Below are 60,686 nucleotides of genomic sequence, written 5' to 3'. Positions count from 1 at the left end.
GGCTGAGGAGCGCTGCTGTAGCAGTGGCCCCTCGCTCACACGTGGAGATTATGGTGGCTACCCACCCATTCCTCACCAGCCCAGGTAGCGTATGATCCTTGATCTAGATGCAATTTTTAAAATGATTCTCTTGCTCTCCTTTTGCCTATTCATTATTCTGAGTTCCTATCTGGTCCATGCAAAGCTCTGAGTAGAGCTTGATGCGCAACTATAATGAGGACTCCCCTGAAAACAGGTGCTGTGTGGCGCCTCAACAGAAGCAAGCAATTACCCTCTCAATTTTTGCTCTTAACTTGGTTCTTGATAGAGCCTTCAGGTGGGAAACAGCTGGATACATTCCTTGCATCCAGAAGAATATATTCATATTCATTCACATGTGTTAGGCACGGGACATAAAGAATCTACTCACTCATATAGAATGCCTGTAATGTGTTAGGACCTGTGCATAAAGCAATATAACAAGATGATTTGTAAAGCTTATGTAGTCTAGTACAGGAGACAGATGAAACTAGGAGTTTTAACATCTGGTAAGAAGATAAGTTGGGTAGATGATGTCAAGGGGCACCAAATGCTAGGAAAGATAGGAAAGGTTCCTGAAAGAAGTACCATCTACATGGAGTGCTCCTCCCCAGTAGGTGGGTTAACAAAAGATAGGTGCACTGCTAATTGAGATTTTCAATAGAGAAGAAACAATAAAGGCTGGAAGAGGTAGATGTTATCATGAGTTTGGTTTAGATGTGTTGTTAAATTTGATGGGCTTATATGAGATTTTAATGGAGAGGGCATCCACTAAGAAGACAACTAGGTTAGAGACAGAGATTTCACTATGGTCCGCTTATGGTAGTAACTGAAGCCACGGGAGTGACTGGCATTACCCAGAGTGCTAGTGCAAAGTCATAGCCTCAGGGGAATATATTAAGGGGCAGTCAAAGTAAGTCCACAAAGGAGACTGGGTGGCCAGAGATGTAAGAAGACACTGGGATAGAACAGAGTATGAAGCCAAGGGACAGGCTCCATACATTTCTTGGACTCACATGTTTGAGGACAGGGAACACATTTCAGACAGGAGGATCTTAGATTTGCTGCTGAGTTCTTAGGGAGGACCGCTGATTCCATCATGATTCCAGACTAAGGATTTCTCCCGAAGGAAACGGTGTTCTCCAAGCTTTTCCTACCTTACCTGTGGGGTCTGTGCTCCAGCTATTTTCTTCTCTGGTTCATTTGGCCCACTTACATACCTTTGCAAGGCCTTAATGTAGATTCCCAGGATCTAATAAGTATTTCATCTACTTGAAAACTCTTCAGGATTCTCCAGGCTTGGCAGCAGTTTCCCTTCCACAACATTGTGACAAAGTCCTCTTGCCCCCTTGTTCTCAACAAGCTGCACTACTTCCCTAGAAACCCCTTTCCTTCCTGCCATATTTAGGTTGTTTCTCTTTGATTCCTCAAACTTCTAAAAAAAAACAAAAAACAAAAAACAAAAAACCTTCCTACTAGAAATTCAGCTTGGATAAACTCAGCTTGGTTCAAAGAAACAATTAAGAAGTCATGCCCCTATAAATGTACCACTTGAGGTGTTGAGAGCTAGATGACCTTTCATGAAAATAGCGAAGCAAACGCTTTATAAACTATAAATAAACGTAGCTACATCATGAAAGTAGTATGAAGAAATTAATCAATAAGCAAAAGGCAGGAGGGAACGTTACAAAGAAATAACCATGAGGTTCCTTAATGGGTGATGACACAAAGGAACATTTTTAGAATTAGGTAAAGCCGAGAAACATCGATGACGCACGCTACGAGGAAATTGCTAACACATATAATGCCACGCTTGCCACAATAAAGCGGCCAGTCGAACACACTGCTGTTGTCTGTGTCCATTTGTTATTTTCGCAGACGCCGATCATCCTTCGGGAACCCCTGGACCTACTGGCGCCGGACCCCCGGCACTCACACCCCTGCTATGGAGTTACAGGCTCCACCCACTGAGCCAATCAGGCGCTCCAGTTATTATTCAAATATTTGTTTGAGTCTCCATATTTGTGGCTGACTCTAATCTCTATGGGGTCTTACGCAGCCTTTGGGGATTTGCTAAAGCTTTTGGACAATATCATGAAAATTCATGAATACTTATTAGGTAAGTATTAAGTAGCTAGGGTGGATCCGGCGCTGCTCTGAGTGCTAGAGAGAAGACAAAGCAAGACCCCTCTCTGGGAGACTAGACTGCGGGGTGTGTCCAGGAGAAAACCGCCAGACTAGAGGCTGGAGAGTGACCAGAGGGGCCAGGTATTAAGGTTCCTAGACAGCTCTGAAAAATTCTGAGCTTTGCCCAGTCGGAGCTGGGAAGTGGCAAAGGGTTTGTATTTCACAAGAGTGACCCAGCTTGCTACATGCACCCATTTTCAAATTCTGCCTGTCAACTGAAACGAAATCCTTTGGACGTGTGGGACATTAAGACACCCCTCACACAGACTTCCTCACACATTCGGCGCCGGGGCTGATCTCCACCCCGCACGAGAGCACGGAGAAGGGTTTGCACGGAGAACCAAGTTAAACCCCCCAGTGATAATTACTGGCGCCTACTTCGGAGAGGAACTGTGGAAGCCACGAGAGCAAAAGCACACAACAGAACCGCCCGCACGTCGGCAGCTGGCAGGATTCGCGCCCACATTCTCGCCACAGGGATTCGAGTCCTGAGCGAACGTGGGGTACTATTCTGTCACCCCCACTTTTCACTGACTCGCCAAACACGCCTCCCGCCCCCAAATCAAAGACGTCAAGACAAACTACAACACTGGGGTGTTCAGGTAAGGGTCCGAGGCGGTGGTGATGCGTGTCTGGCTCCAGGGCCCGCGGTCCCGCCCGCTGTCCGGGTCCCCAGCGGCCTAGCCCTCCCCGCACCAGCCGTCGCGCCTGCGCATTGGCGCCCGCGGATCGGTGGGCGGGTCTGCCTGCGGCTCCGCCCCCTGGAGCGGCCTGTCAGCGGCCGAGCAAGGCTTTGCCTCACTCGCCTGCAGCTCCGGGCCCTCAGCAGCACGAGAGGTTGTGGTGCGGCACGATGAGTGCAGGTTCCGACCCCGTGGTGATCGTCTCGGCGGCGCGGACCGTTATAGGTAAGTGGCCGGCGGCGGCTAAGCCGCGGGGACTCCGGGGCCCCTGGGACACCCTGGGACACCCTGGACTTTGCACCTCGCCCTTCCTGGCCGACCACCCCGCAGCCCCGCCCCGTCCTCGCCAGGTGATGCCCACTCCTCTTCGCGTGCTCTGATTGGATCTCCGGGTAGAACCACCGTGCCGCCTGACTCTCCCATTGGATGGCGAGGGTGGGCGCTCTCTCTCGAGTCCTCTGATTGGCCAGCTCCAGGAGGAGCCATGTCAGCCCTGTGGCCACAGGGGCGGGGTTGACGGGTGGTCAGAGCAGGGTCGCGGCGGTGAATGGAGGTTGAGTGAGAATTGCCGTCCCGCGCTTAGCGCTGTAGACATTTCAAAGCCCTTGGGCGCGTGGGACCGTCGACCCCTTTTGTTAGGGAAGCGTGGGCCGCGCCCATCTGCCAGCGCGTGGGAAGTGGATGCGCAGGCTTCCCGCGCGTCCGCGGCTTCCCGATGCTCTGGCAGCGTTCCGCGCGAGTCTCGCCTGGGTGAGAGTCACACACGCTCCGCTCTGTACCCTCACGAGCCGCGCTGGACGCCCTGCTCATCGCCCCCTCCTGCCCTTCTGCCCTAGGCTCCTTCAATGGTGCCTTGTCCACCGTCCCTGTCCACGACCTGGGCACAACGGTCATCAAAGAAGTCCTGAAGAGGGCCGCTGTGGCTCCCGAAGAGGTGTCAGAGGTCATATTTGGACACGTTTTGACAGCAGGTAACTCCTCAGAGACCCCGGCTGAGGTCAGGTTTATTGGAAGCAGCCCATCAACACATCCTCCCATCCCCGCTCCCGAAGCTGAAGTTCTTCACTGCAGAGATGTGCCCACAGCGTTCCCGCTGTGGGAATTCTTCCTGTCGGCCCTCTGGCAAAGCCCCTTCCAGTTTAACACTCCTCGACTTTCATCTGCGTGTCCGGATGAGCCTAGACTAGACCACCGTCCCCCTTTTTCATTCTGTAGACCCAGGGCCAGCCTCACGCAGCATCCGAGAGTATGCACGGCCCCCCGTAGTCCCCAGAAATGTACACATTCAGTACAAAAGTGTGATTTCCTCCTTTGTGTCTCGCACTGTGCTACCTGCTGGGGATAGGGCAGAGGTAAGGGCCTTGCGCCCCGCGGTAGGCTCCCTTCCAAGCTGGCCAGGTAGGTTGCACTTCCTGCTCCGCACGGGTGGGGGCGCTGGGGGGTCTCACTCCCTGGGGATAGGTGAGTCACCAGAGTGCTCCTGTCTCCCTTCTGGTTCCCACTGTCTACGGACTGGTGATCACTGACCATTCCTACTTATTAATAACTAGATTCATGTTCACTCGGTAGCATAAATTCCAATTATCGCTAGTGGTAACTGGTAATGCTCACTTAACAGCCAACTTTTGTCCTTACCCTGTCTGAGACCTGGCCCTTTTCTTTTTCTTTTTCTTTTTTTTTTGGTGTTTCTTACTTTGTAGTTTTGTATTTCCTCTTCCTAATTCTCCTTTCTGAAATTGTCCCTGCGGGCCTACCACTTTCCCTTGACTCTCCAAGGGCTTTAAAATAGGTAACACTCTCAGACTGGCAGCCTTCAGCCCACATCCTCCTTCCTTCCCAGACCCACGATTCAGACTTAATTCAGTTGCCACACGGTACTCCATGTTGGTTTCTCTGTTCTGTCTTCCACGCTTCTTTTCTTTCTTTTTTTTTTCTTTTAAATTTTTTTTAACATTTATTTTTGAGACAGAGAGAGACAGAGCATGAACGGGGGAGGGGCAGAGAGAGAGGGAGACACAGAATTGGAAGCAGGCTCCAGGCTCTGAGCCATCAGCCCAGAGTCCCACGCGGGGCTCGAACTCGTGGACCGTGAGATGGTGACCTGAGCTGAAGTCGGACGCTTAACCGACTGAGCCACCCAGGCGCCCCTCCACGCTTCTTTTCTATAGTATCTTTGCAAATTAAAATACAAAGAATAGCGATGTTTATCAAGGGCCTGCTGAGTGCTGGGCCTTTAAAGCACTGTGCTTACTGCTTTCATTGCTTTATTTAATCCCGTCAGTAAGTCTGTTGAATCGTATTCTCTCCATTTTCGAAATGAGTGAATGAGATTTTGAAAGGTCAAGTCACTTATCCACAGGCACAGTTGGAGATGGAGCTAGCATTCGAACCTTCATCTGTCCTACTTCTTAAGCCTAGACACCCTCCATAACCCTATAAAAATGTTTAGCTGATCACCTGCTGTGCACTGGGCACTATTTTTTTTCAGCTAGGGATAAGCAGTGTTCATATCAGATAGAAATCCTCATTCTCATGAAGCTCACGTTCTGCTAACTGCTAGACTATTAATTATGTTTAGCACTCATTTCTTACCTTTTTTTTTTTTTACATTTTTTAACGTTTTTATTCATTTTTGAGAGACAGAACGTGAGCAGGGAGGGGCAGAGAGAGGGAAACACAAGATCCAAAGCAGGCTGCAGGTTCTGAGCTGTCAGCACAGAGCATGACAGAGGGCTCAAACTTACTGTGAGATCATGACCTGAGCCAAAGTTGGACACTTAACCGACTGAGCCACCCAGGCGCCCTGCGCTCATTTCTTACCTTGAAGATGGAGGTTATGGATAAACACATAACATCTTTATGAAGGAATCATTTACTTAAATGCATTTGTAACTCACTGTAGCTTAAAAAGCAGGAGCTTCAAATAATATTTTCTTCTTTATTAACTAGTATGCTGAGTTCAATTTAGAGGTATTTTGATTCTGTCATTTGAACAATTTTTCCTATATATGTTTTTAGTTTCAAGGCTACCAGTCTAATCCCAGAGAAAGAGCATTGTGATGAATATAATCTCTAAATTTTTGTCCATGAGCTATTGGTGAGTTTTTTCCAATAAACTCACTGAGGAAAGGTGCAAGGTATGGGTCTATCTGAAATTTGCAATAGAGTGACCACTGTACAAACATTGATCCTTTGGTAATAGGCACTGGGTACTGAGAATATTTGAAACTTTCAACTCCATTCCCTTCCTTTTTTTTTTTTTAATTTTTTTTTTTTTAACGTTTATTTATTTTTGAGACAGAGAGAGATAGAGCATGATCGGGGGAGGGTCAGAGAGAGAGGGAGACACAGAATCTGAAACAGGCTCCAGGTTCTGAGCTGTCAGCACAGAGCCCGACGCGGGGCTCGAACCCACGAACTGCGAGATCGTGACCTGAGCTGAAGTCGGACGCTTAGCCGACTGAGCCACCCAGGCACCCCTCAACTCCATTCACTTCTGTGCTACTTTATGTATGTGATGTATTTCTTTCGGTTCCCTGAAGGAACAGTTCCCACAGTTGAATTATGCAAGGGTATTTGTCAGTTCTGATTTTGCACATGTCTTGTTACATAACCAGTTAACCATGTGTGATGAATATCAAGCAAAGAAAGAAATACTTCTTATCAGAGGTTTTCCTCTTTAAGAAACCCTCTTACTGTGCCAGGTGTCTTGAAGCCATGATCATGGAAGCACATGGCCCTAGTTGGAAACATGGATGATGCCCAAGTTCTGCCCTGTGTTTATGAGGGAGTGTGTGCTGGGGCACCTGGGTGGCTCCCCAGTCAGTTAAGCATCCGACTCTTGATTTCGGCTCAGGTCATGATCTCATAGTTTGTGAGATCGAGCCCTGACTCCAGCTTTGTGCCAACAGTGCAGAGCCTGCTTGGGATTCATTCTCTCTCTCTCTCTCTCTCTCTCTCTCTCTTCTCTCTCTCTCTCTCTCTCTCTCTCCCCCTGCCCACCCCCCACTCACACTGTCTCTGTCTCTCTCAAATAAATAAACTTTTTTTAAAAAAATAAGGGAATGTGTGCTTATTCAGACCCTGTTGAAAGATCAAGAAGCATGTTTCCTTCTTAAGGTATTAATCGTTTCCTTGTGGAAGAGGAAACTTATATCCCTAAAATATAGAACAGCACAAGCTAATTCATAGTCAAGAGCTACGTTGTGGCAAGGATAGAGTGTATGCAGGCCTTTTTCTGTCTGGCTGGGAGTGTGGCTTGGTTCAGCTTGGCTGGGAAGTGACAGGAGCCCAGTGAAACATTTTGTTTCTCTGTGATTGCTGAGAAGTCTCTGTGTTCCCTCTTCCAGGTTGTGGGCAGAATCCCGTTCGACAAGCCAGCATGGGTGCAGGAATCCCTTACTCTGTTCCAGCGTGGAGCTGCCAGATGGTCTGTGGGTCAGGCCTCAAAGCCGTATGCCTTGCAGCCCAGTCAATAGGGACAGGAGACTCTAATATTGTGGTTGCAGGAGGCATGGAAAGCATGAGCAAGGTGAGGCCTCTGAAGAAACAACTCTTGCTGACCGCTCGCTAATAAACTTATTTTGCCATAGCAGAGTAACCTGATGCATAGCAGAGCTGAGACCAAAGAGTAAACAAAGTAAAAATGGATTCAACCTTGATCCCTATGTGGATGTTAATTATTCTTCCAAGTTGGGGGAGAAATCCAGGTTGTAGAAAAATCCTGTCAACCAGTGTGACTGGAACAGAATTCATTTTTTTTTTTTTTTTTCCTAAAATGTTACCAAAGCATAAAATGTGTCCCGAATTTAACCTGTTACATTAGTTGGTTGATATCCTTGGTCTTAAATTTCTTTCTCATTGTATGGAAACGTAACAAACAGATGTTTGCACTTATTGTCCTGTGCTTGACAAGAAGGACCCCAGGGACCAAGGGACTAAATTTTGTTGACCGTTTGGAGACATCACATGTGGAAAAGAGGACCACTGAGTGGTACCCTTCTCAAATAGGTTTGCTTGGCAGAATTTCTTTCCCCAAGGCCCATCCCTCAAATTGGCATGGGAGTGAAAAGGAAAAAGTATATCACCAGCTTCCTACAGGCAGTTCAGGGTCTGACCTGGGGATCCCCTAGACAGGGCCAAATCAGCCCAGGAGGAGGTAAGTTGAAGGTAGTGAACATGATCAGAGTGATTCTGAGGGGACCATGCTAATATCTGTGTAGTACTTTACAAGGTTTGTAGCTTTTATACATATAGTCACAACAGCCCTTATAGGGTAGATGGTATCATTCCCAATCCACAGGTCAGGAAACTGAGGCCCAGAGCCAGGATTCAAATATCAATTTTCTGACTCCCAAGTTTTTCCATTCTATTTTAGCTGCTATTGAGTTGGTAGGAGTTAAGAGGACCCACACCCAGAAAGCTCTCCCCATTAATTAGGCCTCCTGATTGTTCTGACTATAGGCATTATGTCTTGTATCAAAATAAGTAACACACAGCGTGATCACTTATGCCGTTAGATTAGCTCCTCATTTAACAGATAACTAGTTGTCTGCTTTGGATTCTGTGTCTCCCTCTCTCTCTGCCCCTTCCCCACTCATGCTCTGTCTCTCTCTGTCTCAGAAATAAATAAACATTAAAAAAAAATTAAAAAACCCAGATAACTAGTTGCCTCTTTGGAAAGGCTAAATGGAGTTTTTAAGGACACAGGACACAGAATGGATAGATTTGGTGGTAAATGGAAATAGGTAGGTAGGAGAGTAACAGCTCCTCAAGAGTGGGTAAGATAGAATTGTGTGCTGATTCCAGGGGTCTTCAGGCCCTGGGTGGGGAGGAGGATGGGCCGACTGGGGAGAAGGATCACAGGGGGGACTAGGCGAAGACTGGGGAGCCACTGGATAGTTTTGAGTGGGATCCTAAGGAGAGGACTAGTTACAGCCAATCCTAAATCCACTTGTATTTCTTGTTTCCAGGCTCCTCACTTGGTTCATTTGAGGGCAGGAGTCAAGATGGGGGAAATGCCACTGATGGACAGTATACTCTGTGACGGGCTTACCGATGCATTTCACAACTACCATATGGGCGTTACGGGTAAGGCAGACGCAGCTGAAGACAGACTAACTGTAAAAAGGTGTCCAAAAGGTCATGTCATAATCAGCTCTGCAGGTGCTTTCCTCTTTAAGGTCAGGGACCATGTCCTCATCATTTTGTATCACTGATGGCAGGGATAGTTCCACTCGGGTGAGCCCAACTGAGGAAATAGCCTGTCTCTCCTCTGCGACTCCTTGATTATGGCGGGATGTTACAGGTGGGTGGGACTTCAGAGCTCTGATCAGCCTCCCATTTCACCGTATGAACAGACCAGGGCCCCAAACGGTGGTTTCGTGGCAGAGGTGGGATCAGAGGTGAGCAGGTACTCCTGGCACCTTACACCGTACTCTCTGCACCATATGACCTGGTTTTCATTAGGCATCTGCGGTTCAGGTTTACTGGCCAGGCAACTGGAAGGTCAACAGAACTGCTGTCTTTAGTCGTGAGAAAGTGGGGGAAAGAGCCAGATTCTAAGCAGAGGGAACAGTGTGTATAAAGGCAAGGAGGGAGGGGCGTGGAGACGTGGGGAGCAGAGAGAAGCTGAGGCATCTTGTCACTGCAAGCGAGGGCGGCAGCGGGGAAGGCTGGAGAGTGTGGCCAGACTGCGGGAGGCTGTGTTCCCTAACAGGGTGTTATCATAGTGTCCAGGCCGGGATTTCTCCAAGTGTGATATTCCAGCTGTGTCAACATCACCAGAGGCTGTCAAGCCTTGTCTGAGGTGTTCCGGGCTGAATTGTGACCTCCCAAAACTCCTATGTTGAAGCCCTAACCCCCAGGACCTCAGAATGTGACTGTGTTTGGGAGTTGGGGCCTTTTAAGAAGTAATCAAGTTAAAATGAGGCCTTTATCGTGGTCCCTGATCCAGTCAAACTGGCATCCTTATAAGAAGAGGAAGAAATACTAGCGATGGCAGCATAGAAGAAAGACCATGTGAGGATACAGCGAGAAGGTGGCCAAGGAGAGAGGCCTCAGGGGAAAACAAACCTGTCGACATCTTCATCTTGGCCTTCTATTCTCCAGAATTATGTAAAATAAATTCCTTTTGCTTAAAAAAACAAAAAAAAGAGAAAAAGTCTCAGGCCATGATGTAGGCATTAGTAAAGACTAGACCTCCTAATATAGACAAATAGAAAACTGGTCAAAACATATTAAGCAGCTGTTTTCAAATATTAGCCAACAATCATGTAAGACTGAGATTCTTTTTTTTTCTTCCTAATTTTGGCCTTTTTTCATGAGGACCTTCCAGAACCTTCTGTATTACCACTTGGGGCTCAGCCCCCATTGCTCCACACATCAGCCTCTTGCAAGCTCCTGGCAGGGATGGTGTTGGGAACAATCCAAATTGTTTGGAAACAAATCCTCCCCCTTCTCTCCAGTTTTAGATAAATACTGTCACTCTGGGAAAGGTCCTGCATCTTGTCCACAGTGGCTCAGGCATTTCCAGTGCGGTCGGCCCCAGCAGTAGGTGGGGGGTAGGGGCAGTTGCCAGGAACTGCCATTTCCTACTGGCTGCTGTCCCTTCCTTGCTGGTACCACTCCCTGATGGCTTGTTCTAACAGGGGTAGATGTATTCCTTCCACACAGGGCAGCACCAGGGGCCTTCCCCATGGAGCCTTCATCTGATGCCTGTCAGCTCTTTCCTCCCTCAGCCTGGGGAAACCCTCCCTTCTAGATTTATGTAGAGGAACATGTTGTTCCTCTCCCTCTGGTGCTTGAGTTCCCCAAAGACAAGGTACAGGAAGGAAGTTCACCTGGGCTTGGAATGGCTCTACCAACTTGGTATGGACCAGGATCCGGAGCTCTCAGATCCACACCGAGCCTTCACAGTAGATCAAGATTGAGGCATGTCTTAGAGGCATGGCCTGCCGAATGTTCTCAATGTGCCCCCGTCGGGAACTTGGCTAGCACAGACCAGGGAAGGTGATAGATCCCAAGTTTGGGCATCATCCCAAATAGTTCAGATGGATTTTTGAAGATTCCTGTCAGGGCATCGTGGCACCTTCTTTCTGCCCTGCGTGATCCTATGACGAGGGAGGGGTGGGTTACCAGGAGCACCTTGCTTTCTCCCCAAGGCAGTTTCTTGCCCTGCCTCTGGGGTCCTCTCCCTGAAGGGCTGCTCTAGGACTCCCCTAGACGAGAGCAGGGGACTCACCCACCCTGCAGCCAGCCGTGGTGCCAATGCCCACACCAGTGCCACCTCCTACTTTGGCTGCAGTCTGTCACAAGACTGAGATTCTTGAAAGAAGGGAAAACCCCACTGTCCCTGACTTTCTACCTGGAGGAATAGTGGCCATTGAACTAGGGAGGCAGAAGTCAGAGTTTGGTGCTGCTGAGATGGCTAGATTTTGTGGGGCAGAGTACTAGAGAGAAGGGAGCTAGAAAAGGAGCCCCAGAAGTCTCCATAAGGGTCTCCTCAACACTTTGGTCAAATACTCAGATGTATGTGTGCAGGGCAACACCTGCTGGAAACAGCTGCTAGAGAGTTGTGAACTGGGAGACTCAGGAGTTCGGACCAGCCAGAGCAGAAACTTTACTGAACCCCCTGGACACTCCCTTGACATCTCAGAAAGGTCAAAGTTTAGGGTAGGGCTCTAGCCCCAGAGTAAGGACTACTCTAGACCCAAACTAATAAGCTTAAAAATCAAGCTTCAAAAGGACCCGTGTGATCTGCCAGCATGTTAATGGGAATGATACTCAATACCCTTGCTTAAAGATCATAAAATGCACATGTTCAACAGTATAGCGACTGTAATGTCCAGCATGCAATAAGAAATTTCTAGGCATTCACAGAAATAGGAAAATGTTAGCCCATAACAATAGAAAAAACGGTCAATAGAATCTGATCCCTACAATAATAGATACTGGAATCAGCAGACAAGGATTTTAAAGGTGCTGTTTTACCTGGGTTTACGGGCATAAAGGAAAACACGACTGAGGAACATGTAAGGGAAACCTTAGCAGTAGAAGGGAAAACATGCACAAAGAAGTAGATGACAATTAGAACTGTGAAGCCCACACTCTGAAATGAGAAACCCACCGGATAGCCTAATGGAAAACTGGAGACGGAAGAGAGGGTCAGCGAATTTAAGGATAGAGTAATACATACAACCTGAAGAACACAGAGAAAAAGATTGAGAAAAGAATGAATAGAGCCTCAGGGATCTGTGGAACAAAGTAAACTGGACTCACATGCACGGAATAGGAATCTTGGAAGAAAGAGAACGGAGGCAGAAACATTATTGAAGAAACAATAGTTTCCCAAATTTTCCACAAATTTCCCAAATTTTGTGACAGATTTGGGAAGAAAAAGAGGAAAACCTTTACAATGAGCGGCGCGGGAACAAGAGGGTCCACAAGCAACTGGGAAAAGATGACCCTCAGCTCCTACCTCACACTGTAAACAGATACTCATTTGAGATGAATCACGGATCTAAAGATAAAAACCAAAGAAGTCAACATAGAATAGCTTGTAAACCTGGGGGTAGGACAAGACTCAGAAGGCAATAAACTTAGAAGATAAATTAGATGAATTAGATTTCAAAAATTAAAACTTACCATCACCGAAGGCACTATTAAGAAAGTAAGTCACCAATTAGGAGAAAATATTCATGATACATATAAGAATTCCTATAATAATAATAAAAAGACAACCAATTGAAAAATGAGCTAACGGGGCGCCTGGGTGGCTCAGTCGGTTAAGCTTCCAACTCTTGATTTCAGCTTGGGTCATGATCTCATGGTTTGTGGGTTCAATCCCCGCATGGCGCTCTGTGCTGACAGTGTGGAACCTGCTTGGGATTCTCTCTCTCTCTCTGCTCCTCCCCTTCTCTCTCTCTCTCTCTCTCTCTCTCTCTCTCTCTCTCTCTCAAAATAAATAAATAAAATTTAAAGAAAGAAAAATGAGCTAAAGATTAGGCACAAATTTCACAAAGGAAGATAGATGAATGGCCAGTCAGTGCAAAAAAAGTATTCATCATTACTTCAGGGAATGCAAATTAAAGCCACAATAAGATGCTGTTCTACACCCCCAGAATGATCAAGATTAAAATGACTGGATGTTGGCAAGGATGTGAAGCAACTAGAACTCTGATACATTGCAGCCATAAAGTGGTACAACTACTTTGGAAAAAATTTGGCAGTTTCTTTACTAAAGACACATGAAAACATCGATCACTAAAAGCTTTGCACAAAGAAGTTCATAGCAGCTTTATTCATAAGAGCCAAGACCTAGAAATGGTTCAGGTATCCATCAACAGGAGAATGCATGACAACCACTCAGCAGTAAGAAGGAACAAACAGCAATAACCTCAACAATATGACAATGCTGAGAACAGACACTGAGTTGCATTTATGGTGACAGAAATCAGAATATTACTTGCTTCAAGGAGGGGGAGATGGGTAAGAGGCATGTGAGAACTCTCTGGGGTGATGGAAATATTACATATTCAGGAGATACGGTTGCCTGCATTTGTCAAAACTCGTTGAACTCTACACTTAAGATTTGTGTATTTCACTCTCTGTAAGTTTTACCTAATCAAAGAAAAAAGAACTGTAAACAAATATCGAGCTCTAGTTATTGGGTTTGCTTTCTCCCCAGTGGTGTGGGATAGCAAGTTCTGAAACCACCTTGTGTATATTCTAGATTTGAGCAAATGAGTGACTGTATTGAGGATAATGGGAGCCAGGCTTCTCACTATTGTAGGAGGGAGTCCACGTAGGGAAAGGGCGAAGCGTGCGCTGGTGGTGTTAGGTTACACTCAGAGAATGCAAGGTATCGCCATGAGTGTGTATACATTTGCAAATCGTATGTGTATGTAAGTTCCTGATGAACCGGCGCAGGAACAATGACATGCCAGGAATAGTGAGCAGTCCTAACACCCGGATCTTTATTTGTAAATGCCTTCTCCACTAAGGAGAACTAAGGAACCAAGGTTCCTTTGAGAAGCGTCCACGGTAGGACAAAAGTGCTAAAAAAAAAATAAAGTTTTTCTCCGGCGCTGTCTGCGGAGGTGGCAGCGCCCTACTTGGCATCATGGCTGCCCTCAGATCTCTGGTGAAACCCAGGAATGTGACCAAGGAGTTCATCTGGTACCAGTTAAACTAGTATGTTAAAATTAAGTGCGACTGGTAGAAACCCAGTGGCAGTGACAATGGGGTGCTCAGAAGATTCAAGGGCCAGATGTTCATGCCCAGAATTGGTTACGGCAGCAACAAGAAAACAAAGCACATGCTGCCCGTTGGCTTCTGGATGTTCCTAGGCCACAAGATCAAGGAGCTTGAGGTGCTGCTTGATGTGCAACAAATCTTACTGTGCAGAGACTGCTCACAGTGTCTCCTCTAAGAACCGCAGAGCCACTGTGGAAAGAGCAGTCCTATTGGCCACCAGAGTCCCCAGTTCCAATGCCAGGCTGCACAGCAAAGAAAATGAACACACAGCTTATGTGCACATTGTATTTGTGTTAGTAAAACCATAAAACTACCAAAAAACAAAAAATGAAGAAGTGCTTAGAGCACACGGGGACATGTCAGAAGGGCTCAGGAACCAGCTTAGAGGACGCCCACTGCCCGAATCTTGAACAATTTGAACATCAGAATAAATAATGGTAGTTACGGGTTATGTAACTTATTAAATGAAGGAAAAATATTTGAGTTCATACTGATGTCAGCATGATACATGGAGGGAAGGAAAACACCAGTTAACATGTACACAAGGAAGGTTGGAGTTGGAAAATCACGAATGCGAAAAGTAGCAGGTGAAATTTGATGAGGAAGAAGTATTTTTTCGCAACCTCAAAATAACTTCCCATAAATTACTGATAAGTTATAAACGGAAAAGTAGTAACTTTACCGTGTAGAGAGGCTTGAACCAAGTGATGAAAGCTAACGGCACCTGAGGTGAACTAATACCACAGGCATCCTGATAAGATTCACTGAGAACATCATGTCCGTGGTATGCCTGCTTTTCTGCAAAATCTTAATCTAGTCTTGAGGAAACATCAAACCTAAATTGGAAGACGTTCGGTAAAAGAACTGGCCTCTGCTCTTCAAAAAATGCAGGTTAAGAAACACGAAGATAGTATGAGGAACTATTTCAAACAAAAAGAAACTGAGGAGCTGTTTCACTATTAAGTGTAACAGTGTTGATCCCTGAACTGAGCATCTAAATTTAGCTACAGAGGACATCATTGGGACAATAGGTGAAACTTGAATCTGGACCACGAATTAGATCATAGTATTGTATCAATGTTAAATTTCCTGATCTTGATAACTGTGTTGATGTAAGAAAATGGCCATTTGGGGGAAATATACAGGGAAATTAAAATTGAGGGATAAAGAGGCAGGATTATAAATTTTTCTCAAATGGTTCAGAGAGAATGATAAAGTAAGTGGGGCAAAAAAAATATAAAACAGTTGGTGAATCGGCATAAAGGAAATTTCTGAAAGTTTAAAATTATGTAGAAGGGAAAAGAGAGAAGGACGGAAACAAAGAAAATGGCTTCTAAGATTTACTGCAACATTTCCAAATTCATTGCCACTGTGAGGCAAGATGGCCACAGAACACTGTCGCAGCCCATCGGTGAGTCTGCTTGTACTCGGCGCTCCGTGCTTGTTTACGTGTGAAAAACTTGAGCTACCGAGAGCCAGTTCCTGAAAATGTTTCTTTTGCTTTACTATTATTTTTTTCTTTCACAGCTGAAAATGTAGCCAAAAAATGGCAAGTGAGTAGAGAAGATCAGGACAAGTTTGCAGTTTTGTCCCAGAACAGGACAGAGAGTGCACAGAAAGCCGGCTATTTTGACAAAGAGATTATACCAGTTTTTGTGTCTTCTAGAAAAGGTGAGTATCTGGATCATAATGGTTTAAACAGCAGCATGCCATTTATAGGTAAGAGTAAAACTCCAAAAAATAATATATAGGAATGTTTGTAAAGTGTGTCTTTCAGGTTGCAAAGAAAAGGTTGATCTTGGCTACGTCTTAGATGGCGGGGCTGGGCGGGGGGCGGGAGGCATGTTTATGGGGTGTGGGAGGGTTAAGAACATAGGCAGCTGTGTTAGCACTGGAGCCTCTCGGTGCCAGAGTGTCCACACTGTTCTGTAGATACAGCTGGTTTCACGTGAGAAACTGGAGCGTTGGCTCATGGTTATTAGAAGGCAACAGCTGACCTTTTGTCCCTACAGGCTAATTCTCCTCAGAAGTGAACATTCGGTATTTCCTGTATGTTTTTGTATACATATCATACATCTTGCGGGTGGATCTTTTTGGGTCACTTTGCTATTATCTACTATGGCGTGCTCTAGTCAAGGGGCTATTACTGGTAACTGTTCCGTTCCCCATAACTGACGTCACTTATGTCCAAGCCTCATGGCTTTGACGCTCCCGGGTCCAGGCGGTTGTAACCAGACAAGTCCTACGCCCACACCCTAACTTTTCGCACAAGGAACTGCCCTCCTCAGAAAGGGCCGTGCATATGGAAAACACTCAAAATGTCTCATGAGGACAGTGCTTATAAAATGGTCGAACGTACGCTTTTTTATTAGTGTGTACTTTCCTCTTGGAATAAAAGGATTTTTGATAAGCCTTCCTTCCAAGTATGAATCTTCATGCATCGTGTCTCAGGACTCCACCATTGCTAGCACGCCAACTGCCATCTCTGTAGTAATTTGGGGAATTGATTTTCCTCGTTCAGGTCTTACTGAAGTGAAAACAGATGAGTTTCCTCGCCATGGGACCAACATAGAAGCCATATGTAACTTGAAGCCTTACTTTCTCAAAGATGGAACAGGAACAGTCACCCCAGCTAATGCTTCAGGTCAGATTTGCCAAAGGGCAGTTGGGGGAAAGCCATCTTCTGCTAGGCCCCACCAACTTAATGCCTTCTTCGTTTCAATGATTTTTTTGTATACAAATGATCCTAAAACCTTTAGTTGCTTTAAGGGACAATGTAGTTTCTCTGTATTTGATCCTTACTAAGTGTTTACATTTTTGACTTAATGTATATGTGAAAGAATGGATTTGACTCCCTGACATCCTCACTAGACACAGGCGAAAAAGCAAATTAGGGAACCCCAGAATTTATCTACTACCTCTGTGCTTTTCCAAAACCAGCAACTCCCAGTACCTCCCGTGAAATGAAGACTATTTCTTCCGTTTCTTTTCTTAACCTCCCCTCCCCCAGCTTTCCTCAGTTAGAACATTCTGTGGTCAATTATGTCACATTCATATTACCAAACTTACCATTTCCAATTACATTGTAAATAGGAATTACAGCCAATGAATTTGCCAAGATGTATTAAGAATAATTTAACACATGTCTTCACGTGTCAGAAAGTAGACACAGGCATGTAACTCAATGAGCATCTCAAAACTCCAGACTTTCATATTTTACAGGAATAAATGATGGTGCTGCCGCTGTGGTTCTTATGAAGAAGTCAGAGGCCGACAGTCGAGGGCTTACACCTTTAGCACAGATAGTTTCCTGGTCACAAGTAGGTGTGGAGCCTTCCATTATGGGGACAGGACCAATTCCGGCAATAAAGCAAGCTGTGAGTCTAGTTCTGAATGTTAGCACCTGTTCTTTGCTTTGTTGGTTGAACGAACCTCTTTGGGACCAGACCAACACCCTGTAATTCCGTTATTCTGTCCTCTGTAAACCTTGGCTCAGATCCTCTCCACTCCAAAATGTCAAGATCGAGCCTGGTTTTGTTTTCCTTTTTATTCTTATCAGATCTCATTTTCCCTTTAATGGAATTCCTCCCTAGCCTTATGCGAGCATATTCCTGCAGCTCTACCTCTAGTCCACTTTCCCACCACAAAGAGCAGCCGAGAACATTTGGGTCATATGCCTTTTAGGGGTAACTGATAATCCCCTAGATCACGTCACCTACGTGTAACCCGTTAATGCTTCAAAACTTTAACTTCAGAATCTCCAAGGGATGTTTGATCCTTCATGTTTTGGAACTGGTGTCACCGAGGCAAAATGTGGTACCACTAGGCCCCTGCTGGAACATCCCAGAAGAGATCCTTCAGTATCAGTCTATTCTTTTGAGTATCTACAATGAAGGAAGGCTCCACCTGAGTGTTCAGACCTCTATTCCATTCATCTTTCCTTCAGGTTGCAAAAGCAGGTTGGTCACTGGAGGATGTGGACATATTTGAAATCAATGAAGCCTTTGCAGCCCTGTCTGTTGCAGTAGTTAAAGAACTTGGATTAAACCCAGAGAAGGTAAACCCGAGCAAGCAGTCGTGGGGATAGCTCACAAGTGAACTCTCCCAATGCAACTTTAAGATTGCAAAGAGCAAAACCCACGTATAGTTGTTCCACAGTATCCCTGGTATTGGCCAACCGGCCAATAACTAACTTGTGGGTGGATCCTGGGTAAGTGCCTGCTGGGGCTGGGGAGTTCTTTTATTGCTTCCCGAGGCAAAAACTCTGGACTCTGTATTAGTTTACTTCTAACACCAACAGAGCATTGACTCTTCTAAACTAGTGAGGTAGGGTGGATGTCACAGGGGTATAAACAGTATACCTAAACAGGAAAAACGAAAGTGGAATTTGACAGGATAGTTTACTGGTGTAATGTTAAAAGGGTAAAGATAATTTACGATTTTTAGCCCTGGGGCACCTGGGTGGTTTCAGCAGGTTAAGCGTCAGACTTGATTTGGGCTCAGGTCATGAAATCACGGTTGTGGGACCAAGCCCAGGGTCAGGCTCCACACCCAGCCTGCTTGGGTTTCTCTCTCCCTCTTGGCCCCTCCCCACCTCACACATGTTCTAAATAAACCCCACAAAACTTTTTACCCTATGTCCACAGGATAACGGTATATATTTTTCCCCCCTTAGGTCAACATTCAAGGAGGGGCGATAGCCTTGGGCCACCCTCTTGGAGCATCTGGCTGTCGGATCCTTGTTACCCTGTTACACACAATGGAGCGAAAGGGTGGGCATCGTGGTGTGGCTGCCCTATGCATTGGGGGTGGGATGGGAATAGCAATGTGTGTTCAGAGAGGATGAAATTGCTTAATGAATCCTGCCGAAACTAAACTGAAACCTCATCTCTTCTTAAGCTAACAAGGTACTAAATTGTAATATGTGAAATCAGAGGACCAAAGTGAGGATGGAAACCATCTTTCATAAGAACCCAAGGCTTGACAGCTTGTTATTTTTATTAATGTGTAATACTCAAGATACAAGATAACTGCATCTAACATTGTTATAAATAAAAGAGAAATGAGATCAGTCATCAAGGGCTCCCGAGTGAACGGCATCTTCATAACCTCCATGCTTATCATCTTTGCTTTCCGGGTGTAATTTGATAAGATCATCAATTCGAAGAATGGTAATTGCAGCTTCTGTTGCAAATTTCAAACTCTTAACTTTCACTATGGTTGGTTCAAATACTCCTGCTTGTTTGTTGTCTCGGGGTTTACCATTGACCAAATCAAGACCAATCCTGCAAAAACAAAACAAAACAAAAACAAAAAACCATTAAGTGATTTCTTACATAATGCACACCTATCCCATCTCATCTCTTTAAGAGATGAATGGCTTCGCCATTCAAATGTTAATCTTGGGAAATGTAGGGACCTCAGGATAGATAGATCCCTTAAGACTACAGTAGTTGACTGTAAGTAACAAGATAAGTACCGAGTCATAGAAAAGCTTAGGTAGATACTGGGCTCCCCACATCATTCAGTATCTTAAACAGGGGCTCCTCAAGAAGATACGGATGACCCAAAAATAATCCCCTGGCCTCTGTGGGACCTTTGTGCAGGTGTAGTGACTGTCCAGAGAAGCAGGGAGAGGCTGGGACTCTGAGCTGCTAACTAAAATACACCAATGCTAATCACTAGTCATCATCTTTTATCAGTTTAAAACAAAGCTAAAGTGCCATACACGATACACAGATGACCGTGAAAAAGGGAAATTGTATGCTTACCATTTTAGATTTTTGCGTTCTGGGTTGACTTGAGCCTCATTATGGAAAGCTCTTAACTTTGCAACCAGATCTGTGGAGTCTTGGGCAGCATTCACGGCCAGTGTGTTAGGAATAACAAGAAGAGACCTTGCAAACTCCGCAATAGCAAGCTGCTCCCGAGACCCCTGAGAAGAAAGACAGCGAAGGGTCTTAAAACCCACGGCGGCAGCAGAGGACCGAGAAGAGTATGTGTACTTTTGAACGTTTATCTTATTTTAAAAGAGAAAGCGTGCGCTACCTGGGGAGGGGCAGAGCGAGTGAGAGAACCCCAAGCCGGCTTCGGGAGTCAACACAGAGCCCGAGGCAGCACTCGTTTCCACAAGCCGGGAGATCATGACCTGAGCTGAAATCTACATGCTGACGCTCCACGGACCAAGCCACCCAGGCGCCCCATCAGGGAAGGTACATCCACAAAAAGCCAAAGATGGTGCCCCCCCCGCCCTTCTTGAAAAGAAAGCACAATTCTACGTGTTCTCACCATGCTGGTTGCGTAGTTTTCGAGGTATATGGAAAGCGCCGCTTCTACAGCACCTCCGCCAGGAACCACAGATTTGGACTCCAAGACTCTCTTCACCACACAAAGAGCATCGTGTAAAGAGCGCTCCATCTCATCGCACATGAAATCATTCGCCCCACGTAAGATAACTGATGCAGACGTACGAGCCTTAGTGCTATTTAAAAAAGTAAAGTGAAATCCTTAATATATTTTCATAGACGTCTACAAAGAAACCCACCGTAAGCACCTCGACTGGAAATCCTGCTCACACCCAGACACAGAGGCAGTGTCTGGACCGCGCAGAAGAGATGAAATGGTTACTCCATCTCGTGGTAGCGCACGGCCTATTATTGTTCTCTCCCACGCGTATAACTGCTCTGATCACTGAAAGACTAGAGCAGCAAATCAATGGGAAGGCGATCCGTTCCCTTACTAATAAAACCCGTGCAGCTCAATTGAGAAAGCAGCTCTTACTTTTTGATCAAGATCAGTTCGTCATCACAAATTCTCTCCTGTACCACCTCTTCTGCTTGTCCCAACATTGAAGCTTCGAAAGTTTCTTCTCCTTCCAAATTGGCCAGGGTTGACAAGACAGTCGCTATGAAGATGATGACAAAGATCTGTAAACACTTTTCCCATGAACGCTTTCATATGCTGTCCCAAATTCAGAAACATTTATGGTAAGAGCAACGTACAGACAGGCATCAGTAAACCACTGTCCTTTCAGCCTAACACAGAACCATGACCTCCTGAGGTCAACACATTCAGTAAGTTCAAGAGCTTTTCCAGTAACGTGGAAAATGGCTCTATGAGACATATTTGTAGCCTAAGGCATTAAAGGAGTAAGATGTAAAAAAAAACCACTGCTTCTGCAACTGCTTAGTGATAACATTTCAACGTAAAGAGACACAGTCTCATATACGGTAACGTGACGCGCCGCAGCTGGGAGCGAGCAGAGGACTTACCTCCAGAAGCTTTAGCGATGCGTTTCAGGTCCCTTTTTAAAACTCTTCGAACTGCCATAGCACCTGTCTCCACAAAATACTTGAGACACATGTCGTCAATTCCACCGGTGGTTAGAATAACGTTGGCACCAGTTGCCAGGATCTTCTGGATCCGCTCCTTGGTGATATCAGATTCTCTACAGAGATGAAGTATTTGGGTAATAACCCAAAGTTATCTTCTGTGTGGTTAATCTAGTTCCAATTTCCATTAAATACTTCACATAACATAACTGCAGATTAAATTACATCAAACATCCTTTCCCTTCTGTGACCAAAATTTAAATCAACCTACAGAAAAGTCCAAGAAATTAAAATTACCACTTAGTTCTCCCCCACCCCAATGTGAGTTCCTGAGAACCAAGGAATGGCATCCCTGCCTTTAAGGATCTGGCAGGGAAACACTGTCAACCATACTCTGGAAAAGCATTAGCTACAATGGAACGCAGAGATGATTGGGAAGCAACATGCAGCCTGCCAGGTGAGGCAAGGAAAGCACGAAGGTCTGGAGTCAAGAGGAGTCCAGAGTAGAAATGACTAGTAGGAACAGGGGCGCCTGGGTGGCTCAGTCGGTTGAGCATCTGACTTTGGCTCAGGTCATGATCTCGCGTTCGAATGTTCAAAAAGGTACACATCCGGCTCCGTGCTGACAGCTCAGAGTCTGGAGCCTGCTTTGGATTCTGTGTCTCCTCTCTCTCTGCCCCTTCCCTACTCGTGCTCTGTCTCTGTCTCTCAAAATGAACAAACTTTTGGGGCGCCTGGGTGGCTCAGTCGGTTGAGCGTCCGAGTCTGGCTCAGGTCGTGATCTCGTGGTCCGTGAGTTCGAGTCCTGCGTCGGGCTGTGCCAACAGCTCGGAGGCTGGAGCCTGTTTCGGATTCTATGTCTCCCTCTCTCTCTGACCCTCCCCCGTTCATACTCTGTCTCTCTCGGTCTCAAAAAAATAAATAAACGTTAAGAAAAAAATTAAAAAAAAAAAAAAAAAAAAAGAACTTAAAAAAAAAAAGTTTTGTTTTTTAATTAAAAAAAAAATGACTAGTAGGAACAGAAAATGAACGTTTTGTAGAGTTAGATGTTAAAGGGTCTCGGGCCCATTAAGAAATTTAGTATTTTTATTTATTTTTAATAATGAATTTAGAGAGTATGCACGAGTGGGGGAGAGGGGCAGAGGGAGGGAGAGAATCTTAAGCATGTTCCACGCTCTGTGTGGTGCCCAACACAGCTCCATCCCACAGCCCTGGGATCGTGACCTGAACTGAAATCAAGTGTTGGACGCTCAACTGACTGTGCTACCCAAGCACCCCAATTTATTTATTTTTATTTAAGTAGACTCCACACACAAAGTGGGGTTTAAACTCACAGCCCCGAGATCAAGAGTCACATGCTCTACTGACCGAGCCGGCCAGGCACCCCACGAAGTTTAACATTTTTAAGTAAGAGTATTCTCCGTGTTTTCAAAAGGATGCCCCGATGTCAATGTGGGCGCTGCACTGGAAAGATAGAGGAATGAGGCGAGGAAGCAGTAACTGGAGGCACAGGAGCGTATCTGATGTGAACAGATGTTCTGAACAGAGAAGTCCCAGTTTACGGCTTGGTGACAGGGAGGTTCAGCCAGTGACTCCCGGCGTAAAACAAAAACTAACAGGTTATGGGGCAGGACGAGAAAGCAGAGTCTGGTTTTCAAAAGATGCGTCCAAAGCCCCCGTGTTAATCAGGCGAAGCTGCCAGGAGGAGGGCACAGGACAGAAATCACAAGCAAGCTATGGGGAAGGGACACAGATTTAAAAAAGCCAACATGTTATAGATTATTAAAACTATTTCACTTGTCATTCAAAGAGCTTTTTTAAAAATAAGACAAAGACAAACCCCAAGGCAAAGCTGTCTATAAACCGTGACAAATGCTCTGGGCCGCAGGCCGCAGGATGGGCAGCGGCTGCAAAGCCAAGCATATCCTTCAGACTCTGCCTTCAGAGCTTCTGGCCCAAGTCCCACAAACACAGAAACTGTGCTGACGGGCGGGAAGAGCAAGTACAGGAACTCATGGCAGAGCACACTTCGGAGGGAAAGACAGCAAGCTGTTCTCTGAGCTAAAAAATAAGCAGGCAGAGAGTAGAAGCGGACGGAAGAACGTTACTAGGGGCCGGCAGGGGAGTCTGACGGACTCTTCCAGTTGTGGCTGGACCACAGCGGAAAAAAATACTAAGACAGGAAAAAACCTATCCCAGAGCAATGGGAAGCCTACAAAAGGCTCTGCCTTGGAAATGACAAGATCACCGTGGCTGCTGTATGGAAAATCGCCTGGGAGGGGCCAAGAGTGAAACCCAGAGGAGCGGCTTAGCTGCCCCTCGACAGGGGCAAGAAAATAGGAAGTAGATGAATCTGAGATTTAATTTGACGACAGAAATCAAGAGGTCTCGGTGATACATTAGAAGGGAGAAAGGCATTAGGTAAAAAGAGCCAAGGTATTTCCTAGTTTTCTGCCTGAGGGGTCCCCATCGCTAAAATGCAGATTTATGGGTATCACCCAAAGTTCGGTTTTAAACATACTGAGATGTGTAAGAAGCATTCACAGGTGCCTGGAGCTCAGAGCAGCACATTCTGGAAGTCTCCAACACGGGAAGAATACCCGCAGTCCCAAGAATGACGAGGGCTTATTCTGGGGACAGCAGAGCAGACCCCGGGGCTGCCCACACATACAAACACAAGACGGGGCAGCACCACCGAGCTGCCTCCCACCTCCCAGTGTTTCAAGAAGGAAGTAGTCACCAGCTCGAGAAAGGTCAAGTGAGTTGAAAGCGTCTACTGAATTTTACACTAGAGACGACTAGTGACCTTAGCAAACGGTCCTCCACTGGAGGGCACAGCTGCCAAGGAGACGAGACACAGGGGCGCCTGGGTGGCTCAGTCGGTTCAGCATCCAACTCTTGATTTCAGCTCAGGTCATGATCTCACGGTTCCTGAGATCGAAACCCAAGTGGGGCTCTGTGCTGTCAGCAGATTCTCTCTCTGCCCTTCCCCCACTAGCGCACTCTGCCTCCAAATAAACTTTAAAAAGAACCAGAATTAGTAACTGAATATGCAGCTTGAGAACAGTCACCCTAGAGGGACTGATCGGCCACCGGTAGAAGAAAGGACACTTTACAGAAAGAAAAAAAATACATAGGCAGATCTGAAAGGCAAAAAGCATGACTGACTTTTGGCAAAGACTTCTTGTAGGTTTGGTTCAGTTACTGTTTTTTTCCTTTTTAACAAACCAACCAACCATTAAAAACAAACAACAAAAAAAAGAGTGAGTGATACAGTCCAGTGGAAGCAGGCAGTCAAAATCCAGGGTAGCGGTCAGAGTCTAGCTCTGGAGCGCGTTAACCAATCAGGAACGGCGTTAGCGTCCCCTGGGGCCTGGCGTACAGGGGACACACAGTGCACACTCTACTACTCGAGGAAGTACATTCCTTGGCAGATCTATAACATTAGTCACTCCTAAAACCGACGTTCTACAAGGTTTCGTTGAAGTTCTATCACCCCGGGTCTATCTTAAAACACCAGATCACCACATTTTCTAGCCTTCCAGCAAGTTTGACTCTGGTCAAAAATCCTAATTCTTGGGGGCGTCTGGGTGGCTCATTCGGTTGAGCGTCCATCTTTGGCTCAGGCCATGATTTCATAGATTGTTGAGTTCGGCTCAGGTTTGTGAGTTCAAGCTCCACATCAGGGTCTGTGCGGACAGCTCAGAGCTTAAAGCCTGCTTCGGAATCTGTGTCTCCCTCTTTCTCTGCCCCTCCCCTCCGCTCAAAAATAATACACATTAAAAACAACTTTTTTAAATCCTAACTTTTCTAGTCCTCCGAGACACCACATTTTAAAAACTCCAGCTGCATAATCACCATCCTCTGCTACCTGGCAACTGATTGATTACTTGCGGTTATCTAGGAGATGTCACCACTCCTTAGGATCCTTTTTTACTTGCTACCGGCTCTAACGAAAGTATCATTTCCAGACACCGCTTTCAAAGGTCAAAAATAATCTCTGAACATACCTCTGTCTAATCTGGTCCAGTTTTTCAGGGTCTGTAATAACCACCTGTACACCAAGCTTCATTTTTGTCTTCTGTAGGCTGAAGTCTAGGCAAGCAATCTTTGCGTTCACTATTCTCTTGGGCATGCCTGCAATTGAACGTAACGTTAAATAACTGTGAACTGTAACGACGTCACGTTTTATAAAATACGGGTATTCTTAAAGCCTGATTAAAAAATAACAAGAAATATTGGATTATGTTATCTACGAAGACAAAAATTTAGATTTTATAACATCTAACCGTAGAAACAAACTTTTACGGCCTTTATGTGGTCTTTAACTCGCGTTTTTCCCAAGCTTTATGAGTTTAAGTTACACAAGCGAAACTGAAAAAGTGATCTACAATTTCCTCTGCCCTTGGGCTTTACTGAAGAACTGTTAAGTGCAAGTCGTGGAGCGCTCCCCTAAGGAGGTACGGTATGTATTCCACGGACGGCAAATTTTGACCCTTAGTACCAAACCCTGAGGCTTACCCTGCGATCCCACCACACAGTTGAGTGCGTAGCCACTGATGAGCAGACTCTCCGTCTGACTCCTCCCGTGCGCTTTCAGGATATTAACAGAATTCACAGGATAGCGAGGCTGGCCCCTCACGTCTGTGTATTTAACTGCAAGCACAGCATCTACTACCATATTCGCAAAGAAATCACCATTTCTAAGTCAACAGTTAAGGAGAACAAGAGACACAGAATGGATAATGGGTGCTCACAAAAACCAGGGTAATTCTTTTAAAAAAAAAAATTTTTTTTTTTAACGTTTATTTATTTTTGAGACAGAGAGAGAGCACGAACGGGGGAGGGTCAGAGAGAGAGAGGGAGACACAGAATCCGAAACAGGCTCCAGGCTCTGAGCAGTCAGCACAGAGCCCATTGCCGGGCTCGAACTCATATACCGCGAGATCGTGACCTGAGCCGAAGTCGGACGCTTAACCGACTGAGCCACCCAGGCGCCCCAAAACCAGGGTAATTCAAATGCACTTCCTTTTAACCATTTCATCAAAAAAACAAAACATTAATTATGCTGTCAAAATGTTAAAATACCATTTATTGCTACCTGCAGTTCCTATTACTATTATACACTATTGACTTTCCCCCTAGGAAAGCAAGGAAGGAAGCAGACAATTTCAATACAGTATCACCCGGCACAAAAGCAAGATCTTACTCTTTAAAAAGCCTCAACTTTATCGAACCATCACAAGGATACATTCCGATGATTTTGGAAGACATCGATGTCTTAGCAGCATTGATCAGGCAATCTCTTCCGAGTTCATCTGTGTTAATAATTAGATTTTCACTGATGTATCGCACAGCTTCCCTGTTTGAAGTGTGTAGGAAAAGACATTTATAAATTCACTACTCAAACTTTGTTTTCTCACAATGGCAAAACGTCACGGGGACCAATTTTTTGTTCAGCCATTTCATACAGGAGGAGGACACAAGTAAGTCCTCCCTCGTCAGATCACGGCAATTTTTATCTATCCCATAAGCATAGCCACCAAAATCTATTATTGGGAGAAAATGTGGTAGTCAAATGGGAAAAAAAAATACTAGCCCTGTTTCTTACTCAAATATCACTACTAAAATGTGACTTTTTCAAAATAAATTTAGTCATTAATAACATTTACAGAACACAGACTTTTTACAAATAACATCAGATACCGTAAAATCTTCCCTGACCGCAATCTTACTTGCAAGCAAGTCGATAGCCACTAATAACTGACGTGGGATGAATCTTCTGTTTGACTAGTTCATCGGCATTTTTAAGAAGTTCTGCTGCAATAATAACCTGTTGAGAAAAGATTCATTGCTCTGACAGAGTCTGACAACACGCGCCTATGTAAAAACAACACTGCAACAACGATCAGCTAGTGTTAAATAGTGACGATGATGAATAACTGGTTATTGGAAACCTGGAGAAAAGAGAGCTATACAGTGTTTTATTTACATGCAGATGGCCAAAGCAAATAGGAGCCAGGCCACACAATGGTAGAGAACTGCACATCTGTTACCTTTAAAGAGGAAGTGCTCGACAGAAGCCAAGTGAAGAGTGTGACTATTCAAATGATGTCTATTATTTTAGACTGTTACTTGGTCGATCTTAAAAATCATTCTTCTAGGGGTAACTCAATCAGTCGGTTGAGCATCCAACTTCGGCTCAGGTCGTGATCTCAGTTTGTGAGTTCAGTCCTGCACCGGGCTCTGTGTTGACAGCTGGGAACCTGGAGATTGCTTCAGATTCTTTGTCTCCCTCTCTCTACCCCTCCCTTGCTCACACTGTGTCTCTGTACCTCTCTCAAAAACAAACATTAAAAAAATTTTTTAAATCATTCTTCTAAAGATACTACAAAACCAAAAATTCTGTGCTTCTTCTAGGAAAATTATCACTTTGTTTTTAAAATCACAGTAAAGTTATTTAGACAAAAACTATTCTCGTTATTTCAGAAGAGATAGATCCCATTCTTTCATGAGTTAACGTTTAATCTAGAAATACAAAGATTTTCCCCACAAACCACTGGTCTGCCTCTTTACAGTGAATTATTATTTGTTCCTCACTAAATCCTGTTTCTACACTACACAACACACCACATCAGCGTGCTGATGATCTTCCAGAAATTTGTATTGTTACTGATCACATTTACTTTTTCACGCTCCCATTTTGAACCCATGAAATTCAAAATGCACACTTTTTTTCTTTTTCTTTTTTTTTTTTCAACGTTTTTTTTATTTATTTTTGGGACAGAGAGAGACAGAGCATGAACGGGGGAGGGGCAGAGAGAGAGGGAGACACAGAATCGGAAACAGGCTCCAGGCTCCGAGCCATCAGCCCAGAGCCTGACGCGGGGCTCGAACTCACGGACCGCGAGATCGTGACCTGGCTGAAGTCGGACGCTTAACCGACTGCGCCATCCAGGCGCCCCACACACTTTTTTTCTTAAACCCAGTAATATTTCTTCCCTAGATAATTATAAAGAGAAAGTTTTTTAGGAACTTCTAAGTTTCAGGTGGTGAAAACATAAGAACTTTTAATGAAACTATTAAAAAAAAAACCCTTGTGCATATGTATAAACACTGTTGTGGCTGAAAAACTCAGGAAACTTGTGAAAACCCACATTTATTTTTACATTATTTATTTTGAGAAAGAGAGAAAGTGCAAGTGGGGTGGGCAGAGAGAGGGAGAGAGAATCCCAAGCAGGCTCCATACTGTCAGCACAGAGTGGGATGTGGGGCTGGGATCTCAAGAACCGTGAGATCAAGAGTCTGACGCTTAACTGACTGAGCTACCCGGACGCCCCTGAAAATCTACATTTAAACCGAGTGGGCTGTATTATCTCTTAAGTTTCTCTCCTTTGTACAAACTACACACACTGGTTTTTGAATTCTGTCTATCCCAGAAGCAAAGTAAATTTTCTCCCCCTTGACTCACTTATAGCTTCAGTTTGTGAAAGTCCATTCTAGGAGAACAACTAGTCTCTAGCCACCTACCAGGTAACCAACTACCTACCACGGAGGTGGTTCCATCTCCCACTTCTTTGTCTTGCAGATCAGCCAGCTCACAAAGAACTTTAGCTGCCGGATGTTCTACCTCCAGTAACTTCAGGATGGTTGCACCATCATTAGTAATGGTTACATCCTAAGAAATTTGCAGGAAAGAAAAGAGACAACACAATCACTTGCAGACACAGGACAGCCTCTAAATTAACACAAACCCCTATTATCACCTTTGCTGCACCTTCCAATACCAGGATTATGATAAAAACAGAGAATTCACATTAATAGTTAAGAACCATCATTTCTCTTTAGAGTAACACACAACACGTAAGTGTACTTACACCAATATCATCCACCAACATTTTATCCAAGCCAACTGGACCAAGAGAACTTTTTACAATATTGGCAATAGAAGCTGCTGCCATAACTGTAGAAATAAAAAAAAAAAATTTTTAAACCCACTGCTCCAAATGACAACCATTTCAGCCTAAAGAAGGTGACACCCAACAGCCTCTGGATTTTCCAAATCTACCAATCTATCCAAATTACTTAAAATGGTTAAGATCGGCAAACATCCCTGATTTCAAAAGTGTCCACGCTCTCAACTAAACAGCAACTAATGTCTTAATCCCTCGTGTTTGCTACAATAACCTCACTTTCAGTATTACTTATGCTAACGTTCAACTGAGATTTCGTCAACCAATTTTACTATAAAAACCTGCCGGCGATAGGTGGATAAGATTCGGATCTGGACATCCGGGCACCTGACATGTACTGCACATAATAACCAGTGGGGTACAGTGGCCCATTTGCTGGACTGTGGCCATTTGTTCATCAGTACAACCAGCAGTTAAAGCTAGCGTTTTCGGCTCAATAGCCCAAAAACGAGGTCCAAAGATTGAGAGCCACGCTCCTCCTGGTTAGAATCGGAAGAGACGAGGCGCAGGGCACCCGGACCAAAGAGGATGTGGGGCGTGACCAGCACGTGTCAATGCGGGCGGCTGGTTTTCTAGGCTGGGGAGCGCTTCTCAACTCCCGGGCCTGGGCATCCACTGCCAACCACACGCAGCGGGGACAGTTCTCCAAAACGTGCTGGGTGTTCCGGAAATCCTCCCCTACGGGAATATAGAGGGCGCTGCCGCCCCGCCCCGCAGAGACCGGACTGGGCCCTTTACCGGCACAGATGAGGAAAGCGCAAGACCCGCAGCCCCGGCTCTACTAGGGAGGGCCGGGATGGGGCCGGGAGGCCGGCCCACGGCGGGCCTTGTTCTCCCTTACCGTTCTGGGAGCGGATCGCCTCCCCGGTGCTGCGGTCTCCGAACACGGATAAAGGCCCCTCCATCTTCGCGGCGGCGTGCACGTCGAGTTTCACCCTCACCGCAGGGAACCAGCGTACGGGTCCCTACGCCCGGTGGCGTCCACAAGAGCGGTGGTGGCTACGGCGTGGAACGGGCCTGAGCGAGGCCGCGGAGACTGCTGGGAACACCGCTCCCCCGGCCCGGCCGCGGGGCAGGGCGGGAAGCGAAGGAAGGGAGGGAGGGGAGCGAAAAGTGCGAAAGACCCGGAAGTGAGGAGCCGGAGAGGGCGGGCTCAGCATTTTCACCCATTTAGAGAGCGAATGAGAAGGGCGCGAACGCAGGAGAACGGAAGTCGGGCTCTGGGACTTGGGGAGGAAGGAGGTGCTCGGCTGACGATTCTTCCCCACCTCCCCCAGACACGGGTTGCGCGTGCGCATTTGCACATTCTAGTGCCTTCTAGAAAAAGTGGATGGCAGGGCGGAGCTTGTAGATAGGGTGTAATTAGAAAGGGCGGGCCCTTCAAGGTAAAACTGCGCTACGGAGTGTGGTGTGTTCGTTTAACGGTCTTGTTCTCGTTAGATGTATGAGCTTGCTCGGAGAGCGTGCGGCGAGTCACAGCATTAGCTCACGAGCTTAAGCTCGGGGCCTGAACCTGGGTGGGACGGGGCAAGAGTGTTACACGGGCCATCCGGGGAAATGACAACCACGGCTTCTGAAGAGAAACTGCATCTTGCGCTGCCCAGTTTCTCCTATTGCTCAGCGGGGCTGTGTGTGGGTTCGACAACGATCGGCCGAGGCTTTGCGACTACGGGAGCCGAATACGGCAACGCGAAGTTATGGGTGCCTCGGGCCCGCGATTCAACGCTAAAGGCTCTCCTAACCTAGTGCGTTGCGTTCCGCCCCCAGTCGCGTTGCAGCGAGGTGGTAGGCGGGCTCCAGGGTCGCGTGCATCTCAGCGTAGGCGGTGATTGGAGGAGCAGAGGTGACGGACCGCCCTCTCAGCCGCTCGGCGGAGGGGCTTGTTAGTTCCGGGCCGAGACGTCTGTGACCTCCGGCATCCGAGTTCTTTTCCCTGAGTTAATATGGCTGCGGCCGGCGAGCGGTTGGGACCTCGATGAGGAAAGGACGCGAGGCTTTTCCGAGGCTGTGCTCGCGATCCCTCAGCGATGGCGCTCCGGTCGCGGTTCTGGGAGTGGCTGTCGGTGTGCAGGAACCGCGGTAATTCCCACTTCTCTCAGATAACTTCCCAGGGCCTGCCCAATAAGTGTGCACACGCAAGTAGTGATTTATATTCGGCACATCCCAGGCTAACAGCATTGTGATGACAGTAGTAGGAAGTCAAGAACCAGGATCTGTGATGACTGGACTCTGTGACCAGACTTACCTTTTCTCCCCCTTCCGGGGAGAGAAGATTCGGGGAGTGAATGGGGACAGAGGTTAGATCACATTCCAGTTTTGTCCGTGGTTGTCTTTTTAAAGATACATGTGGTGGTTTCCATTCTTAGGGTGTGGGGTCGCAGCGCTCTCCACCAGTTCCAAGCCAGCGGTGAAGCCTGGAGTGGATCCTCTGGAAAATGAGGCCGTCGCGCCAGAGTTCACCAACCGGAACCCGCGCAATCTGGAGCTCTTAGCTGTGGCCAGGAAAGAGCGGGGTTGGGGGACAGCGTGGCCCTCCCGTGAGTTCTGGCACAGGTAATAACATCGGCCAGGTAATTGACTGACAGCAGTGCAGGGTGCGCTACAAGTTGGTTTCATCAATTCAGTTAACCTGCCAGATACTTCTGGGGATTCTCTTCGCAGGAATCTGCTGTTCGGTGGTGGAGGAGACGTTAGCAGAGGAGGAGATGGGCGTGGGGGGGGGGCAAACAGTAAATAAATGTCAGGAAGAAAATTTAAAGAGGATGATGTTAGAACGGGGCGGGGGGGGGGGTGGGCTGGGTGCTTGCTAAGGCTCCTTCTAAAAGATAGGGAGAAGTCAGTCTGCCAGGAAGAGCATTCCCAGCAGAGGAAACGGCCAGGGTGGTAATGGGCTTGTGTGTTGGAAGGACTAAAAGGCCTGTGTACCTGGAGCTTAGTGAGCTTTGTGCAAAGGAGTGGATAGTGTAAGGTGAAAATAGAGGAGTAGGTAGGAGACCGATCGTTAACTTTGTAAATTGAAGTAAGCAATTTATGATTTCTTTTCACTACAGTAGGAAACTGTGAGAGGGTCTAACGTTTTGAGTTTGAATTAAAGGTCATTCTCGTTGCTTTGGGATGAGCAGATTTTGAAGGGGGTAGGGTAGAAGCAGAAAGACAAGTTAGGAGTCTATTCTTTTTTTTTTTTAATTTTTTGTTTTAACATTTATTTATTTATTTATTTTTAACATTTATTTATTTTTGAGACAGAGAGAGACAGAGCATGAACGGGGGAGGGTCAGAGAGAGGGAGACACAGAATCTGAAACAGGCTCCAGGCTCTGAGCTGTCAGCACAGAGCCCGACGCGGGGCTTGAACTCACGGACCGCGAGATCACGACCTGAGCTGAAGTCGGCCGCTTAACCGACTGAGCCACCCAGGCGCCCCACATTTATTTATTTTTGAGAGACAGAGCATGAGCATGGGAGGGGCAGAGAGAGGGGGAGCCACAGAACCTGAAGCAGGCTCCAGGCTTTGAGCTGTCAGCACAGAGCCTGACGCGAGGCTCGAACCCATGAACCATGAGATCAAGATCTGAGCTGAAGTTGGGCGCCCAACGGACTGAGCCACCCAGGCACCCCAGTTAGGAGTCTATTCTTTGTTATAAAGATGGTTGTTTATCGACCGCTTTGTATTTTCCAGGAACTACATTAGTTGCTTTATGTATGTTTTCTCATTTAATCCTTAAAATTACTTTATGAAGCAGGTGCAATAACGTCCTCCATTTTATAGGAGCAAGAGAATTGAGGCATAAGGGGACAAGGTTAATAATGAGCACCAGAGCTAGGATTCAGATATATTTGGTCTCCCCTAAGAGCCAGGCCACTAGAAATTATTATCACTGTGCTGCTTTATTTTATCTGCTGATTTACTTAGTAAGCATGTGTTAAAGGGAATGTTTCTTAAGGACTCCATAAAATTGTAACAGAAAGTTAGAAATCGTATCTGTGTGATATATTCATTCAACAATCATTAGGCCTGTGGCGTTTCATAGGCATTTTGCTAGAGGCAAGAGATGCAAACATAGAGTAGACGTCATCCCGGTCGGCAGATGTTTTCATGGGTTTGTAGTGAAAGATGGAATAGGGATAATGAAGTGTTACAGTTGTTATGATGCATTTTTACTTAGTGTACATAGGGAGGAGTCAAAGGGAGAAGGCAGATAACTTGAATTAATCTGGATCTTAAGTCAAAAAAGCTTTTGAAACACCAAACCTATTTACTTAATATTTGGATCATTTAAATAATTAGAGATGTATTTTCCCACCTGTTTTATTTCTATCAGCCATATTCACAGTATTATCAGCATAGATTTTTGGTATTTTATAGTAGGAAGTGACCTTAGAGATGAGTCCTCTGCCTTTGTTGAACACATGGTTTAGGATAAGGATCAGCAGACTGTGGCCCACTCTTGATTTCAGCTCAGGTCATGATCTCATGGTCGTGAGATCAAGCCCTGTGTCAGGCTCTGCACTGAGTGCAGAACCCACTTGGGATTCTCTCTCTGTCCCCCGCTTGCTCTCTTTCTCTAAAATAAAAAAAAATAAATAAATTACAAATCTTTTAGCACACCACATACACTGTTTTTCATCTGAATCCTCCCTGCCCTCTTCAAAGTACACCTTGGAATTCCTTTGTGTTGGTTAAGAACATTGGCTCTGGAACCCGACTCCTGGACCGAAATCCCAGCTCCATTGCTTACCATTAGTTGTAATCTTGCTAAAGTGACATAACCTTTTTGGGTCAGTTTCTGACTGAAACAGAAACAAAATCAAAATAAAAAAAAAACAAAAATCAAAAGAAATGGTTATGAGATTATTTTGCTACATGAACTATGCCTGAAACAGGACCGTGCCTGGCACAGTAGATGCTCAGTAAATGTCAGCAGCATCGTCATAAAGTGCTACTTCGTTCTGGTGACTGCATAGAATACCACCACATGGATGCTTTCGTTGGCTGGCTCCATATCGTTGATTACCGTAGTGATTTCCAAACAGGGTTGCAGTGAATTGTTTTTTCCATGCATTTGATCAGTGAGGTTGGACATGTTTTCATGGGCCTAAGGGCCATTAATATTTTCTATTTCCGTGAACAGGCTGTTCAGATCTTTTGCCTGTTAAGTTATTGGTCATTTTCTTACTGATTATAGGAGGCTTTTTACATGGAAATTACCTCTTTGCATAGTATGTGTTTAAAGTGTTTTTTGTTTCTAGCTTGCCTTTTGGTTTGTTTGCTTTTGTTTTTTTTTTTAACTGCAGAAAAATTTGTCAGTCTTTATAAAAACTGGATGACCTAGTTTGATATCATATTTAAATAGGCTTACTTCGAGATTGTAAAAAAAAAAAAAGTGTACCTTCTAGTATTATGATTTCAGTTTTTTACATTTAAATCTTTGATCAATCATTATTTTGGTGTTAGCTGATAAATAAAGGCTTAGAGTAAATATATCCTTACTCATCGCAGGGTCACAGCTTAGCTCTGCCTCCTTAAATCTTTTTTTGAGGTAGCTGCTGTGTCAGTAATTCTCACTTTTCAGAAGTACCAAGTTTCTCTAGGATATTTGAGGTGTTAAGTGTTTGGTTTAGTTGTTGAGGTTATCCTCACAAAGGCAGAGGACAAACGCCTTTCCCAAGTAAAATCCAGGTTAAGTGCGTTGAAGTAAATGAAACAAACACTGTGTTCTTGAGAAATATTTGGCGTTTATTCACCTGAGGCTTTTTAATCTTGAGGATTCTTTTACGATTTTATTCTGTTCTCATCTCGTTTAGGTTGCGAGTTATAAGGACTCAGCATCACGTGGACGCGCTTGTTGAGCATCGCGGTGGCCAGGTTGTGGTTTCAGCGTCCACTCGGGAGTGGGCCATTAAAAAGCATCTTTACAGCACCACGAACGTGGTGGCCTGTGAGAGTGTAGGACGGGTGCTGGCAGAGCGATGCTTAGAGGCGGGAATCCACTTCATGGTGTACCAGCCCACTCCGTGGGAGGCAGCCTCAGACTCGGTATTTTGGTTTCGTATTTATTTAGAAGGTATTGATTCCCGATGTCAGGTGCTTACGTAGTAACGGTAATTGCATGTCTTAGGTTCTTTCCACGTGGCAGCTGCCGAGGCGGGTATCCTGACCTGCATCGTGGCCCAGAGGGTCGGGATTAGTATCCCCTGTCCTGTGTACAAGTAACCTGAGGCTGGCTTGTCCAGAGTCCATCCAGGGGGACCGGTGTACAGCCGCAACGTAGACCGCTCTGCTTCCCCCTCATACGTTAACATCTCGCGTGTCTAATGAGACGCCATTAGTCTTTGACGTCTCTAAGGTTTCTTCTTATCCGTGTCATTAAGATCGCTTTCTGAAAAACCAGGGTAGGCTTGGAAGTTAGCAAGGAGCAAGGCGGCTGTTTCACCTCTCTTTCTTTTGAGGAGTGGGAAGCACGGTTTATTGCCCGCTTATTGTGCTGACTTAATCTTTTCCTTTTTTCTGATCTTCAAAACCAGATGAAGCGACTACAGAGTGCCATGACAGAAGGTGGTGTGGTGCTGCAGGAGCCCCGGAGAATCTATGAATGAACTAGAAGCATTGTTCCGAACGTATGGATATAAAGCTGTGAGCTGTTACATCCTTCAGAAGAGAGCATCTGGAAGAACAGCCAGCTTGGAAGTTTTATACAATCACGTAACAGTGGAATGTTATTACCAGTTAAGAAGGTCGTCCCTTTCACCCCTTGTGTGTGTGTGTGTGTGTGTGTGTGTGTGTGTGTGTGTATCTTGTTGTTGCTCATCAAGGGCTAAATTCTTACCTTCTCTTGGACAGAAGTACCTGAGAAAAGCTGTTGCCAATGATAATTAACTTTCGAAAGACAAATTGTTTATAAGCTAAAGAATAAATGCATATTATGAACACTTTCTGGTTAAATGAATTTTTTTTTTTTTTTTGCCTTTGAGCTCACTGTGGCAAGAGCACACACACGAGGTTTATGCAAACTGCATGTCACCACCTCCAGCGCAGAGGGTGATCTCAATAAACGATGGCCGTTGCTGCTCAGAGTGTGGACTTTTTTTTTTAATAGGAAATGCCTGTATCAGTCAATTTATTATAAATAGCCTTAGTGCTGTGAAAAAAAGGGGCAAATCCTAACCTCAGTTGGGCTCCTGAACCCTAACCTGCAGAAGCAGATTTGAAAGAAGAAAGCACAGTGGGGAACTGAAGCAGCGGTGGAAAGGAGCAGGGCTGGTGTATATCATATGCCATTAAGTGAGTTTGTTGGATGGGTGGTGAAGCTGTGCCGGGTGGGAGTCACGGCAGCTCTCTCACAGGAGTGGATTAAATCAAAAGAGGTTAACTACTTCCCGGTTATTTAAGACAGATGTGAAGAGGAAGAACATGTAAGCAGTTAGGGTAGCTTCTGGAGCATTTCCTCCCAGTTTTTAAATGTGTATCCCAATTATACATACATAAGTGAAATAACATTACTATTTCCAATCTGAATATTTGATAGGTTCCTGAAAAAAGCTAAGTATGCACCAACATTTTTTAAAAGTATGATTGGTTCTGAGAGGCCTTCAAGGGAAGACGTAAAGACTGATGGACTAGTGGCTTCGGAAATTGACAGAGACAAAAATAGAGTTCACCTGGAAGTGACACTGTACGTGGGTTCCCCCCCACCCCCACCCCCCAGCAAGGAACAGGTGGATGTTTTTTTTTTACCCCCGCAAGGATTATCCCGGATCATCTCTGCAGTTCGATAGGCAATTATTGAGGCTTTCTGCGGAGAGTTTGACAGATGGTATTATAAAGGATGATGCAGACAAAGTGAAGAAAAAGAAGGGGTGTTGGGGGAGGGGACGGGGCAGCTCAATACGGGCGAAGTGCGAACAAGTGCTGATCTCAAAGCGGACGAGAGGTGGTCCCTCCACCCTGCCACAGCTGCCGTCCTGACCTACGTACCGCAGTTCCTCCAGGTGCTGTCTACCGGCCCGTTTTCACCCTTCTTCAGGCACCATTTTCTCCCACCACCCGTCCTAATAGCCTAGGTCTCGGTAAACCGCACCTTAAAGTCGCTGCAGAGATTGCGGGCGGGCGCGGAGCAAGGGAAAGGGGCTTTGGCTGGAAGGCGGGGTCTAAGCGAGCCCCGCCCGCGGCCGAGGTGTAAGGGCGGACACCTGTGGGCGGGCAGGTGGCGGCACGCGGCCGATCGCAGGCTCCCGGGCGGCCCGCTTCCCGTGCGAGCCCTTTAAGGCGGCCGGCGCGGCGGAAGCGCGTGGCTGCACGTGGCCGCACCGGGCGCCCTCGGCGGAGCTGCGTGGCCATGGACGTGGGCGCCGACGAGTTCGAGCAGAGCCTCCCTCTGCTGCAGGAGCTCGTCCTGGGCGCGGACTTCGTGGGTAAGGGCGGGGATTCCGGGCCCTGTCGCCGCATCCCTCTGGCCCGCGGGAGCCTGCACAGGGTGTGGCGCGGGCGGGACAGGGGCAGGGAGGTGAGGCCCAGCCGGGACGCTCGGCAGGCCGCGGGAGGCGCAGAGAGGGCCCTTCCGACGGACGGGGACATTCCTTCTGGGGCCTGGGCGGTGGGACGTTAGGCAGCGATTACTCCTTGGCCCCACTGTGGTCCAGGTGGAGCCGAGCGGATGGGATGAGTGGCCTGGCTTGTCCTTTGGCTTTCTCCTTTCTGCCTTCTTGACCCCACCTGGCCTCCTGAGCCGAGTACGCTCGCTCACCTGCAACACTTACAACATGAAGAGCCGTGGCAATGGTCTGCGTCTGCGGACTCGTCTTTTTTTGTTTTTTGCCTCCCCCGCAGGTCTGGACATAGAGTTCACGGGCCTTCGTTCTAACCAGTCCCGGCCCCAGCAGATCAGGTAAAGCCAAAGCTGCCTTACAGCTGAGCTAGGGAGGGGCTCACCTGTTGCCCTTCCGACTGGTGTTCTGGCCACTTGCACATTCTTTCTCTGCAGACACCTTGTTGGCACCGGGGGGTGGGGGGGGGGCAGAACAGCACTTTGTGTGTGTGGCGGTGGTCTTTGTCCACTGAGCACTGGGAGTATGTAATAGTTGTAACAAGGAAAAATGCTGCTTGTGGTTGAGAGAGGCTGATCCAAAGTCTGGGGTGCCTTCACACCATTTCCTTCCCTGTGGGATGGAGATGTCTGTTTTTCCGCAGCCTGTTTGACCTGCCCTCGGAGTGGTATCTAAAGACCCGTCAGAGTGTTCAGCAATTCACAATCTGTCAGATTGGTGAGTTTCTTCTTCAGCTGTTTGCTAGAGTTACTGAAGGAGGGGTTTGTATCGCCTTTGGGTTTCCTGCTGGTAAAACAGCTTTGACTCCTTTCAGAGATGCTGGCTTCAGTTTTGGCCGTGTTGTGCCTGTGGGGCCCGACATTTGGGAACAAGCAGAAACTGAATTAGCTGCACTGTTCCCCATGCCTAAGTAAATCGACATTAAAGAATCTGTATCCTCTCTCAAGAAAAAATGCGTGTGGTTTTTGCTTAAAACCTGCAAGAACAAGATCCTGTTATAAAGCGTCTCGCTCTGCAGACTTTTTCACTAATGGGGCTTAGACATCTTTCTATATCAGCATAAACAGATTCCCATTCATTTTTTAACAGTCACGTAGTGTTCTAGCTGTGAATGTACAGATTGACTCAGTCTCCTTATGATGCCTTTTTACCTTTTGTGTGTAATCAAACAAGTTGTGTTAACTGTCCTGGTGTTTATGGATGTGCTTGGTATACTACCAGCAGTGGAGTTGTGGAGTTAGTATGTGCATGAAAGTATGAACTTGGGGGGCCAAACGATCCCTCTCCTACCAGCCATCCACAGAATTTACACTGACTTCTACTAAAGCACTGAACGTGCCTGGTTTCCTCACTCGTGCTGGGTAAGATCAGTCTTCACTTTTTTGCCCACCTGGTAGAGGAAAAATCTAATTGTTCTGATCTACATTAAAAAAAAAAAATTTTTTTTAATGTTTATTCATTTTTGAGAGACACAGAGCATGAACGGGGAAGGGGCAGAGAGAGAGGGAGACACAGAATCCGAAACAGGCTCCAGGCTCCGAGCTGTCAGCACAGAGCCCAATGCGGGGCTCAAACTCACGAACTGCGAGATCATGACCTGAGCTGAAGTCGGGTGCTCAACCGACTGAGCCACCCAGGCACCCCTGATCTACATTTTAAATGCTGGGTTAACCTTTTTTGTAAAGGGGTAGGCGATACATTTTTCAGGTTTTGCAGATTGTTCATATGGTCTCTGTTACAGCTACCTTTCTGTTGCTGGAAGTTAGCCAAAGATAATATGTAAATGAGCATGGTATGTTTCAATAAAGTTTTATTTACAAAAAAAGGTCTTGAAACAGATTTTACCCTTGCTTTTTCTATGCTGAGCATGTGTGTGTGTTCTCTCTCCTTGTCCTTTGCTATTTTTCTGTTGCAGTTTTTTTTCTTAACGGTAAGACCTCTTTGAAAAGTATATAAAACAGCATGTAGATATGTTTCTGTTGTCTTCCCCTACTTTGAAGTCTTCTTCACTTCACCATAGGGTCTTCTTAGCCATGCAGACATTTTAAAGTCCTTCACTGTATAAATCTGTTTTCTTTAGCATTTCCTCCGGTTAGTTTTAAAACTAGAAAAATGTCAGTTTTCTGTATTTGAAGAACCATTCACAATTATAGTTTAGTAATTTCAGTGTGAGTTACAGTTTGAGAGCTCTCCTGTTTCTAATTTTTTTTTTTTAAGAGATTATCTTATTCTAAGGCATACAAAGTATCTTTAGGTGCAAAGTACCGTTTGCAATGTTTCCTTTCTGCAGCTAACTTTTGATAGCTTTGCTTGGGTATTCACTCCCTCTGTTCTTCTTGTAGGATTGTCTGTGTTTTCCAGTATTGAAGGAGAGTCAAACAAGTATGTATGAAGACCTTTTGCAAAACACCTGGCTCTTGCCCACTAATCTTCTCCACCTGCTCTCCCCTCCGTCTTCTGCCCCAGGCTCTGAACCACTTTGGCCCTGGATGTTCCAGGTTCTCCTCCCCTTCTGTGCCCTTCCGGCCTCCTGTCCCCTGCAGGTTCTGGCTGCTTCAGGTCTCTCTTGGGGCAGCATCTTTTCCGGGGGTCTTTCCTGGCACGTCGGTGCCCCTCTCCCTGTTTCTGTGAGCCTTCAGGGTAGGTCTAATGAGGGTGATGTGACTCCTGGACACCAGCAGGCAGAAAGCGTGCTGAACGGTGGACTCAGGATGGGGGTGGACCCTTCCCCGAGGGCAGGATCTCTGCCTTTTTCCTTTGGCCTCAGGGCAGTCAGCAGTACTAGAAGCGGCCAACGTTTAGGTGCTTCTCAAGCGAAAGAAGTAATTCGCTTAGAACCCTGCCCTGTGGGCTAGAACTGAAAAAAATGTCTTTGGCTTTTTTTTTTTTTTCTTAACGTTTATTTTTTTATAGGTATGTAGCCCATTCGTGTAACTTCTTTCTCTTCCCCACGACGTTTGGGGTTTTGGATTCGGAGTTCTCTTTCCAGGCTTCCAGTGTCCAGTTTCTGAATCAGTATGGCTTCGACTACAACAAGGTATGGCAGCAGAGCGGGGAAGGGGAAGGTTTTTTTTTGTTTTTGTTTTTGTTTTTTTAAAGCTTTATTTATTTATAATAAGAGCACAAGTGGGAGAGGGACAGAGAGAGAGGGAGAGAGAAAATCCCAAGCAGGGTCCACACTGTTAGCACAGAGCCTGACACAGGGCTCGACCCTATGAACCATGAGATCATGACCTGAGCCGAAATCAAGAGTCAGATGCTTAACCGACTGAGCCACCCAGGCACCCCAGAGATAGGAAGGTTTTAAAGGTTCTTTGGTCCAGCTGGGCTGCGTCTCATTTCCTGTGCACGTGAGACTGGACAAGGAGGGCTTCTTTTTCATCTCCTGCTGCACAGAGGATGCCTCCACTAGTCTGCTTGTTCTCATCCTGTCTAGTTTCTCAAAAACGGGATCCCATATATGAATGAAGAACAGGAGAAGAAAATCAAACACAACATCCTGACTGGGAACTGGAAAGTTCGCAGGTAAAGCCTGTTTCCCCAGGTGCTTCGTGGGTTTCTGTTTCTGGTGTTTTTCCGCGTTTCCTGTGGGTAGGTGTGCTGGCTCGAGAGCACAGTGACCTCGCGGCGTCACCTTTAACCGGGGTGGCTTCGGCAGTATGCAATCAGCCAAACACGACAGCTCAGAGTGACGGTGGCTCCATTCCTTCCGCTGCGATGAGAGCCCTCTTGCTGCATCAAGTATGATTTTTATGTTCAAAAGTGAAGGGAAGTGGGGAAGAACCGACTCTTGACTCGGTACTTCAGTGGAGAAGCAGGAACTCCATTCCGGTGCCACAGCGGGGAGGGGCTCTGCGGGACTCCCTGTGACGCGTTGTGCTGGCTTTCAGTGTGATCCTGGGGAGGTTTCAGGGGTAAATCCCGGGTAACCTTGACCATGCTGGTCATAGGCCTCGGCCTGGACCTACTGCCCCGTGTTCTTGAATCTGAGCGCTCCCGAGGGCGGGGTCTCTGCCTCTCTTCTTTGGCCCCGGGGCCAGTTGTCCTACTGGAAACCCCGTAATGCCGTAGAGCTGGGCCGGGAGTGATGCAGTGACAGCATCGCGTGGTCACCTGGGCCCCAGACAGGCCCTGCAGTCAGTTGTATGGAGCTCAACCAGTCACTTCAGCAATTTGAGCTCTAGAGTCTTGCCTTTATTGGGAGGGGGCTTAAATTAGACCAGTTTTAGCTCTGGAATGTTCTGGCTGATTATTAGGTCCAGATAACTACGTACTATTGGAGGTGGGGGGTTTTGTTTGTTTGTTTTTGTTAAGCCCTATACCCAAGCTGGACCTCGAAACCACAACCTCAATATCAAGAGTTGCATGTTCCACTGACTGAGCCAGCCAGGCGCCCCCAGAAGTTTTGGGCTTTTTTCTTCCCCCCCTGAAATCCTCATTCATGGATTTTCAATAAAAATGTCTCTTTTTGTAAGAGGAAAACTATTTGAATTTTTAACCTTCTGTTATTTTCAAATGTTGGAGAAGAGTCTTTCCTCCTCTCAAAATAACATCATGTTCTTGTGTCCCTAACATGGGAGAAGATGTGCTTACCAAAGTTCCTGTCTTTTCCTTATGTCACCAGATGGTGCTTTATTACCCCAAAGGCCGAATTAAGCAGACAGGCCTGACTGTAGTGCTCAGTATTGGCTCACTCCCAAGGCCTTTTCCTGCATGCGTCCTAGTGAGGCAGAAAGGATGGGGCGTGCCCCTGCGAATGTATGGGAGAGCATAGGCCAAGCGTCTGGCTTTCTGTTGCAGAACAAGCCTCAGAAAATAGTCCCTTTGGGGTCCATTCTATTGCCCGGATCACCGTGTTAAAGCTGGCACCCTCAACCCCTGGTCACGTTCACACTGTCTTGAGGTTCTGTGGTTCCCGTGGTTTTCTCCAACCTCCCATTTCTGTGTGCCCGCTTTCAGTTCTCTGGATAAAGACCAGATCAAGGTGGTGATTGATGAGGTGACACGGTGGCTGGACCTGGCGGAGGAGGGCGACTGGATGACTCTCCCTGGTATTGCTGGTAGGCAGGAGGCTCTCCCCGAGCCTGGGAGTGTTGGGGCCGGTCACTGGCAGGTGTGGGGGTCGGGGGAAACGTACCCCCTCTGTCTTGTGGATCCTGGGCGTCAGCTCAGCAGGCACGTTGTCCTTGGGGTTAGATCAAGCTCCGACCTCAACTCAGAAGCTGGAGGCATTTTGATCTGTTTTGTTTGGTTTTGTTTTGTTTTTACATTTGCTTATTTTTGAGAGACAGCACAAGCAGGGGAGGGGCAGAGAGAGAAGGAGACACAGAATCTGAAGCAGCATCCAGGCTCTGAGCTGTCAGCACAGAGTCCGACGCAGGGCTCGAACTCACAAACCACAAGATCATGACCTGAGCCGAAGTTGAACTCTCAACCGACTGAGCCACCCAGGCACCCCATACCTGTTTGGTTTTTTTAATTAAAAAAAAAACAAAAACATTTTTTTTTTAAATTTTTTTTTTCAACGTTTTTTATTTTATTTATTTTTGGGACAGAGAGAGACAGAGCATGAACGGGGGAGGGGCAGAGAGAGAGGGAGACACAGAGTCCGAAGCAGGCTCCAGGCTCCGAGCCATCAGCCCAGAGCCTGACGCGGGGCTCGAACTCACGGACCGCGAGATCGTGACCTGGCTGAAGTCGGACGCTTAACCGACTGCGCCACCCAGGCGCCCCCAAAAATACTTATTTTTGAGAGAGCGAGAGCAGGGGAGGGGCAGAGAGAGGGAGACAGAATCCAAAGCAGACTCCGTGCCGTCAGCACAGAGCCCGACGTGAACCACGGGATCGTGACCTGAGCCAAAGTCAGACAGTCAACAGACCAAGCCACCCAAGGGCCTCTGTGTTTATCATTTTGAAAGAGAACTTTATGACATTCGGCGTAGTGTGCTAACGTGGTGGCCGTCAATAGCTGTGACCCCCACACGGAGACCCTTTGGGGTCCTCCTTTTCAGAGCGGCCCTGAGATCAGCTTCGAGGACGGATGCGGATGCCGTGTCGTCCCGTCCCGTGGGCTTCCGGGCCGCGACACACCGAAGCGCTCCGTTTGTTCCATGTAGCTCTCCACTCCCTTCCTCCTCTCGAGGGGAAGGTGAACTGCCATCTGTGGGGGTTCCATGCGAGCCGTGTGTCTCCTTGCCGCAGGCTTCCAGGCCTTTGAGATCCAGCTGGTGCTGAGGCAGGCCCTCCCCAACATCTGGACGGTCCTGAGAGACCAGGGGGTGAGTTCCCGCCGAGAAAGGCTCTCTCTTGTCTTCCCCCCGCTCTCCTTCTGTGAGATTATGGCTATGTTCCCAGGAACCCGGGATTCAGAGGACTTGTCTCTACTTTTGTCTCAGATAATAGTGAAAAAAGTGAGCAAACAGCATCGCTGGTACCTTGAGAACACCTCCTGCGATCGAGAGAGCTGTTGGAAGGAGAAGATTCTTCTCTCTGCGAGGGGTTTTTCTGTGTTTTTCCAGATGCTGGTGAAAGCCCAGAAGGTAGGGAAAAATCTCTCTTCTTGGCCTCCAGCCGTCTTTCGTATTTCTGACCATGGTAATATGCTGCGGCTGCCAACAAAAATGAGATGCCTTGAGATAGAAGCGGTCCGTTCTTGTTGATAACCGGCTTTCTGGATCTAGCCTTCTTTCCCCAAATCGCGACGGGTTAAGCGGGGACAGAGGGTCTGCATAAAACACTAAGGTTCCCGTCCCCCACGTCATGACTAGCTGACCCGGAACTGCTTTGGGGGAATTGCTTCAGTTTAGCCCCCGGCGTGGACCCTGCCCCACATCCCTCCAAGCCCTGCTCGTCCTTTTTCTGGCATCTACGCATAGGGGCCACTTGTCATGGGAGGGGGTGGTGAGGGGGGTTACCGTGTGGTGGGATCTCAGGGTTCTGAAGCTGCCCCCCCCCCCCCCCCCCCGCGGGAGAGTGTGGACCCGGGATGTCTGGTTTTAACCCTCCTTTCTGCCGCCTGTCCATCCCTCCAAGCAGCCCTTGGTGGGCCACAACATGATGACAGACCTACTGCATCTCCACGAGAAGTTCTTCCGGCCGCTTCCAGGTACGGGCGTGCCCGCCACCCCCTCCCGGTCTTCCCTTCACGTCCAGACGTGGTTTGGGCCCCAGTCCTGCCCCAGGATAGCCCCTCCACGTACCCCTCCCCGGGACCCGCGGGTTTCCGGGGGTCTGGCGGATCTGTGCCTGTTCCTATTTTCCCCCAGTGCAAGCCAGGTGACTTTCCGGCAGAAAGACTTCCATTCGGCTTGATCCCGTCCCCGCCTTGATGGCAGCTGTCGTGTACCATTGCCTGAGACCTTGTGGGATCAGAAATGCGAGGAGAGAGGAAGCTACCTTCCGTCTCCGCTACAATCCTAACACTTGGATTTTTTTTCCTCCCCTCTGGGATTTATCACAAATTCGATCACGCTATGTGTTTGATTTTGCGTTTGGCTTCCCCCTCCTCCCCCCCCCCCCCCCCCCCCCCCCCCGCCCAAAGCATTTATGCTGTTAACCTAATGTCATTTCAATGGCTGTGTGGCCTTGTCTTATGGCTGTGCCACACTTTGCCTGACTGGTGCCCTCATTGCATGTGCGATAGTGTCATGCAGCCGTTCAAGGCTTGGACTCGAGAGCCCTGCTTCTGTCCTCCTGCAACCCTCCTCACGTGTGTTAGCTCCGGCAAGGTGCTTTCGAGTTTCCTTGCCTGTAAGAAGGGGGTGATAATAGTGGCGATATCCTACTATTGGGGGATTAAATGAAATAGTGTACGTTGTCTAGATTAAAAGGGTGGGAGGGTTTTAAGACTTCCCCGGAAATGATAAAACCCCTCAGTTTGAGCATATGGAGAGAATCAAGGGAGAAGTAGGGGTAAAATTAATGCGCACTGGCCAGAAAAACTAAGACAACAAAAGAAAACTGCTGGGAGGACAAAAGCTGGGTAAGAAAGGAGAGGTTGGGGACCACGGCCTGGCCCCTGTGAGAGCAGGAAGGGTGGGGAGGGGTGTTAGGGACATGAGGGGGAGTTGGGGGCAGAGAGGGGAGCAGGGGGCAGAGCCAGGAATGAGACGGGCTGTCCTCTCACCCGGCGGGCGGTGGACAGGTGGATGCGTAAAACTGGGGAAGCCCGCAGCACAGCGCCTTTGCAGATCTGGGAACAAACACCCAGAGAAAGAACATGGAAAGCGCTCGCCTGGGGAGCGGGCAGAGGAGAGTGGGGTTTGCTTTGGTTTGTTTTGCCATAAATCTCTTTAAACCCCATACAGGTGGTCCTTTGGTAAATATACCAATTAATAGCTTCATAGCTTTTTTTTTTTTTTAAATCGGGCACTTAAAATTTTTAGTTGATTTTTTTTTTTTTCTTGGATTTCCTCTAAACAGTCCCTTACAGACCATTTCATACCCGCTTTTCAATAGCACTTCTTCCTCCCTGTGTGCATTGGCTCACAGTACAACTACGTTAACTAGTGATGACAATAGACCGTATCCTGAGTTTAATGGAAAACCATCTGGCTTTCACCACCGCAGAAGGTGATGGCAGGTTGGTTTGAGATTTAAAATCCTTAATGACCAGAAGAAAGGATGTTTTTAATTCCCATCTTGTTCTGTTTTGCTTGCCTTGTTTGTGGATTAGCATTGGTGACAAGCTAGGTTGGAGAATCTTCCTTCCCATTTTTATCTACAAACTCCCTTCTATCTGGTGTTTTGCTTCAGAAAGCTATGATCAATTTAAGCTGAATATCCACAGCCTATTTCCTGTTCTCATTGACACCAAGAATGTGACAAAGGACATCTGGAAGGTAAGGAACGGGATTGCTTTGTCCCAGTTTGTTAAAGTTTGTTTACCGAGAGCCTGAGCTCCTGAGAGTGCAAGCAGGGGAGGAACAGAGAGAGAGGGAGGGAGAGAGAGAGAGAATCCCAAATAGGCTCAGCACTGTCAGCAGAGAGCCCGACATGGGGCTTGAATCATGACCTGAGCTGAAGTCGGACACTTAACTGACTGAGCCACCCATGTGCCCTCACTCCGTCTCTTTTTTAAAAATTGTTCCTCAAATCCTTCTCTCCTTTTTTACAACCAGTAACAACTTCCTTTGTATTTTCACGTCGGGTTATCTTCTTAGCTTGTAAGTTTTTTCCTTCCCTCATCCAAGTTCCCATGTTTTGACTGAGTTGTGTGTAGCTTGTCCGATCTAAAGCACCGCACGGAGCAGTTTGTTCTAGAGCTTGATACATGCGTGGTAAGTATCTGCGGCCTGCTCAACAGGGTGGGGGAGGCTCTGAGGGCTCTTAACGATCTCTGCTGAGCCTTAAGGTCATGGGTTTCAACCCTGGGCACGATACCATCACCTGGGAAGCTAAATCCTGCCATCTGGACCCCACCACCAGCTTCCTATGGTTTAGAGGGCTGGGGGTGCAGTGGTGTTTCTAAAGCTCCCAGGTGACTTCTGTTGCACAGTTAGGGTATGAATTGCACATGGAGAAGGGAGGCACCCAACTGGCTTGAATGCTTCTTAGAACTTAAACTGAGGAACAGAGAGAGGGGAATCAGATCAGCATTTTAAAGCCCAAAGCTGGTCACCTAACTATTCAGTAAGGGAGCTACAAAAAAGGCATTGGGTCACTTGGTACCCCTCTGCTTAGAGCCGTGTTTATCATTTGTCCCTCCCCAGTTTCCAGCTCTTCCGCGGGTCTGTGATGCTGTGCATATCCATGTGACAGAGTCCAAGGGTGAAGCAGGAAGGGTGTGGGCTGACCGGAGGGAACCCACGTGTTCTTGCCACACAAGCGGAGAGGAGCTCGGGGTGACCTGGCATTGCCCAAGGCTCTCTGGTTCTTGGAGCACCTGGTGTCCACATGTGTGTCCTTGGCCGTGGTCTGGTGCCTTGGAGGCATATGTTTACAGAACCCCTTAGACACGTGCCTTTGCAGGAAGGTAGTAGGAGTTATTGCAGTTTTTCTAGCCTAGGTTATTGGGTACCTGCTAGAAAACCCAATGATGCTGCTAGGGCCCTAATCAAGGGATAAAGACCCTGATCTTTGAATAGAAAGGAGTTTATAGGAATTATTTTCCAGGATCCTTCAGTGGCCATTGGTAATCCCCAAGCAGATAACAAAAGCACAAGTTTTATTCTGATTTGTTCCATAATTCTAGGAACTGAATTTCCCAAGGGTTTCGAATCTCTCAGAAGTTTATGAAGTCCTAAACAGGTAAGGAGGCTGTTTTTTGGGGGGGAGGGAGCTGCTTGTAGAGCAGGGGGTTCTTGATGGGGCGTTGGGGGATTTTACTCCCCAGGACACACCCTTTTGGTTGTTGGGGGGTGGGGAGGGCTGTCGTGTCTGGCGAGTAGACAGGATGCGCAGGACAGCCCCCAATGGCAAAGAATTCTCCAGCCCCTGACACTCCTGTGCTGAGGTTGATAAACCCTATCTAGAGGGGCAGGAAGCAGGTAAAATGCCTACAGCCACTGAAGTATATGGTGGTCTCTCGTGGCCAGGGTTTAACTTCTTTTGATGTCTTTCTGATTGGAGTGAAAAGCTCTAGCACAGCAGGCTTCTTTCCTTCAGTGCCCTGATGTTTGTCCCCGGCCTGCCGTGGTGCGGGTGGGCACGCTCTGAACACTTGAGTGAATGGCCCCGGACCTTCCTGCAGGAGGTGGCTCCCACTTCCCCTCACAGCCCTGATCCGCTGTGGTCTGGGGGCCTGCTGGTGGGGACACGGATGCCTGGAAGGCACCAGGGTGGGGGTGCTGTGCCTTTCCGTCCTGGGGGGAGGTTGGGGGGGGGGAGCAGCAAACCTGAGCAATGGCAGCTGGAGGTGGGACTGTTCTGGAAGGACGCCTCTGTTGGTGATTGTCCTGTGACAGCCCACAGGGGTGCCCTGCGGCTCAGCATGTGACGGTCTCCTCTGGGTCCTCATGCCTCATGTCGCCTTTCTCCGATGGCCCTCCTGGGCCCCATTTCCCGGAAGAAATGGGGCCCAAATGCAGGAAGGGTCCCCTCCCCTCCAGACCTCTGCAGCGTTGTCCTCTTTGTGGCAGTATCTCCTGCTAGTCAGCACATGTGAGCGCCTACTGTGTGCAGGGTCCAGGCAGGGAAGGGCTGCCCTCCGCCCACCTGCCCAGCCTCTAGTCCCGTTGTCCCTCCGCTGGTTGGATGGCCTCCCTCTCGGGGCCCTCCTCCTGGCCCTCTCCTTTCCCTCGTCATCAGCCCGACCCAGAAATGACAGCTCCCCACTTGACTCTCTTCTCGCAACATGGTCTTTGTTCGTATCTTTGCGACTTACCTTCAGGGGCCTCTGCTTCGCCTCGGCCCACCGAGGCCGGGTTTTCTTCCTTCACAGAACTTGCTCTTGTGAGCTTGCTCAGTGCAAATTCCTCCGTGGTCTCGGCCGATGGGCTGACTCACGGGTGCGTTCCTGGCACCCCGGGCCCCTCTCTTCCTGCACCGTTGATGGTAGCCTCTCGTGGAGTTGTGGAGGGTTTTCGTTTTTAATTCACTCCCGTGGGCTCTTGTTCTTCCACCCCTCCCCTCGCTCCCAGGGTCGCTCCCAGGGTCGCTCCCAGGGTCGCTCCTCGGCCTCCTTCTTGCTCGCTGCTGTGTCCCTGGGTGACCGAATCCACCCCACTAGCTTAAGCTACCACCGCCGTGACTGCCGTTCAGACCTCCAGGACCCCCCTGGCGAGCCGCCTGTCTGCCTGATGTTCCTACCCCACGTGGCCGCAAGCACGTCTAACCTGGCGTTGTTCTCTGCCCCCCAGACCCACTTCTGTGCTGGAGCAGCTTCCTCTACGTCCTTCTGGCACCTGGTGCCGTGCTCAGGGCTGGTGTGCGTGCCAGAGTTTTGTCCGTCACTGACGGGCTCTGAATCTAGACCTCTCGGGTTTGAACCCCAGCTTTGCCACCCAGTGGCTTGCGAGCAACCTTGAGAAAACTACTTAATCTCTCTGGGCCTGAGTTTCACGGCCTGTGACCCTAGAAAATGACTCCAGGTGACGCACAGGCCGCCGTGGGACTTACTGTGCTCCTTGGTGAGAAAGGACCGAGACCTGTGCCTTGCGCTGGGCCCGCGGCTGTGACCTGTTCGCCAGTGGCCATGCTGCTGACGGTCCTAAACCGAGCAGCCACGCTCATTGAACAGATGAGGAAACCAGTGTTCCGAGACACTGGGCACAGACCCAGTTCTCAGAAGCTGTGGTGGGAAACGGAGGGAAGGTCTTCTCGTTGAGTGGGGGCACCAAGCCAGCCACATCTGCTGGTCAGGCGAGTTCTGCCTGTCTTCTGCCCTGAATGTCTGTAGTCAAGTCTGCCCTTCTCTGCATCCCCGGGATCACTGCCCCAATCTTTATTTTCCTTTTTAAAAAATTTTTTTAACGTTTATTTTTGAGAGACAGAGACAGAGCACAAGCGGAAGAGGGGCAGAGAGAGAGGGAGACGCAGAATCTGAAGCAGGCTCCAGGCTCTGAGCTGTCAGCACAGAGCCCAATGCAGGGTTGAACTCACAAACTGTGAGATCATGACCTGAGCTAAAGTCAGCTGCTTAACTGAGCCATCCAGGTGCCCCCGAGTATTTTTCATTCCAGGGATGGTGGTAGCCCCATGGGTGCCTCATGGCCTGTCCTACCTCGTTTCCCACTGCTGCTCAAGTGATCTTTAAAAAAAAATTTTTTTTAATGTTTATTTGTTTTTGACAGACACAGCATGAGGCTGGGCGGCGGGGGTGGGGGAGCGGGCAGAGAGAGAGAGGGAGACACAGAATCCGAAGGAGGCTCCGGGCTCTGAGCTGTCAGCACAGAGCCCGACGCGGGGCTCGAACCCACAAACCACAAGATCATGGCCTGAGCCAGAGTTGGACACTCAACCAACTGAGCCACCCACGTGCCCCTCAAGTGATCTTTTAAAATGTGAACTTGACTGGCCTGTGTTTCTCCTCTGCCTTTCTGATGCTCCTCAAGCACCTCCCCCTGCCCCCGCTGCCAACAGCTGAGCTCTTTCACTGGCCCCTGCCTTTCCCTCGGGGGCTCCGGCCACACACACACACACACACACACACACACACACACAGGTCAGGCCTTGCTCCCTTTCCCTCACTGCCTTTGTGCCTTCATTGTGCGCGAGATGCCAGACGCCTCCCCATCGCTTCAGCCAAGCGAGTTCCTGTGGTTCAGGACTCCCGGAGTGCTTCCTCCTTCAGGAAGCCTTCCGTCCCTCCTGCCCGCAGCCTCCGTACCCTCCAGTGCACTGTTAGTGCCTCGGGCGCTGCGGGGCCAGCTCTGTATGTGTCCTTTGGGTCACCAGGTGCGTGCTCCCTGGGCAGAGCCAGTGTCAACTTTATCCAGGTTCCTCACTCAGGCTAAGCGTGTGGCCAGTACTCTAGTGACCCAGCAGCAGCCTCTGTCACCGTCTTCACCTGTGCTGCTGCCTGCTTACTGAGACCTCATCCGCCTGTTCCTGGACCTGTGCCTTTTTGTTTCTTTCAAAAAGGCACCCCGGTCCCGGGACACTTTTAGTTATATTAGCATAAGACGGTGAGGAGATCCCAAGAAGGGCTTATTTTCAGTGACTGCTTTTTCTTTTTTTAATTTATTTTTTAACGTGTATTTTTGAGAGAGAGAGAGACACAATCTGAAGCAGGCTCTAAGCTGTCAGGACAGAGCCCGACGCGGGGCTCAAACCCACGAGCTGTGGACGCTCAGTCGAAGTTGGACGCTTAACCGACTGAGCCACCCAGGGCCCCCTCTGTGACTATGCTTTACGCTGTTTTTCTTCTGTACTAGTGACTTGAATCCTACCAAAAGTTCCGGGCCAGTGATTATTCACGCAAGCAAGTGCGAAAAATACGGTATGTTCCCGTGAGCTGGGGCCACCCCCAGGCCGCTGAGTATTGGGGTGGCGGCGCTATGGCCTGGTCTCCCCATGGGCAGGTGTGTGTGGGAGGGTTACGTGGGTGCTCCATCATTTTCCTGTCTATGCTCCACGTGACCCCCCTACCCTGAAAAGGAGTCCTTCTGGAAGGCTTCACGACCTCCTGGGGGACGTCTGCTCCCCCTTGGCACGTGACTAGCCTGCTGGGCAGCTTTCTGCCTCGGCTTCCTGCTGTCGTGGGGGACCCGGGGTGAAGGTCGATGCGGGTGGGAAGAAGGGCACACCCCTCTCTGGAGGAGCGATGGTTGGTGGTGGTGCGTGTGCGGCCAGCACGGGTGTGGAGCTGGGCGGAGAGGAGGCTCCTTGTCCAGGCCGTGTTCTGACGGCTGCCCGATTCTCTCCCGCTTCTGGAACACGGCTTCAGCTGAGACCAAGTACCCCCACGAGGCTGCGTATGATGCTTTCCTCTGTGGCTCGGGTGAGAGTTGCCGTCGTTATACTTGGTGGGGGGAGGCTCACGCTTTATTGGGGATGATCCCCCCTCCCCAACCCCGAGGCTCTCCGTTCATTTCTAGGTGGGTTGCACGTCACGGAAATAAAGCGTGGCTTTGCCTGTTTTGATAAGGGGAGCTGGTCGAGGCTGGATGCCTGTTATATCTCTAGCGTTTTGTCCCCAGTTCTTCTGAAAGTGGCACATTTGCTCCTGTGGAGAGTACATGGGTGAGTGTTCCTTCCATCCTGTTACGGGAACGGGGCTCGCTGGGTGTGAGCTAAGGCGCCCGGCTCCTGCGGCTGTCCCAAAGGGAGCGTGTGGGGCGCTATGTACACGCAGTCCCTGCCCGGGGAAGCAGACTTCCTCCTCAGGGTGGCCTTCCCTGCTGGTCCTGGCCCCCGTGTTCCCACTGGGAAAACTCACGTGCCGGGAGGCCGAGGCGGTAAGGCCAGCTGTGGCTCCTGACCCCCGCCTCCGTGCCTCCCGGGGTGTAAGCTTGCTTTGTTACCTGCCTGTTCCTCATCACTGTGTCACGGTGAGGTAGGAGGGCTGAGTGTCCAGGCCCATAAGGGACCCCTCCTGGGGGTCCCCGCAGTCAGGCCGGGGAGAAGGGGAGGGACTTGGAATCGGGCATAGAGGAAAGCGTTTCTAAAACCCCAAATTGGAATGCGTGGCGGCGTCATCCTCGATGCTTCCAGCATCCGCTCGTAGGCGGTGACACCACACATGAAATACACATTCTGTAGGGCCAGCTGGGTGTCCGTGTTTGTTGTGTAGGATTTGGGCCAGGTGAGGAGCTCATCAGAATTGAAACACAGGGTCCTTGAGGCCGACTTGGAAACCTTTGCGGACTAGTGAAAGCTAATAACTTTGGACGAATCTGTTAACCGTGGTACTGCCTTTTTGTCTGTTTTGGTAATGGACGTTATGCATAGCAATCCTCTGTGACCTATTGATGTGAGGCTTATAACTTAAATAGGAATTCCCCCCCTCTTGCTCCTCCCTGAGCTCTGACCGCATCTCCGTGCTCCCCGGGAGGTACCCACGTGCCAGACGGTGAAGGCAGCTAACAGCCCGAATGGCAGAAAATCTCCTCCATTCTTCTCCCTGTCTTCTAGAACTTTTCCGGTCCAGATGACCCCAGTGTCCGACCTCCCATCCTCCTCCTTAGCGTCCGGAGGTGGCACCCGGGTGCCTTACATCCTTCTGTTTGATTGAGTCCTCTTGACCTAAAAGCCCTCCTAGATTTAGAGAAGTTCTATGGCTGCTGGGCCTGCCTGGCTCCAAGGCCTGTGTCTTCTCACAGACCTGTGCTCAGGGGTCTGGTGGTGTCTGGACAGAGGCAGGGCGTGGTGGGTCGAGGGGTGAGGGACGGCCTTTTGGAATCAAGGGTGATGGTCCCATCAAGGGATGATAAAGTGGACCTGGGGACAGCGGCCTCACGAATTCTCTGAGCCCATTGCTAATGTTTGTCAAGGGATCTTTACCAAAGTGCAAGTTCTGCTTTGGCCTGGGCCTGGAGAGAGCTCTGTGAGATTGGCCGGTTGGGGGAAGCACGTGGACTTGGAGGGAGGAAGGGCCTTCCCCTGTTGTCCCCGGACCCTCAGCTGTGGCCGAGGACCTGTGTGTAACTGCTGGTACGCCTGAGTGCTCCGGGCTTTTCTCTGTCCCCGTAGAGCTGGCTCCCTGCCTGAGCTGTCCTTCCCTCTGTACCTCGATGTGCTGGCTCCCTATGTGAACCAGGTGAATCTTATCCGAGCCGGGGTCCCTAAGATCGTGAGTAGCTTTTGTTTCGCTCCTTCCCCTACTCAGCCGCGTGCGGGGAGCAGTCTGGTTCGGGGGTCTCTCAGAAGGGGGCGCTCCCGCCCTGCTAGGCTTGTTCTGTGTCTTCCTGCCCAAACCCGCGTGGACGCGCTCGTTCCTTCCTTCCCCTCCCAGCCCAGACAGAGCCCTTCCTAGCCTCTCTCAGGGTCTTCAAACCCTGGGGTAGGTTGCCAGTAGGAATGGCAGAGAATCTCCTCCTTTCTTCTCCCTGTCTTCTAGAACTTTTCTGGTCCAGATTACCCCAGTATCCGACCTCCCATCCTCCTCCTCAGCGTCCGGAGGTGGCCTGGGGTCAGCGAGCAGCAAGTGTACCGTGAGTTTCAGAATCTCTGCAAGTTCGATGTCCGGCGACTGTCGCGGAGCCAGTTCCTGCTCTTGACCAATAAGTTCAAGGAGTAGGTGCCTGGGTTCGCAGCCCGCCCTCCCGCCCCGCAGCCCGCCCTCCCGCCCCGCAGCCCGCCCTGTCTCCTTGCGGCCTCCTGCGGCCTGCTCAGAGACGCAGGGCTGATACTTGCACGCCTGACCTGAGACCCTCTTTTGGCAGCGCTCGGAGCATCCTGAGGGAGTACCGGGGCCACCCCACCCTGCAGATCTCCCTCTATCGGTACTGGAGACACTCCCCCGACATCAACTGCTTGTTGCAGTAAGTGACCAGGGCCGAGGCTGCCCTCTGGACTGGCCCGCAGCGCCAGCTGGGGCTGAGTGGGGCACGGTTCGCTGGCGAGCGTGTGGTCAAGGGGTCCTTGGCGAGTATGGTGGCCTGAACGTTAGTCAGTGAGACCGGACAGGGCTCTGGTAAACGTCCGCTGTGTTGGGTGCTGGCCTAGGTTCTAGGCCTTCGTCAGTGAACAAAGCGCAATCTTGCCCTCGTGGAACTCACACTCCAGTGGGAGGTGACAAGTGAATTGCGCGACGGATCAGGTGACAAGCGTCTGTTAAAAAGAAGAGCCCGTCAGGAGGTGGGAGTGGAGGGCCAGAGAGGGGCGGACGGTTAAAGGAGAAGGTGGGACCCCATTAAAGTCTCCAGGGAGGTGAGGGAGCGAGCCAGGCAGAGCGCGGGGGAGGACCGTGTCCAGGCAGCGGGCGGAGGCCCTCGAGAGGGGCCACGAGGAGAGAAGGGACACAGGTACGTGGGCCGGACGGGGTGGAGGGCTGCGGGTGAGGGCCGTGGGCGAAGCCGCGGGTGGTCAGAGGTTTTCAGCAGAGGAGGTTTTCAGCAGAGGTGGGACGCAGACTGCAGAGGACACGGAGGGCCAGGGAGGAAGTCGGGGAGCCAGGCGGGCGTGCCGTCGGCTTTTGGGGCTTGCACTGCATGGCAGCAGAGGGGGGTGCCCAAGGGGGTCCCGGGCAGACCGGAGCGGGGTCGAGTTTGAATCGGGGTTTTTTGGCCCGCGTAACTGAAAGGTGGAGTTGCGTCGTAAGGGTTTCGGCTTGCCGGTTGGGAGCCGTATGTGTAGAAAACGGCATGCTTCAAGACGTTTGGCCCCTTGGCGATGTTTTCCTGCCTGCCAACCTCTGATGTAAACCGCTAGGAGGACGACCGGTCCGGGTGGGTCTCGGAGTCCTTCTGCGCTCACGGCGGAAGCTCGTGCTGGGGAAGTGAGGGGAAGACAGGACGGTCTGGGTCAACGGAGCGGGGGGCCCGCGTGTCTGGGCTTTCACACCTGCCAGCGCACACGCGGCCGTCCGGCCGGCACCGCTGACCTGTGCTCTGTCTTGCAGGGTCTGTGGCGTGGTGGCCACCTGGGCCCTCCTCGCTCTCGTCCTCGGGAGACCTGACCCCTGAGCATGGCCTGCAGCCTCTGTCCCATCTCCGTGCCTCTCCGGGACAGCTGTCCGCATGGGGCTCCTGTGGCTTTTGTGTAAATCGTACCTTTCTCTGCAGACCGATGTGTGTGGTCCTTATGAGGAACTTTGTTTCAAATGTGAAATTGTGTAACTATTATCAACGATAAAGAAATCCTTAGAAGTGGAACTTTCGTGGCCCAGACTTTTCTTTTTGTAAATGGGAGAAGTTCCCACCTCTGGGAACTTAAGCTAATGTTCCAGAGGGTCTCATGTGCAGACAACTAGCATTGGACGCCAGGTGAACAAAGGGCCACATTATTTCTGGGAGAGAAATTCTTGGCCAATAGGCTGGTTGGGATTTAAATCTGGGAAATGGCCTAAGTGTCCATGTGCATCTGTGATGTTTTGATAACATTTTATGGTTTATAATGTTGAACATTCACTTCAGAAACAAGAATTACCCAGGGGCACCTGGGTGGCCCAGTCGGTTAAGCGTCCAGCTCTTGGTTTTGGCTCAGGTCGTGAGCTCACAGTTTGTGAGTTCGAGCCCCGAGTCGGGCTCCACATTGCTGGTGCAGAGCCTACTTGGGATTCTCTCTCCCTCCCAGTCTCTCTGACCCTCTCTGGCTTGCTCGCTCACTTGTTCTCAAAAAAGAAAAATTAAACAAAAAACAAAACTTCTCCATCCCACAGCTGTGTCCCCTGAGGGGCCAGGGAGACTCGGGTTATTTTGCTTCCTCTGTGGTGCTCCACACCCGCCATGCCCACGCTGTACTCAGCTTTATGAGTAGCTGTTCTCCATCGGGAGCAGAACTTGGCTGTTTGTGCAATCTTGAAACTTCACTTATGATGATTCAGCAGAACCTTCCTAAATGGGGGCGGGGAGGGGGGTGCCGCTGTTTCCTCCATAAAACGGGAGTGTTAGTGGTGGCAGCCGCCCAGTCGGGAGCTGCCTGTCCTGAGGGACGTGAGCGCCAGATGGGGTGCTGTCCCTCGAGATTCGGGGCAGCTCATGGTCAGGCCAAGGACACCGAACTCTCAGGTGGCGGGAGGGAAGTTTTACCCCTTTGTCCACACAGCATCCTAGTGGGGACGCCCCCCCTTCCCCAATCGGATGTCACTTTGTATACACTGAGGAGAGCTCCCTTTTCTCACGTGGGCTTTCGGGGCCCAGTCTAATTTAGATGGGCTCAGCATTCAGTGCTCAACACGAGAGTGAGAACAAGCTTAGGTCCGTGAGCGGAGTGACCGTTTTGGCTTTCCGGGGTCGGAGTGCGGTCCGAGCACTGTGAGCTGTTTTCTGTGGTTCGGGAGTGAAAGCGGCCTGTCAGGACTTTACCTCTTAGCTGTTCACGGGTCTTTACCCCTCCCCTGCTTCTCACACCTTCGGTGGGGCATCTGCTGGTGCTGAGGGCACTGTCTGCTGTCCCTGCTGGGGCGGCGGGTGGGGGAGAGGGGTGGAGGCGGCCGAGTTCCTCCAAGTCCGTGACTCTGCTTGGGTTCTAGCTCCTGATTCTCCTGGGGTTCGTTTGTTTTCTCTTTCAAGTTTATTCGTTTATTTTGAGAGGAAGAGAGCCAGTGGGGGAGGGGCAGAGAGAGGGAGAGAATCCATGCCGCCAGCAAGAGCCCTACATGGGGCTTGAATCTCAAACCGTGAGATCATGACCTGAGCCGAAGTCGGAGGCTTAACTGACTGAGCCCCCCCCCCCCCCCAGGCGCCCCCCTCGTGGGGTTCTTGATCTGCGTGCTGCTCAGAAGTGCTGAGAGCAGGGAGAGCCCTGGGATGCCGGGGGGGGGGGGGGGAGGGGGGCTGGGGGGGCTTTTGCTGCCTCACCCTGCTTTCTCCTCCTCTTTGTGTAGGTCTTGATAGCCAAGCTTCTCCTGTAGTTCTCTCTCCCATCATTAAATGAAAAATCCAAAGCAAAATGTAAACCGGATGCCTTACTCTTCCCCCTGCCCCCACCTGCCTCTCCCTGGGGCTCTGGCCCTCCTTCCCCTTTCAGGCTCCTTTCCCTTCAGCAGAGACTGGCGCCCCCCCCTCCCCACCCTGCAGAAAGTCTCCCTCTCCACCGCCTCCCCTGCACAGCCTTCCCTGGATTCCCCACGAGCATCCCTGAGCCTCTGGCCTTCCCGCTTGCTCCTGTCCTGTAGGTCGGGTCCAGCACCCTCCTCTTCCCTCTGCCTGGCTCCTCCCCTTCACCCCTGAGACTCCGTTCAGTTGGCATCCCCTCTGGCTTCTGGATCTCTGCTGACGGGCTGGTGCCGTCGGGGCTCGGGCTCATCCTGCCTGTTAGAACCCCGAGTGCCATGTGGCCGTGCTCCTGGCCTGTCCCCCTCACGGGTGGCTGCTCCGGTCCGAGGCCCGCGTGTGGCTCTCCCGTGCTGCCTGTGCCTGGAGCCTCCATGCTACTCGCAGTGGAGTTTGAGTTCTTTGGTGCTGCTCCTGGAGGCACCTTGAAAACGGAGTCTGCGGGCACCTGGGTGCTCAGTCCATTAAGCGTCTGACTCCTGACTTCGGCTCAGGTCACCATCTGGTTCATGGGTTCAAGCCCCGAGTCAGGCTCTGTGCTGACACTGTGGAGCCTGCTTGGGATTCTCGCTCCCTCTCTCTCTCTGCCCCTCCCCCACTCACTCTCTTCTTCTCAAATAAACTTAAAAAAAAAAATAGGGAGTCTCATCATTTCACACAATTGACACGTTCTGCCTCTGCAAGAGGAAAAGGACGCCCGGGAACCCCACATCTCCCCGGCCGAGGGGTGTCCTTACGACCCTCGGGGTCCTGATCAGATAGAAGTGACTTGATTCCAGTCCTTGCTCTTAGAATGTTTGAATCTTCTTTGTAGTTTAATCAATGAGATTTTTAACATGAGAAAGATCATGACTGGAAATCCTCTTGAAATGATCAGCTTAAAATTAGCCTTTCTCTTTATATCTTTCAAGTAGCTTTTCCCTGAGAGGTGAAAGTTCGTGTCATTCGTGATCCCCTTTGGAATACTTTTTGAGGAAGAAGCATCTGGTGTAATTTTTCCGTAAACTTGTCTGAAAATCCAGGGCAATCTAATTAAAACGCTAAGTCCCTTTTGCCGCACAAGGGATGAGGACGTGGGTGTCTTTGGGGCCCTCACCCTGCCCACCACCTCCTCCAGCAGCAGTTACTAAGGACCCACAGCCCTACCAGGTAAGTGTTAGTGTCCCCACCTTGCGACGAAGAAGCAGAGGCTGATGCAGAACTTGCGGGCAGTGACCCACAGCCTCTGCTGGTGGCCCTGCACCGTCACTGGGTCTCTGGAACACCACGGTGCCTACACAGTGTCAGCTGGGGGTCCGCCCTGGGCAGCTCGCACACACAGGCTTTCATGCACCCCAACCCCGCCGCCTGAGCTCTTATCATTTGCCTTCACCCCTTTTCCTAGAGAGAAATACATGGTCCTAACATTTGGGAAAGAGCACAGGGGGAGCTGGGCTCAGCCTGCTTTTTTGATTTTTAGGTTAATTAAAAAAATTTTTTATTTTTTACATTTATTTTTGAGAGAGCACGAACAGGGGAGGGGCAGAGAGAGAGGGAGGCACAGAATCTGAAGCAGGCTCCAGTCTCCGAGCTGTCAGCACAGAGCCCAATGCGGGGCTCAAACTCATGGTGCCCTGTACATTAAAAAAAAAAAAAAAAAAAAAAAAGGGGGGTGCGGAGGCGCCTGGGTGGCTCAGTTGGTTGAGCGTCTGACTTCAGCTCAGGTCATGATCTCGCAGTCTGTGAGTTTGAGCCCCGCATCGGGCTCTGTGCTGACAGCTCAGAGCCTGGAGCCTGCTTCGGATTCTGTGTCTCCCTCTCTCTCTGCCCCTCCCCTGCTCGTGCTCAGCCTCTCACCATCAAAAAATGAATAAACGTTAAAAAAAAATTTAAACATGTTGCAGAGAACAGAAGAAAAAGCAGGCACTCATTCTCTCCCTACCTTAATATCATTTTGGACTTGCTCTTTAAAACATTTATGTGTGCACACCGTACGAGTCTTAGAGTGCATATTCTTTCATCCACGAAGACTCGCTAAGCACCACAGAGACTTGCTGGGCATGGAGCACTGTCCCAGGGTGGGGTGGGGGGGGCGGTTATGAGAGCACAGAAAGGTGGTGCTGAAAGGGCACGTCAAGGGTAACTCAGAGCCAGCAATGGAGAAAACGAAAGAACGGGGTAGTTTGTGACATTAGAGTGTCCAGGGGGCTCATGGAGGTACTGTGTGAGCAGAGACCTGGCGGGAGAATAAGCCTAGGATGCCTGTGGAGAGGTCTCCAGGCAGGGCTGCAAAGGCCCTGGGGCAGGGGAGTGCTGGCTGCCCAGGTGGGTGTGGTGGGAGCAGAGGGCTGGGCGGCAGGGAAGCGAGCATCTGGCCAGGCCCCGTTGATGCTTTTATCAGAGGACTGAAACCAGGGGAGGATTCGAAGTGGGGGTGGGACATGACTGGCTTGGGTTTTATTTTTTTATTTTTTAAGTTTTGGTTTTAAGTTTATTTAGACAGTGCGCACAGGCGGGTGAGGGGCAGAGAGAAGGAGAGGCAGAATCCCAAGAGGGTTCCACACCATCAGCACAGAACCCAATGCAGGGGCTTGGACCCATGAACTGCAAGGTTTGTATTTTAATTCCAGTTTAGGTTTTATCTATTTTTTTATTTTTTTAACGTTTATTTGTTTTTGAG

At 48.9% G+C, this 60,686-nt stretch overlaps 4 protein-coding genes and 2 non-coding genes across 8 annotated transcripts; 3 read left to right on the top strand and 3 right to left on the bottom strand.

The window, feature by feature from the left end:
- Positions 1-2,976: 2,976 nt before the first annotated feature.
- On the top strand, positions 2,977-19,219 carry ACAT2 (acetyl-CoA acetyltransferase 2). Its single transcript, XM_019412706.2, has 9 exons — positions 2,977-3,113; positions 3,725-3,859; positions 7,238-7,419; positions 8,861-8,978; positions 15,672-15,815; positions 16,666-16,788; positions 17,367-17,521; positions 18,091-18,201; positions 18,820-19,219. The coding sequence occupies exons 1-9, from the start codon at positions 3,059-3,061 to the stop codon at positions 18,988-18,990; spliced, it is 1,194 nt and encodes a 397-aa protein (XP_019268251.1). The 5' UTR covers positions 2,977-3,058; the 3' UTR covers positions 18,991-19,219.
- TCP1 (t-complex 1) lies at positions 19,125-30,524 on the bottom strand. The gene is made up of 12 exons (XM_019412704.2): positions 30,290-30,524; positions 29,353-29,438; positions 29,025-29,153; positions 27,211-27,308; positions 26,727-26,837; positions 25,997-26,178; positions 25,486-25,612; positions 21,416-21,591; positions 20,925-21,048; positions 20,433-20,625; positions 19,916-20,079; positions 19,125-19,429 (listed from the first exon to the last, which is right to left on the bottom strand). The coding sequence occupies exons 1-12, from the start codon at positions 30,351-30,353 to the stop codon at positions 19,213-19,215; spliced, it is 1,671 nt and encodes a 556-aa protein (XP_019268249.1). The 5' UTR covers positions 30,354-30,524; the 3' UTR covers positions 19,125-19,212.
- LOC128777910 (small nucleolar RNA SNORA20) lies at positions 20,735-20,866 on the bottom strand. The gene has a single exon (XR_008423214.1). It is a non-coding gene; the product is annotated as a small nucleolar RNA SNORA20 (small nucleolar RNA).
- On the bottom strand, positions 26,922-27,061 carry LOC128777913 (small nucleolar RNA SNORA29). The gene has a single exon (XR_008423217.1). It is a non-coding gene; the product is annotated as a small nucleolar RNA SNORA29 (small nucleolar RNA).
- Positions 30,525-30,826: 302 nt separating the features above from the next.
- MRPL18 (mitochondrial ribosomal protein L18) lies at positions 30,827-36,377 on the top strand. 2 transcript variants are annotated; one of them, XM_019412708.2, is made up of 5 exons: positions 30,827-31,527; positions 31,815-32,001; positions 35,253-35,339; positions 35,898-35,899; positions 35,979-36,377. In XM_019412708.2, exons 1-5 carry the CDS (start codon positions 31,476-31,478, stop codon positions 36,038-36,040), a joined length of 390 nt encoding a protein of 129 aa, XP_019268253.2. In that variant the 5' UTR covers positions 30,827-31,475; the 3' UTR covers positions 36,041-36,377. The 2 variants fall into 2 exon arrangements, with proteins under 2 accessions (XP_019268253.2, XP_019268252.2); XM_019412707.2 differs by lacking the exon at positions 35,898-35,899 and having other exon boundaries at positions 30,890-31,527; positions 35,253-35,484; positions 35,973-36,377.
- A 1,373-nt stretch (positions 36,378-37,750) lies between these two features.
- PNLDC1 (PARN like ribonuclease domain containing exonuclease 1) lies at positions 37,751-56,185 on the top strand. Of its 2 annotated transcripts, none has more exons than XM_053904305.1 (19): positions 37,751-37,859; positions 38,275-38,332; positions 38,635-38,708; positions 40,334-40,373; positions 40,905-41,028; positions 41,428-41,516; positions 42,951-43,051; positions 44,193-44,269; positions 44,387-44,530; positions 45,027-45,096; positions 46,746-46,831; positions 48,184-48,239; positions 51,806-51,870; positions 52,318-52,371; positions 52,571-52,613; positions 54,063-54,162; positions 54,430-54,605; positions 54,755-54,853; positions 55,933-56,185. In XM_053904305.1, exons 1-19 carry the CDS (start codon positions 37,784-37,786, stop codon positions 55,994-55,996), a joined length of 1,596 nt encoding a protein of 531 aa, XP_053760280.1. In that variant the 5' UTR covers positions 37,751-37,783; the 3' UTR covers positions 55,997-56,185. The 2 variants fall into 2 exon arrangements, with proteins under 2 accessions (XP_053760280.1, XP_053760279.1); XM_053904304.1 differs by having other exon boundaries at positions 45,024-45,096.
- The last annotated feature ends 4,501 nt before the right edge of the window (positions 56,186-60,686 follow it).

The sequence above is a fragment of the Panthera pardus genome, unplaced genomic scaffold (genome assembly GCF_024362965.1).
Source record: "Panthera pardus isolate Hobbes unplaced genomic scaffold, ASM2436296v1 HiC_scaffold_17, whole genome shotgun sequence".
Classification (NCBI taxonomy): Eukaryota; Metazoa; Chordata; class Mammalia; order Carnivora; family Felidae; genus Panthera; species Panthera pardus.
This window is presented reverse-complemented; position numbering and strand designations above follow the sequence as displayed.

Bases quoted from the DNA above. Each gene is read 5' to 3' on its own strand.
- TCP1 (XM_019412704.2), bottom strand. From the start codon at position 30,353: ATGGAGGGGCCTTTATCCGTGTTCGGAGACCGCAGCACCGGGGAGGCG. The intron at 21,592-25,485 runs GTATGTTCAGAG...TCATCTCTGTAG, and splicing joins CTGGACCAGATTAGACAGAG to AGAATCTGATATCACCAAGG. The intron at 20,080-20,432 runs GTGAGAACACGT...CTTTCTTCTCAG, and splicing joins AAAACTACGCAACCAGCATG to GGGTCTCGGGAGCAGCTTGC.
- ACAT2 (XM_019412706.2), top strand. From the start codon at position 3,059: ATGAGTGCAGGTTCCGACCCCGTGGTGATCGTCTCGGCGGCGCGGACC. The intron at 15,816-16,665 runs GTGAGTATCTGG...TTCCTCGTTCAG, and splicing joins TTTTGTGTCTTCTAGAAAAG to GTCTTACTGAAGTGAAAACA. The intron at 16,789-17,366 runs GTCAGATTTGCC...CATATTTTACAG, and splicing joins CACCCCAGCTAATGCTTCAG to GAATAAATGATGGTGCTGCC.
- PNLDC1 (XM_053904304.1), top strand. From the start codon at position 37,784: ATGGACGTGGGCGCCGACGAGTTCGAGCAGAGCCTCCCTCTGCTGCAG. The intron at 52,372-52,570 runs GTGAGAGTTGCC...TTTTGTCCCCAG, and splicing joins TGCTTTCCTCTGTGGCTCGG to TTCTTCTGAAAGTGGCACAT. The intron at 54,606-54,754 runs GTAGGTGCCTGG...CTCTTTTGGCAG, and splicing joins TTGACCAATAAGTTCAAGGA to CGCTCGGAGCATCCTGAGGG.
- MRPL18 (XM_019412707.2), top strand. From the start codon at position 31,476: ATGGCGCTCCGGTCGCGGTTCTGGGAGTGGCTGTCGGTGTGCAGGAAC. The intron at 31,528-31,814 runs GTAATTCCCACT...TTCCATTCTTAG, and splicing joins GTCGGTGTGCAGGAACCGCG to GGTGTGGGGTCGCAGCGCTC. The intron at 35,485-35,972 runs GTATTTTGGTTT...CTTCAAAACCAG, and splicing joins GGGAGGCAGCCTCAGACTCG to ATGAAGCGACTACAGAGTGC.